This window comes from Balaenoptera ricei, chromosome 7, assembly GCF_028023285.1.
Source record: "Balaenoptera ricei isolate mBalRic1 chromosome 7, mBalRic1.hap2, whole genome shotgun sequence".
Classification (NCBI taxonomy): domain Eukaryota; kingdom Metazoa; phylum Chordata; class Mammalia; order Artiodactyla; family Balaenopteridae; genus Balaenoptera; species Balaenoptera ricei.
Window position 1 is genome coordinate 87,889,053 of NC_082645.1, and position 72,089 is coordinate 87,961,141.

At 41.1% G+C, this 72,089-nt stretch overlaps 2 protein-coding genes and 2 pseudogenes across 4 annotated transcripts; 2 read left to right on the forward strand and 2 right to left on the reverse strand.

The window, feature by feature from the left end:
- Nucleotides 1-257: 257 nt before the first annotated feature.
- On the reverse strand, nucleotides 258-34,594 carry LOC132369149 (cyclin-Y-like protein 1). Of its 3 annotated transcripts, XM_059928488.1 has the most exons (11): nucleotides 34,304-34,594; nucleotides 34,171-34,234; nucleotides 24,996-25,070; nucleotides 23,075-23,109; nucleotides 16,940-17,040; nucleotides 13,348-13,383; nucleotides 11,094-11,145; nucleotides 10,002-10,121; nucleotides 6,013-6,179; nucleotides 2,572-2,734; nucleotides 258-683 (listed from the first exon to the last, which is right to left on the reverse strand). In XM_059928488.1, the coding sequence occupies exons 1-11, from the start codon at nucleotides 34,394-34,396 to the stop codon at nucleotides 567-569; spliced, it is 1,023 nt and encodes a 340-aa protein (XP_059784471.1). In that variant the 5' UTR covers nucleotides 34,397-34,594; the 3' UTR covers nucleotides 258-566. The 3 variants fall into 3 exon arrangements, with proteins under 3 accessions (XP_059784471.1, XP_059784470.1, XP_059784472.1); XM_059928487.1 differs by having other exon boundaries at nucleotides 34,171-34,594; XM_059928489.1 differs by lacking the exons at nucleotides 11,094-11,145; nucleotides 16,940-17,040 and having other exon boundaries at nucleotides 34,171-34,594.
- LOC132368395 (10 kDa heat shock protein, mitochondrial-like) lies at nucleotides 17,703-20,172 on the forward strand. Its single transcript, XM_059927082.1, has 2 exons — nucleotides 17,703-17,716; nucleotides 19,784-20,172. Exons 1-2 carry the CDS (start codon nucleotides 17,703-17,705, stop codon nucleotides 20,136-20,138), a joined length of 369 nt encoding a protein of 122 aa, XP_059783065.1. The 3' UTR covers nucleotides 20,139-20,172.
- A 6,081-nt stretch (nucleotides 34,595-40,675) lies between the features above and the next one.
- Nucleotides 40,676-41,189, forward strand: LOC132368804 (thioredoxin, mitochondrial-like; annotated as a pseudogene).
- Nucleotides 41,190-63,728: 22,539 nt separating this feature from the next.
- LOC132368805 (cyclin-Y-like protein 1) overlaps nucleotides 63,729-72,089 on the reverse strand; it is a 14,789-nt pseudogene continuing 6,428 nt past the window's right edge.

Here is a 72,089-nt window from a genome sequence, read left to right on the forward strand (position 1 = left end):
TTTTGGTTTGTTTTTTTTTGTTTTTTTTGTTTTTTTTGTTTTTTGTGTTTTTTTTGTTTTTTTGTGTTTTTTTTTTGTTTTTTTTTGTTTTTTTTTTTTTCTTTTTTTTTTTTGGAGTCCCATTTTTTGATGGTAATACTGCACTGATTCTAAAGGAATATGCAGCATTATGGGACAGTGAGGCAAGAAAAACATAGAAGTTATATAGTTAGTGTCTTTAAAGTCTAAAAATTTAAGCTATTAATTAAAAAACCTCACATAGTTCACAGCTATCAGATATCTGTGTGTGGATTGGGAGCAGATATCTGTGCGTGGATTGGGAGCTTTTAGCTTTGGAGTGGTTTTTGTAACTCTGTTTACAATAAAAAGGACAGAAGAGCGTGTTACATTGACGAGGTCCCGTTCTTTCCTATGAGCATAATCTTCGCTTGTCCATGAGTCTCTTGAATTCAATGTCTTTCTTTAAGGTGAAAATACTAACTTTGCTGGTTTCTGAGCAGGAGAGGTGATATTTCTCCAGTTCTTGTTTCGAGGGGTTTATGATGTTACAACCCCTCACTTCTCCCTTAAGAGAGGATGGCATTGGAGCGCCGAATACCAATGAAATGATCAGCGCTGAAAGACCTTCTCATAGCAGCTCTACACACGTCTTTGTATTCGTCGTCACACAATCTGGAAATGGCCTAGGAAAGTCAATCAGGTAGAACATAGGTATAATTAGGGGGAAAAAAAAATGTTCGGACCTTAAAAAAACAAAAAAAGCATCATTGATAAGCCACACATCTACATTCGTTTAGATAGTTCATAGTTACTGCTACTTTGGATAGCTGATATCTACACTAACTGACAATTCCCTAAGGTAATAACCTTTAAGGGCTATGATTAGATTGCTGGGGCAAGGGGTAACTTGCCCTAATAACTTAGAGTTACTTAAAAATTGGGTTCCTAATGATAGGCTCCTAATAGCAATATCATCTGTTACCTACACACGTGATCCTTAAACGTAATGGACATACACTTGGGCAAAATCAGTGTTTACTCAGCTATTCAACTTCTATTCAGTTTTCATTAGTTATTACATACTCTAAGAAAATTTTAATCAGGTAGGTATGTGCTGAAGGTAGGAGAGGTCTAATGACAAGCGCTGAAAGGTGCTATTTCACTTGCACATAAATTATGGTAGAAAAACATCTTATTCTAAAGTACCACCAAGGTACCACAGAAAGTATCAATTTTAAATGTGTTCATTTCAGTTGTGAATTTTGCTGTATACCCACCAAAAATCATAAGCCATAAGTATTACTTTGTTCCATGTACGTTACCATTTATATTAAAAACTCATGTACTTTCTACAGCCAGTATCTGAATCCACATTATACCTTCCAAGTATAGGTCTCTCAGGTTAGCCACGGATACTTTGTCTAATAAACTCATGGGACTGAACTGTGATACACATACACACACACACACACACACACACACACGAACTGCAAGCTGAGTAAAAAACAGTTAAGAGGGAATTCCCTGGTGGCGCAGTGGTTAAGAATCCGCCTGCCAATGCAGGGGACACGAGTTTGAGCCCTGGTCCGGGAAGATCCCACATGCCGAGGAGCAACTAAGCCCGTGCGCCACAACTACTGACCCTGCGCTCTAGAGCCCGTGCTCTGCAACAAGGGCAGCCACTGCAATGAGAAGCCTGCGCACCGCAATGAAGAGCAGCCCCCACCCGCCGCAGCTACAGAAAGCCCGCGTGCAGCAGCGAAGACCCAATGCAGCCATAAATAAATAAATACATTTATTTATTTATTAAAAATATCAAGACAGTAGAAATAGTCCAAAACATCAATTATTAAAAAAAAAAAAGACAGTTAAGAGTGGTAAGTAGGGCTTCCCTGGTGGCGCAGTGGTTGAGAATCTGCCTGCCAATGCAGGGGACACGGGTTCGAGCCCTGGTCTGGGAAGATCCCACGTGCCGCGGAGCAGCTGGGCCCGTGAGCCACAATTACTGAGCCTGCGCGTCTGGAGCCTGTGCTCCGCAACAAGAGAGGCCGCGACAGTGAGAGGCCCGCGCACCGCGATGAAGAGTGAGTGGCTCCCGCTTGCCACAACTAGAGAAAGCCCTCGCACAGAAACGAAGACCCAACACAGCCATAAATAAATAAATAAACAAATACTTAAAAAAAAAACAAAAACAATGTCTTTAAAAAAAAAAAAAAAAGAGTGGTAAGTAGATTATGTAGGTACATATGATTAGGGATACAATTTTAAGAAATTATTCATGTATGGTTATATGTAAGTGTAGAGGTTCAAATGGAAAACCATTAAGAACAGATTAACTATGATTTAAAGTATTCTGAATTATGGTTACAGAAGAGACAATTTTTTTTTTTTATAATGTGGGATCCCTGTATAAACCATAAAAGACACAGGAAATATGATGCCAACGGGTCAATAAGCTCTTCAAACTGTTAACAGCTTTCCATTTTCCTAATCACTGCTTAATATAATTTAGCTACAGATGTGGCTTCGGTGGCTGACAGAAAACCCCAGTTAGTGATTTCACAGCCTTACCTCTAAGTTCTGTGCTCTTTCTTTGCTAAGAGGAGCGAATAGAACATTCAGGTTGTTGTCATGTGCTAAGGAGCGAAGGTCAAAGTAGTATTTGGCATACACACTGACAGGAACATAAATATTAAACTGAAGTAGCTCCAGGAAGTGCCTTTCCATCTCATTCCTGGGGGAGGAGGAGAAGACAAAACCAACACAGGACAATTTTAGTCAACTGGGCTATCTTCAAAAATACCATTCTGAGCTACTAGGATGGCTCTAAATACTGTTTTGAAACAAATAATGGCTACCCAGCTGGATTAATACCCTAATGTTCAAACAAGGTACAGCTATTTGTGGTCCTTTCTGCGTCCCAGCACTTTGAGTCTGGGACAAGGGGGAAGAGGTTATGGCCCTCTTATGCACTCATGCTGCTGACTCAGGGGCTCATTCTTCAGAGTTCCATTAGTGCAGCTGTACGATTCATGCTCCACACTCACTCACAAGGCCCCGCTATAGTGATCAGATGAAAGGAATGATGTATGCTGTTTATTAGCTCTGAAGAACTTGCAGACATTTTCACCGGGCTGATGACAGGAAGGGGCTTACTGAAGTAGAGACGAGCCAACAAAAGGAGTGGGCACATCACCACGGCAACAAAATGGATCCATCGAGAGCCACTGCTATTATCTCTGAGGGGGGAAAACTCTTGAGGCAACAAGGATTCATCTCAAGTAAATAAATAAATAAGCTACATTCGATGGGAAAGGGAATCCCCCCACCCCCACCCCGTGCATGGAGCTGTGTCAAAGGGCATAATGCAAGTTTCTGTTCACCTTAAAACCTTACTAGGGTGAGTTGTCGTCACCATGACAGGACAGGATGCACTTTTTAAGCTTAGGAAGGCAGTAAGATTATGTCTCAGCTAGACTAAACCCACTTTACGATACGACCTCTGATAGAGCAGTTGTTTCCCCCGGTGTTAGGAGAGCAGCCCAGAATGTTCAGACCTACCGCCCCTTGCCAGGACAGACTGCACACGCCCACAGAGGGCGAATTCAATGAAGTGGGAAGGTAGAGTGCTGGGAGCAGGCTTCTGCTATATGACCATATCCAGCCATTTGCTTGCCAAATGTTTAAGTAAATAAATATAAAATTAGAGTAAATCTTACCACTTTCCACAGCAATCACTTTAGAGAGTTGATTATATAAAAATGATAAATACCCAAACAAACATGCAAGTGGCTTATTTTACAATACATTTGGTTTCCTGGTTTTAAAGTGTTAATATTTTATCCATTGGATAAATCAACAAATGCTCCATGTTCTCCTGTATGGAGAGCAGAGTATGAGCAGAAATGAGGTTTCTCATTTGTTGAACTTTAAACCTAACTGAACCTACTTCCAAAATTCATTTCCTGTTCATACGGCCAGAAGTCTATAGAAATGTAAACCAGATAATGTTTTGATAATCAGCTAATCAGGACTTAATTTACTACAGGAATAAATGCACTTCACTATCCCTTTTATATTTTCTCCACTAATATATTTTAATTGTGTGGAAATACAGTACTTCATAGGATTAACATGTCTATTAATAGAGCTTTAATCACTGAAGAAAAGCATTATGCCTACAGAATATGCATCTTCTGTGTTTTTTGCTGTTTTTAAATGGCTAGGTGGCTGAAAAGAGCCTACCACTTACAGGCGCAGCAAACTGTCTGAACAGCAGCTGCTCAGTTTAACTTACTCTTTTGAAGGGAAATATATATTTAACAAGACACAGAGATGTTAGAAAGTTTTAAGGAAAAGCTGATAGACAGCAATTTTTCAATTCAGACTCAAAATGAGACCATTACAAATAGTAGTCAACAGCAGAGGGATGAAACAAATGTGTATTAAACACTTTGTTGTAATGCTTTCCAACTCGCAAAGATCCTAAACAAAAGCAGCCTATTATAAACATAACTCCTGGTGATCCTCCGTTCTACACAGAAAAGCGTTGTTTAGAATTAGTTTCTTCATAGCTGGACAGTGCCGCCAATGCTCCTGGGCTCAATGTCTATGAACACCCACACGTTTCCCTGCATGTTCTCGGATGTTGTACCTGGAACCAGAGCCCCAGTCAGCTCAGTTGCAGATTCTGAGAAAATTTCAGCTGCCATCATGGCAGGGATGGTGTTCACGATTACAAATTTTCCTTCCTTCAAGGGACCAGTTTAAAGACTGATGATAGTGTTGGTCAACGTCACTTTAGTTTCTGCAACTTCCAAAAGTACTTCTATTCATTTCAAATTCCTTATCTGCTGTTACACTGTTTGCTAAGATTGCTACCAGCAATATCACCATGACCACCTGGTTTACATGATCACCAAAGTGGGCATTTTCACCAAAAGCCACTTTGACAGCTACTGACAGTCACTGGTCCCTTCTCTTAGTCACAACTTTCCTCGCTTCAGCTGTAAATATGCACTTTGGTAGTTGTGAATTATCTAGAGTAAGGGGCAAAGGTAACAAAAACAAACTCTTGTCCCTGCCTGCCATCTTGATCGGCCTCTGCTGTCCAATATAATCAAGAGGTGTCCTTTCCCATTTTCCTGAATGCCACCCACAAAGACAGGTTCACTGTCAAGCGGGCACTTCGAGAGTCTGCTGGAATTACCTCTCTGGCTCATCCTGCTTCCCACCCTTGGGGCCCTTCACCAGAGCCAGACTGGAAGCCTGGCGTTTCATGCCAATGTGAGCGTGCCATCTGTGAGGAGAACCTGCCTAGTTAACTCAAGGCCCCACAAAGTGCCGCTGTGTTTGCTGAGTGCCCTGGGTGAGGCCCCAGGGATGCTTCCCGGACTACCTGAGAGGTAGGTGTTTCCTAACTCAGCAGACTTTAGGGGAGGAGACAGGAACACAGGGATCTGAAACCTTTATATGTGGCTACCTGTACATCATAGTTTCTGTAACAACAGAACCTCAGATAAAAAGGAGAAAAAGACCAGCAAAAGCAAATACACAATGTGTGACTCAGGTTGAAATTATAACCTGTCAGTAGTCTAGAGGCCCTAAGACCTTAACAGTGGCCACTTGCTTCAAAGACCAGGCATGTGCCCCTTAAAAATGGACTGGACCTGGTAGACAGCTTTAAGAAAGCTGTCAAGTTACTGACTGTACCGTGTTGTTCTGGTAGTGAGCTTGTAAAATGTTTGGCAAAAACCACCAGAAAAATAATTTCAATTTATCAAGCAGAATATTACAACAATAACACATCAAGACCTACCAATTAATGAGGGGAAATACAAATTGTTATACTACAGCTAGATAGAAAGAAGTCTGTAATTTGATGTCTATTTCAGCTCTCTGCACAAGGTAACCTTTCTTAAAATGTAACATTTCTTAAAAATGTAAACTTTATGAGAGCAAATGAGGTATTGGAAAATGGTTAGAAAGTTCACGGTAACCTTACAAACTCACATGTCCTCAACTGTAATGTCCTTGAGGATCTGGCAGTCGTCCACATTCCATACAGCCTGATCGTCCCAAAACTTGGAGGCAAGAAGAATGGCTCCCAAAACAATTCTTTTCCAGTTAGTGGGGCAAATGTCGATCTCAGCATAAGTTAAAAGCCTTTCTAAGTAAACCTGCAAAAGTAGAGCACTGATCTTTGATTTTAGTTCAGTTTAAGTGCTGGGATAAGAATTGTTAGGAATGACAGATTTCATCTCTTTTTGACACCCCTTTTGTTCCTAGGTTCTACAAAGACTTTGCTCAGCCAAGCCAAGGCCAGAGGCCAGGTCACGGTTGTAAGTCAGATATTTCTGTTAGTCTGATATTTCTACTCTGCCCGTGTGAATTTCCAACCCAATTTTGGTCACAGGAATGAAAGGACATCTCAGCAAAGGGCATTCTAAAGACACGCATTGTATTATTACCTTCCCACTTGTCAAGGGCAGCACATACAGCCCAGTGTCGACTTCAACTGTTCAGTAAATGCTTGAGTGCCTATCACGTGCAATGTTAACTACAAGACTGGTGGTGGTTGCATGGCGATTTTACATAACGCTTGAGTGTGTAAAATTCTGGTAAGACTGAGCACATCTTTACCTTCTCTTCAGAGTCACCAGTCCTTTTGCGGCATGAACTTGAAGATAAAAACTGGTGGTCAAGAGAGCCTCCCAGTGGCTGCTGCGTGGCACAGCGGGACAGGCAGTACAGAGGGGCTTTGCAGCCGTCAAGTATTCCCATATTTTGGTGCCTTTTTCAGGAACACACATGCATACAAAGGGTAGTCCTTTTCATATCCCCAATTTTTCACATCTCCATTATCATTTCATTATTCGTTTCTGTCTTACATAATCTGCAGCTTAGTCAATTCTTTTGGTTTTAAGGTGGGAAGACCTGCCTGTGTCTGTATCCCTGGGGCTCCTCTAAACCTGCCGGTTTGTGAGATGATTTCATGGTTTCTTTTACATGTATCAAATGTCTACCCTACAAAGAACTGGATGGAGTTAACAGCTGAGCAAAGATTAGAGAGGTAAGCTGTGATTTGTTGTTACCTCTGTAGAAGAGTGTATATGCCATTTGACAAAAAGAAAAATGTCCAGTTTTAAAGAGTCTGTTTACTCTCTGAAGGGTTATCAGATTGACAGCTCAGATTCGCCCATGCCCTCCAAACTCTACTGTGTTTTCAATCACGGGTATTGAGATTATATGTTCTTAGTGAAATTCGGCTCCCATTCCCCAAAGAACTCAGCACTCTCTAGTACCCTAAGAACGACTCTCCCCGCAAGGTTCAACTCTCTACTTTATGGGACTAATCAGAGGCACTGAAACGACACTGGCAATCTCTCAACTTCCTCTCACCTTTGTACTGGCAAACTTGGTACACGTGCCGCTATTCATTTATCCCACTTGCCCTCCTGTCTCGGAGGAAGCGAGATGTCTTTCTTTTCACTGAAGCTCACTCTCCTGTGAATGAAGTTGATCCCACCTCACTTCTGCAGAGCACTGTGCCCACAGTTAGTCTCTTTTGGAACAACTTCTCCCTCTCTGTCAGAGGCTTCCTCCAGTGTGAATGCTTCCATGTCCCCAGCCTGTCCCCCACTGCCCCTCGACGGCGTCCTCAGGGCTGAGGTCAGCTCCTCATCTCCCATCCTCTCCTTAACCCACTTCAGTCAGCCTCCTGCTGCTACCACTCTACAGAGACTACTCTTGCCGTGGTCACCGGTGCCTTCACACAAACCACCCAGAGCTCTTCGTCCCAGAGCTCCACTCCCCAGGCCTTCCCTCATAAATGAAAGAGCACTGCCACACGCCCAGTCACTGAGACCAAACACCTGCACTTGAGTGTATCCTGCTCCAATCTGTCAGAACTTCTTGTTATCCCTACCTTCACTGGTACCCTGACCGCTTTTCTGTCTGTCACTTCTGACTTGTATCGCTGCCACTGCCTAACTTCTCTGCCTCCCAACAGACTACAGTCTGTTCTCCCCAAAGCAGCCAGGAGAGCCTCTTAAATTAAGAGTACTTTATGCGCCTGCTCCAGATCTGCCAGAGGTTTCCCATCAAACAAATACCTTCTTCCCGTGGCCTGCAAGTTACGAGGCCCTGTGCGGTACGGCCTTGTCCTTCCGTGACCTCATCACCTATGCTCTTTCCCTCATTCCCCGCTCGGATCACAATGGCCACCTTGCTTTTCCTTGAACACACAGAACAAGTTCCTGTCTCAGAGCCTTGCACTTGTCCCCTCTGCCCGTAATGCCAGCGTACCTGATCTTCCTCAGTTCAGCCAGGTCCTGGGTTCAAACATTACCTCTTTAAAGAGGCTCTTCCTGAGCTTTCTAGTAAGCCCCTCTAATCACTTTATCCCTTTACCTTGCTTTCTCTTCATGGTTTTTACCACTACTTGAAATAGTCATCTTTTAAAAAACACTCATTAAAAAAAAACACTTATACTTTGCTATACACCTGAAACTAACACAACACTGTAAATCAACTGTACTCCGATAAAAAAAAAAAAAAAAAAAAAATTTACGTCTTCCACACTTGCTCCATAAAGGCAAGAACTTTATTTATCCAACTTGTTCTCTCCTCCACCCCCCACATGTAGAAAAGTGACACAGAGTAGGTATTCAGTGACATGGTATTTATGACATGAGCAACTTCTTGGTAGCATTTAGCGTTTGGACCATACTCTCCTTCTTGAACCTCTCCTGGTGTCTCTTAGGGTTCTCTGCTGGGTTTCCTACCACTGTAGCCACTCCTCTGGGGGTCTGTCCCTTAAGTGCTGACAGTCCCTACAGATCTATCTTCTAGCCACTTTTTATTTTACATACTTTCTCTGCATTTGAACAGCTACACTTAATTCCCTCCCTCTAGCTCAGATTCATGCTCCAATCCCATATATTCAAATGATTACTAGACACTGCCATTCTGCTGTCTCGCAGGTACATCAAGCTTAACTTGTCTACAAAGAAATGCCCCTCTTCCAACCCAAATACTCTCCTTCCTGCATTTCCTAGCTCTCCATATGCAAGCACCATTCCTGCCTCTCTCAAGCATGTGCTAAGCACTCCAAGTGGCCTGTAGCTCCAAGAAAAGGCCTGTGTCTGATCCAGTACCCGCTGAGGGGTCTCTTTTCAAAAGGACAAGCCTCCCGTCCTCAGTTCTGCCTTGACAGGAGCCGGCAGTGAGGGGCCTAAGTATCCCTTCCCCGCAGACCACGCAGCTGACTTTCCCCCCTACAGGTTTGCTATAGGGAGGAGTAAAACAATCCCAGCTACCTCTCACTTGAATATGATTTATTATTCAAATGATAAAATCTTACCATAGGAATTAGGAATGGATGACAAAAAGGTCCTTACACAGCTGTAGCTTACTTAGCAGGCTAACTAGAGTGAAGCCTTCTGAAGTCCTACTGGCACCCTAGTCCTGGGCAACTTCACATGCAGGCAATAAGAGGACAGCAGGGATGGTTAACACCATTATCCATTATCCAAGGAACAGAGAACTGAGGGCAGTAGTTCTCAATCAGGACACACGTCAGAACTGCCTAGGCAGTACAGTCTGGGACTCAGCTTCAAACTACCCGGCACCTGTTTCTGCCTGTGAACCAGAGCGTTCAGTTATTGCCCCGCCCTACCACCACAACATGCGTCGTCTGTGTGTGCGTGTGTGCACTGTGCGTGCACGTGTCCCCTCAGGTGTGGAAGGAGAAACCAGAAATCTCTCCTGCTGCCTTTAATAGCAATTGTTTTGTGATGAGAAAAGCAATGGCAACATTTTAAATCATAATGATTATTAAAGCTCAAATGTGTATACTTTACTTTCTTTTGATAGGTTTCTCATAATAAAGTTCTAATGATCATTTCAGGAACCTACTTTCATTTGGGAAAAACAGGACCATACCATGTGTACAAGACAGAAATTTCTACAGATGCTTTATGAAAGAAAAAATATCTTACCAAAGTTACTACTGCACTTTCAGCAGTTAGCTGTGCGGCACTACAAAGAGTATGAACAAATCTGTAAATGCATTTGTGTCCAGGATCATGCTCGAAGTATTCCTCTGGAAGCTTTTCTCGCTGAAAGGAGAAAAAATGCAATTTATGTATCCATGGAAGAAAAATACTTAAAAGTACCCTTAAGATAGCAGTCTTCACACTTGGGCACACGTGCCCCTTGAAATAATTTTGGTTGGGTGACATGTCTTGTAGTCTTTTAAATATAAACAATGGGATCCTAAAATACCACAGTGATCCAGTTCTCACCACCATTCATTAAAGAAAAATACAGGCACAACCGCAGAAAATTTATGTATTTCCACGTTCCTCCCCACAGAATTCTAACCAAATGTAAACTATTGGGTTGGCCAAAAAGTTCATTTGGTTTTAAGTAAAAATAAACGACACAGTTTTCATTTTCACCAAGCATTTTATTGAACAATATATTCACTAACCAAACAAACTTTTTGGCCAACCCAATATTTTTAGGCTCAAAAGTCTTGCTGATCACCATATGTCATACTTTTCTGTAATCAACTTTGAAAACACATTTCCAGTGTCCTGTAACCATAAGGCTCTAAGGATGTGCTGTCCTGTACAGCAGTCGCCAGCCACGTGTGGCTACAGAGCACCCGAAGAAGTGAATTTTAAAACTTTGTCATTTTAATTCGTTTAAAATTTAAACAGTTTTCTAATTTTCTTCTTAGAGGCCTTATCATATTAGGTTTATTTACAAATATTTATATTGTTTGATGCTATGGAAAATCATCCTTTAAAAAGATACATTTTCTGTTACTTGGGTATGTTTACTTACCTGCTCACTATTCATACAAAGTGCAACTCGGTTCATATCCATCAACCCCTTATACAACACGCCTTCGGGAAAATGACTAGACACAACATGGCGTGGGGAAGAAGACTTAAAGGAAGATGAATTTGACTTCGAGCTGGAGGAAGTAATTTTCTTCTAGTAATTAATTTCAATGCAAATCAGCATGAAATAAACACAACTGTATAAGAGAAAAATACCACTTCAATAAAACTGACACTTACTGTGAGTGGATGTAATCTCTCATCAAAAATATCCAAGGATCTATCTGCATCTCTATAAAATAAGAATGTGCATTTAAAAAATTAATTCAGGAGTTACTATCTTAGTAAAATATCTGCTAGGAGTAGAGAGAGGGGTAGAGGAAGCTTAACCTTCAACAAAGCAAACAGTTTTATAAATTCTTCTCCTGGATTCCACCCTTAGAAAGGTTTCCTGACCTCTTTTTACTCAGCACATCAAGTTCCGTGAAATCTTTTCTACAACAACCAGCCAGAGTTGCCTCTATAAGCACTGACCCTCCCTAACAGGCAATGCTAGTAAACCAATATATTTTCACTCCTCTAACCTCACACTGGAATATGCAAGAACATTTTATAAAGCAGTGGTGGTGGGCAATAAATTCTTCTCACTTCAATCAATGTGAATATGAGATTCATGGTTTTTTCCCGTTTTTTTCTCTTTAGTTCTTTATATTCTTATTGTGTATTTCTTCTTGTCTCTTTTAAATAGTTGGAGTTAAAAATGTAATTGTCTTTTTATTTTAAAAGAAACCAGGCTTTTTAATTTAAAATTTCACCACACTAATACACTGCGCTCATTTGAACAGCGGTTCTCTAAATGTGGTCTGCAGGCCTCTGGGATTCTCCCCTATCCCCTCCTTCAGGAGGCCCAAGAGGTCAAAACTGCTTTTATAAGAATACTAAGACACTACCTGCCCTTCACATTGTGTGACATTTGCTATGGATGTATAAAAGCAAAAGTGGGTAAAACTGCTGGTTTCTGAGCATGAATCAAGGCAGTGGTACCAAACTGAATTAGAAGTCATTCAATTATTCACTGCCACTTGCAGTTAAAAATCTGCTTTCAGAACATCCTTGATAACAGAGTAAAAATTAATAGTGTTCTTAAACCTTGGTCCTTCTTTTTAATATTCTGAATAAGTGGAAAGTATGCATTAAGCACTTTTACATACTGAAATATGGCTGTGTTAAGGAAAAGCACTTGTGACTTGGCGGTAAGTCATTTTTTTCATAGAACACCATCTTTATTTGAAACACTTTTTTCATCGAACACCATCGTTATTTGAATGTACAACTGACACGGTCATTCTTTCAAAAATGAACAAAGTGAGCCTGTCACTTCAAGGAAAATAACTCTAAAGTTATTTGTTGCCAATGATAAAATTCAAGCCATCAAGCTAAAAATATCAGGATTTTTGGAAAACTTCTACCTTCTATTGTGAACTTGACAACTTCTCAACACTTAAAAGACTTTTCTGGTAAGACTGGTGGTGATACTAACAAAAGTGAGTTTTTGACACTGTCTAAAGAAATGTGAACCAATACTTTCCAAATGGCCAATGTATAATATTATAAAGTCAGGTACAGGTAAAAAGATCTACTCAGTATGCATGACAGATCAATGGGTATTAATTTAACATAGTATTTATTACAAGTTCATTGATATGATTTAGAATTCCATTTTAACTAATTTCAGAAACTAGCACATGCAGACTTCTGGTACAGTATCAAAGAATATACCAAATTATCTGAAGGCTTTAAAAATACATCTTTTTCCAACTATATATCTGCAAGCAGCTGGATCTTCTTCATATTGTTTCTTCAAAACAAATGACTGAAGACAGAATAGGTATGAGAATCAGCTGCCTTCTATTAAGGAGATACTTTTCTCTCAATATTTTTTGTTGTGGAAAATAGTTATTTTTCATTAAAAAAAAAATGACTTATGTTAAACACTGGGGTTCCCAATCAGGGGTGATTTCGTCCCCCAGGGGACTTCTGGCCATGGCTGGAGACAGTTTTGGTTGTCGTAATGTGGAGGGAAGAAGGTGCTACTGGCATCTAGTGAGTAGAGGCCAAGGGTGCTGCTATATATCCTATAACACACAGGACGACACCCCACAACAAAGCATTATCTAGCTCAAAATTTCAATAGTGCTAAGGCAAACCCTGGTTTAACATACAATGGATTTAATTTTTTACATTCTCAATTTCAATTTCTAATACAGTAAATTATCAATATAACCCATATAAACAAATACTCTTTGGGATGCTCAGTAACCTAAGAATTAAGGGTCCTAAGATAAAAATAAATGATTCACTTCTATATTGTAATAAAAGCACTCGAATAATAAAAGCTTACGCCAGTAACATCTATAGTTATTACCTAACACTAAACTTGATACCTTGTAAATTAATTAGCTGGAATAACAAGATAGGTTTTAAAAGAGCTCACCTGTTCTTTATGTGGTAATATATTGCTAAGGTCATACTGTGGAGGAAAAAAAAATACATTGTAATAACTGATTTTTATCATATCAGGCCTGAAGACATTTTTAAAAAGGGGTTAGCAAGGAGGGAAGACCTTCCAGAAGCCCAGTGGCCCCAAAATCCTCGAATTCAGAACAGTACCACATGGGTGCTTTCCCCCTTGTTTTAGGTTCTTCAGCTTTTAGCAAAATTAGGAGACCCAAAATGCTAGATATGCTGTTAGAAGGCATGTTTTGGTTGATTATTATAATATATAAATTATTACATATTTCTCCTGTCATTTGTCCTTCTACCCACAAAACCTTCTGTCCTGTACAAGTTATATCTATCTATACACATGCTTAAATTTAAGCCATATAGTAGTTTGTGTGTGGGGGGGGTGTGTGTGTGTGTGGTTTTTTTGTTAGCCCCTGCATTTCAGTTGATTTAGTTCGCTATCCACCTACCCATCCGTTTTCCATTATTTCCCTAAAAGTAAATAATAAAAGTGCTCTATACCAAAATGATTTAAAATCACTTTTACATAATTATTAGAAAATTTAATAGCAAAATTTTATAGCCACAAAACTGATGATAGGTCTAGCTATCCTGAAATAAGCAGTGCTAATAATACAGCATAATACTACACAGTATACTATTAATGACAGGTATTTCCAAATTATTTTAAATAAAGTATTAACGAACAGATAGATACAAGTCCTTAGGTAGTCTTTTTTAAGTTACTATATTCCTAAGTTATTCACAGCTGTTGTATATTAGGCAACAAAGGGGTTCTCTGGTTAAGTTATATGCTCCCCTTTGTTCTCAGTGTCTAAAATGAAACTCAAAACAATTGAGGGAAGGCAAATCTGAATTTTATAATAGGTCTATAGAATCTTAGCACTTGTATAAAGGCCTGTAACACCGTTAGCATCAAAGATGGATACTTCTATAGTGCTTCAAAGTTTCATCTTCAAATTGATTTTAAAATCACAGCATTAGAAGTTTTATGATGGAAAGGACCACTGAACCGTAGATGACATTTAATTAAACAACCCATTTTACAGAGAAGGGAACCAAGGCTTAAAACTGACTTACCTAAGGTCCCACTAATTATCAGAAGCAGTTCTCTTTCTCCTGCCCTCTAACCAAATAGTGGCTCCCAAGCTCAGCTGCACACTGGGATCATCTGAGAAGCTTTAAAAACTGCCTGGCTTCTGCTTCAAGATGTTCTGATTTAACCGGCACTGGGTATGACTTGGGCATCAGGACTGTTTTTAAAGATCCCCAGATGACTGCAGCGTGCAGCAAAGTTTAGGGATGAATGAGTTAGGGTTAAGATCGGAGAATCACTCGGGATGCTTTTGTCCATATAATCATGCTTCACATCATTCTCCATCTTGTCAAAAGGGGTGTGTGCGTGGGTGAGAGAGAGACAGACAGACAGACAGACACACAGACACTGTGTCTTGGAGGCGGGGGCAGGCGGGTGGACTTTGTGCATCCAGAAACATGTATCTTGAAAAGTTGCATAAGTGATTCTAATAAGGCTCACCTACCCCACTGAGAACAACTACCCCACTGAAAACTAACCCCATGATAAACATTTTCAAAATCATTCCTAAAAGCCAATTGGCCCTATTAATTTTCTCAGTAAACCTTTATTTCACCAATAATGAATGTGATGAATGATCATTTTTAAAACTTCATGAGAGCAAATTAAAATTTACTGTACTTCCAAAAATTAGACTAGGTCGGGAAAAAAAAAGGATGAAACCTACTTGTCTGAGCAAGGTTAATCTTTTTTTTTTTTTTTTAATTTTATTTAATTTTACTTATTTTTGGCTGCATGGGGTCTTTGTTACTGCGCGCGGGCTTTCTCTAGTTGCCAAGAGCGGGGGCTGCTCTTTGTCGTGGTGCGCGGCCTTCTCACTGTGGTGGCTTCTCTTGTTGCACAGCACGGGCTCTAGGTGCGTGGGCTTCAGTAGTTGTGGCACACGGGCTCAGGAGCTGTGGCGCGCGGGCTCTACGGCACAGGCTCAGTAGTTGTGGCGCACGGGTTTAATTGCTCTGCGGCATGTGGGATCTTCCCAGACCAGGGCTCGAACCTGTGTCCCCTGCGTTGGCAGGCAGATTCTTAACCACTACACCACCAGGGAAGTCCCTGAGCAAGGTTAACCTTCAAAGTACTTTTGAATTATATACTGGACATCAGACTCTTTTGAATTCAAAAGAAGCTGCGACTCTAGCCAAAGTAGAGTGGTTTTTGTACCCACAGATTCAGTGTCTTGGCTGAATAAAAACATTCAGTGATGATGTGATAAGTGCCCAAACTCAGGACTTTAGAGATGGGGCTCAGTTTTTGCTGAAACATGATTTGACTGCAACTATTATTGTAAGCAAGAGAGGAAAGTTACATTATTATGACTGTGAACTTGCTGTCTTTAATTAAAGTAGAAGTTACTGATAATTTAAAGAGCTAAAAAAAAAGCTGGCACATTAAAAACCAATTAAAAATATAATTAGCTTATAAAATTAAGACAACAAATAAAATTAAGGATAAGGACATTAATATTTTCAAATAGCATTTCCCAAACTGTGTTCTGGAAAATCAACATTCATATCCTAAGGAGATGTTAATGTTTCGTGGACAACCGCGAGGGAGGAAGCAAGAAGCTCTGCATCCCGTTTGGTTTTTTTCTCTTAAATAAGCTTGAAAGGTTCATCATTAGGGTGTTTTGAAAGTGCATCTCCAATTGTGGACTATGAGGTGCTCCCAGAAATTAAAGAATAGTTTCCATCATCATGACACTGTTCGTGTCTCCTTAAGTATAAGCCTGACCACAGCCACGTTTCCGAAACCTCACCTCTTTTATTGTTCTCTGCTGTGATTGATACAGTGTGTTGGAGATATATTTATATATATAAACAAAAATTAAATGTGTCTATTAAGTTAAAACCTCAGTTGAACAAATTTCATCTACAAAGAAATTAAGCTTGAGTGTGTATTTCTTAAGACTGGTTTGATATATTCTCCCCCTCTTTGGGGGACAGGAAGGAGAAGTAAAATTTCATACAGAAATAGTGCAGGAAAAAAAAAAATGCACAGTGGGATAAATCTGACAAAATCCAATTAAATTTAAATGCAGATTCGCTTTGGTGCCAGTAGGGGACAAGCTGTTCCTTCTTCTAAGAGTAGCTTCCAAAGTAGTATACATTGTTTGAGGACTACAACTCATAAAGAAATAATTTTTTCTAGAAATAGCCAATAAAAAGTGCCTCTCTTTCTCATTATGTTCAACAATGGCTTAACAACAGAAATGCGTCAAATAAAGATTTATACTTTTTCTGGGATTTCTTATTTGCTAACTGGCTTTCCCTTCTATCAAGCGCTCTAAGATTAAAATGGAAACTGAAAATTCATATTTAGGTCCTTGAAATCAATCTATAGTTGACACCAGTTTTTTAACCTGATCACTGAAAAGGACAATTCAAATGAATGAAATTATGTATGGCTAGGATGCTTTTAGCGATAAGGGGGTCTGTCACTCAGCCCTTGGCAACCTACTTGTACTCACCTTTTTACTGTGGTTCTAAGATTAGGCTGGCTGACTGTGCTGTCATCTAGAAATATTGTTGAGCATGAGCTATACTTTTTAGTAAGCTGCCCTGGAGATACCTGAAGGGGAAGGGAAATAGAAGAAAATGTCACAGTAAGTTAAACCTATAAAGTGTGTTTTTTTCCTTGGTTAAAATGTCAAACGATAAAGCATTAAGATTTTTCTTACACTCCATGAACTGCCTGAGTGTGATATCATGTGCAGCTCTATGGGAAACCTCTATACTCTGACTTCCACAGACGAGCTTTGAGAAATGGGTTATAAAATGCTGCCTTGATATAGTACCTATAATCAAACCTGGCAAGCGCCTATTATAAATTACCTTTATAATAATGTAAAAAGTTTAGAATAGGATTTCAGGGTTTTTTCCTTAAGCAATGAAATGCAGCTGAGATTTCCCATTTCTATTCATTTACTACACTAAAAGGTAATGCCTTCTGTAACACCGACGCCGGAGCATCTCACTGCAGTCAATGCACCCCAGTAACAAATGTACTCGTTCAGGAGACGGTGCGACGAGACAAGCGTTTGCGAATCAGAGGCTGGGCGTGCCAGGGCTGCTCTATCGCTAAAAAGCTGGGGGCCGTAAGTCCCTCTGGGCCTCAACTTCCTTATCTGGAGGACAAAAAGGTACTGCTTAAAGATTCTCTCGCATCCAAAAAAAACGGATAAAACAACTCTGAGAATTTAACTTCTCACTTCATGTTTAAGTAAGACTGCCATGACATTACTCAAGTGAGAACCTCAGAGAATACTTGCCATTCATTTCAAAATTGTACTAATTCTGTTCTACGTGTTATTTGACACTCCTGCCTCACCCATGCTGCTCTCTGCCTGCAGTGCCTTTTTCTTCCTCCTGTCCCAGCAAGCTTGACCCCATCTTCCTCTAGGATCCCTTTGCCAGCAGGCACACCACACTTTCTGCACACTCACACATCTAATTTACCAACTGTTCCATGGTCTCAGCTGCTTGCATAGTACCACCCTCTTAAGTAAACAAGCTTCTCCAGGTTAGGAAGATTCTTCTCCTACCTCCAGCTACTGAGCACAGAATCTGGGACAAATTAGGATTCAACAAGTGTTTGAGAAATTATTTAAGATCAGTTACAACTGGAGGTAAATCTTACTAAAGATACAAATTCGTGAGAATTTATCTACAGTGGTATTGGATAGGTGACAAAGAACTTTTTGAGACCCTCTAGAGAATGAACTATCTTTAAAACACTTTAGAAGTATCCATTTATTTGTGAAGAGCCCATGAACATGGCAACAGTCAAATACCAAAATGGCCTAAACTATGTTAGGACAACTCTCTTCCTTAAAGTAAGGCCAATAACCAAATCCCAATCACTGAAAGCCACTGGAAGGAAGAGTAGCATTCTTTAATACCACAGAATACAAACAATTTTAAAGCTGGGTTTTGTTTTTGGTTTTTGTTTGCTTACTAATTCAGATGAGCCTTCCTTCCTCCTTCCTCCTATTAATATAAAATAGTTTTCACCATGCTGTCACACTCTCCCATCAATGTCCTCCACAAATACATGAAAGGTGAGGCAGGGAGAAAATCTAGTTGATGCTTTTTAAAATACAGAGCATTTAAATAAAAATTGCCAGTATCCAATAATCAGAAATATCCAAATGGCATATATAAAACACCATTTTGCTTGTTTCAGATGCTTTATGCAAAGCCACTTATTCCTTATTAACAAAAAGTTCTAGATGTAACATATTTGAAACAGTATCACTATTTGGAAGACTAATTTCTCCTTCAAGCTAGAAATGTTTTAAACTAAAACTATAGCTATTTGGTTAATGTGTAATTTTAGAATCTCAAAAAACAGATACAGCATGAAAAATGAAAATTCACTCATTCAAATACTTTGATTCTAAACGAAGCAGGTTATCTTTTAAGGTCACTACTATTAGGGTATAATATGACATACACTACACGTAATAAAAGTCAATTCTGACCAAAAATCTATATATATGAGGGGAATAAAAATAGTAAGGAAATGTACCAAAATATAGACTAGTTGGTAGAGCTCTGGGTGCTATTTATCCTGTTTTCCTCTATTAAAAACTTTTTTTTCTATTATGAATGTATATTGATTTGTCTTTGGAAATATTACTGCTAAAACATTTAAAATTTTTAATTAGATGTGGTCTATAGTCCTATGGGGGCTCATTTAATGTATCAGCAACTTACAGTCTACTGGCTCGATCCTACAAAAGCAACACTTCCACAGGCCTACTCCTGAAACTATTCAAACTTTCCAGCATCTAGTGTTCACTAAAGGATGGCAGAATTGAAGCCTCTGAGCAAAGCCTAGATATGTTAGCTGCCAGCAGATTACTTTCCTCTCATCTTGCTTGAAAATTTAAGATAACTGTCCTTTATGATTAAAGCCTTACCATTGCTGGCTCACAACCTCAATAAACTGCACTGACACACATAAGGGTATAAAATGCAAATACAAAAAAAAAAAAAAACAAGTAGCAAAAAACACTACTGACAGTTTAATGTTCATAGGTATTATTTCAATTGGTCACTGAAGAAGAGTATTTATCTTCATTCAGCACTAAGGACAAAATACATGGACTTTTACAATCTTTATAAGGGGAAAGGTTGCTTAGTAGACTTCAGGTTTAATGGTGAAGACTAGAAAATAATCATACCTAGGAGGCTAGTAAGTAACAACCCTCAAAGCTTATCATTAAAGGTCAAGTACCTGTTGAAATCCTGCCCCCACCCAATGACTCTTCCCATTGTGCCTACTGCCTCTGATTTTAACCCATTAAAAGAATAAAGCTGGAGAGAGCGAGAGTACGAAGGGCGGCAACCCGAGTCGTGGCAGGACAGGCATTTAGAAAGTTTCTTCCCCTCTTTGACCGAGTATTAGTTGAAAGAAGTGCACCCGAAGTTGTAACCAAAGGAGGCATTATGCTTCCAGAAAAATCGCAAGGAAAAGTATTGCAAGCAATGGTAGTAGCTGTTGGATCAGGCTCTAAAGGAAAGGGTGGAGAGATTCAACCAGTTAGTGTGAAAGTTGGAGATAAAGTTCTTCTCCCAGAATATGGAGGCACCAAAGTAGTTCTAGATGACAAGGATTATTTCTTATTTAGAGATGGTGACATTCTTGGAAAATATGTCGACTAAAATAAGTCACTATTGAAATGGCATCACGTGAAGCTGCCCGTTCCCCCAATGGCATCACGTGAAGCTGCCACTGAAGTTCTGAAATCTTTCATCCTGTAAATAATTTCCGTGTTTCTTTTATAATAAAGTAATGATATCCAAACTAATGATATTCAGTGTCTCTGAAATTTAGTTTTCTCTGTATTGATTTAAACATTCCCAAATAAAAGTATATAAATGAAAAAAAAAAAAAAGAGAATAAAGCTGAAGTTCACTTTTTTCTTCCCCCTTTTCACAAGTTTTGGATACGTTTATTAAGAATCAATGACTTTAACTGAAAAGTCTGTAATACTCCATCTATGTTGCACATTAATGGACAATATGGTAGGGTGAGTGGTTTGAATAGAATTCATACTCCAGGCCTTAGTAGAAAAGTATAATATTCTAATTATAGGTATAATCAAAAATATTGTCTGAATTAATATCGTTAATTAGATTGAATTAAACTTCAAACTCAGAACCTATATTCAAAGAATAAATCTAAGTTTGAGTAGACTGACCACAAATCTATTTCCTCTCCCCCTTCTTTCAGATATCATCTCATTAGAATTAAAGGCATTTTTTTAAAAAGCTATACATAAGACAGGATAAACAGCAGATGATTTTTAATGTTTGAAAGGTGAAAAAACTAGATAAAGGAGTGGTAACTGACATGGCAGAACAGAGGAAGCACAACCTTGGTACCTACAGAGAGTGACTAGGACAGGAACAAGAAAACCAGTTTGTCTTACAGAACCCAAGGCAGGCTCAGAGTTCAGAGGCGTGGTCCCCAAATCCTTGCAGTGAGGCCCATCAGTTAACGAGTTGTCCAAGTGATGCTTCCAATTAGATCTTAACAGACAGCCAAGGACCATCACACGTTTGAGGGAAGCCCCCAACAAGTAAGAGATCAAAACAGGAAGAAGGAATGGGACTTCCCTGGTGGCGCAGTGGTTAAGAATCCGCCTGCCAATGCAGGGGACACGGGTTCGAGCCCTGGCCCAGAAAGATCCCACATACCACAGAGCAACTGAGCCCATGCGCCACAACTACTGAGCCTGTGCTCTAGAGCCCATGAGCCACAACTACTGAAGCCCACACGCCCTAGAGCCTGTGCTCCGCAACAAGAGAAGCCACTGCAATGAGAAGCCCACGCACCCAACAAAGAGTAGGCCCAGCTCACCGCAACCAGAGAAAGCCCACGTGCAGAAACCAAGACCCAATGCAGCCAAAAAATAAATAAATAAAATAAAATATAAGGATGCTTTAAAAAAAAAACAAAACCAAACAGGAAGAAGGAATTGATGGGAGTGATAAAAACTCAGGAGCAAATGAGAACTTGAAATTGCATCAGTGAAAAAAAGAATGACAGGATATAAGAGAACTCTATAAATTGAAAATAAGGTAGACAAAACAATATATTCAATAGAAGGATTAGAGCACAGTCAAGGAAATCTCCAGGAAGCAGGACAAAAAGACAAAATGCAAAGCAGGAGGGGAAAAAAGTTAGCCATCTGGTAAGTCTAAGACTTCCAACATCCGAATAATAGGAACCTGTAAGAAAAAAAACAGAATATCAAAGAAACACACAAAAAAGGTCTATACCAAACCAAATTATGAAATTTCAAAATCCCAGGGAGAGGGAAGGTACTAAAAGGTTCCCGAGAAGGAAGGGATGGGGGAAAATGACTAAAATTGGTAATGTACAATGTACCATACGATGTCAACAGGTTTAAGAGCAACAGTGTAAATGAGAAGATGAGAGGCAAGTGTCTTTAGAATGGCAAAAATTAGTTTCAACTGAGAATTCTATACTTTATCAAATAGAAGGAGTTTCAGAGAGGCTAGATCTCTATAAACTTTCTGCCCATGTGCCCTTTTCCCAGGAAAATGTGCTCCAGTAAAACAAGGAAGTATAACAAGACAAGAGGGAAACAGAATCTAGGACATAGGGGATCCAACATAAGAGAGCAGAGTTATGTGAGATCCCAGATGACTTCACACAGATATCCCAGGAAAAGAGGCATAGAGCAGGCCTAGGGGAACACTAGTCTATATGGGAGTAGGAAGACAAAAGATTGGGGAAAAGTGTCTCCAAGAAAAAAATGGAACAGATGTGGCTTAGTAGACGGAAAATATTTTTGATAGGCATGTGACAAATGTTAAAACATTTGGGGAAAAAAATAGCTGTTAGAAAACAGGCAAGTGAATATAGTCAGGAAATTAATTCCACAGAAAAAATGAAGAATGTGAAAGCAGGGAGACCGGGCAGGGAGCTATTTACTGCATTTGGCTGTGTGAGATCACGTTGGCTAGGAAAAGGGGGGTTGGGTTATCCTAGAGAAGTGCAGAAGTGCTCCAATTTCATTAATATTTAAGAAAAAGAATGAAGGGTGTACAAGGAGGAGGCACAGTCAGAGAACTATATGGCTCAGCAATGCACAATATTTGCAGAGTCGTAGTAATGTAAACATTGATTCTGATTTAATAAAAACTGATACATGTTGAGGGAACACAGGGAGGGAAATAACGTCATGGTGGACCGAAGAAGCTAAGCTGTCACCTGCTATGACAAGAAGTCAATGGACAGTGCTAAAAATTAACTTACCTGTTATACTTTTATTACTTTGGTTAAAAAATAAGATCAAAAAAATAAGGCAAAAGAATTTAAGGCAGATCTTTATACTACAACCATATTAGTGAAATTTAACTTAAATGTCAGAACCCTTAAAAAATGGGCACTACTAAGTCAAAGACTTTCCTGAATACATTTGATAATTAGGAAAACAGAGATTTAGAAAATCTACCAAAAAGAGGTCCATGCTAACAGTATTGGATCCATCATATTTTTAGGAATCATGGCAGACATATTTTTAATTCAAACTATTAATTTCTTAACTTTTCAACTGTTTACTTACATGGTTTAAATGGTTGCTCTTCCTCTCTTCCCGCACTAAGAATAAAAAAAATTAACTGATGAATTCTGATACAAATGCCATAGAAAAATAAAAGTAGTCACTAATTATTTGATGGATTACCAATAACACAATGAGATAAAATTCCATTCTATTTTTTAAAATAATTTCCAACAAAATATATAATTTAAATCACCCAGCAAGATGAGTCCTAGAAATAAAATCTAAAAACTTAGTTTCACTTTTTTGACCTAATAGATATTCTGTATTAGGTACAAATGAAAGACTCCCCATTTACAAAAGAAAAGGACAAAGCAAATTAGGCCAGGTGAGAAACTTAGCTAATAAAAAAACTTACCTGCTGCATAGCTGAACTACTAGCCAGGAGTATTTTCTAATTCTTCATTTACACACAGCTTACTTTAATTACCACAATCTACAGATGACAACTCTAAGAACCAGTTTCTGGCCAGGCACTCATCTCCGAACGCACCAGTATCTCTGGAAGCATCCTGAACCACTTAATGGTAACCTACTCAAATACCTTACTGAAAAAATACACAACTGGAAAGTAACCTACGTTAAACGTAAATTTTAAAATGAGTGTGCTGACCTAAATGAACATATCTACAGCACACAAAACTGTTTTGCTCCAACAAAGGCCAGAAGAATAAAAGCCTGAAGAGGGTCTTAGGCCACACTCTTGCTCACATTGCCTCCTTTAACTCCAGACAGGCATCACAGGCACGGATTCCTTAAGGCTGAAGAGAGAGACAGGCATGGGACAGCTTTTCTTTTACTGTCTCCAGAGCCCCTCTACATGTGAGCAGCTCATGGCTCTGGAAGAAACTGAGAAATAGAGCAATCCTAACCAGAAATGAGTGGCTCAAGTACACACACTAGAAAAATGCAAGTTAGAAACCCCAGGAGCTTCCAGGTTGGTGAACACGTAGTACCCTTGCAGAGGGCATCAAAGCTCTGTGCCCTGTCCCCATGCCTGGCCCTATGCATCTCTTCCATCTGGCTGTTCCTGAGTTATATCCTTTTATAAAAACCAGTGATCTAACGGAAAAAAACAAAAAGCAAAACAACAACAACAAAAAACCAAACCTCCGTTTTTTATTGTGCTGCTTCACTTTAAATATTATGGAATGTTCACTTCTTGTATTCCTGCTCTCGTAATCAACTGAACAACTTGGTCACGTATGGCTTTTTAGCAAATAAACTAGGATTTAACATAACATTAAGGAAGACAAGCAGGCAAGCAGGAGTGCAAAAAATTCTACGGTTCTGATTCTCATCTTAAAACAAGGAGGACACAGGAAATTTATATGAGTTTCACATGCTGAGGATAATCTTCTGGAAAACCCCATATGGCATGTTGCTCTTATTACCCTGGCACAGCACTACATTAGGATGAGAAAGTTTTGAAGAGCTTAAAAGTTCTGAGTAGCATAAATCTGGATGTGAGATAGGCTCGTCTGGTTGAACACTGTGTAAAACAGGGCCAGAATCACAAGGCTCAATTCCCATATATAACAACTGATTTTTCTGATTTGATCAAATGAAAACCTAACTGTGACCTAAACCCTATCATTTGTCTTTAACATATGTGCTCTTCGGAGCAAGGGGAAAAGGACAAAGTAGCATGGAGAAATAGACCACATCTAAATCATGTGGCCAGTTGACTATGTTGATAAAGAGGTGGCAAAATGTATAAACAGATAGTCTAAGTGTTCTCCTCCCTAAAACACTGACAACTAAAGGAAACTGTATCATCAACATATTAAAATAAGACAAGTGAATACATAAAAAAAGTGAAACATTTAAACCACTGTAAGAGTTTTTCTAAATACCTCCTATAATACACAAAACAAAAACAGTTTTCACTCTTTTTCTCAGGGAAAAAAAAGCATTGCCTTACCATCTGTTTGAGGTTTGCTCAGAAAAATTGTGCTTGCCCTTGGGTGGTCAGAAGGGTTTGGTTCCAAAGCTAAGTCTGTATAGGAAGAAGAGAAAAAGGTGTGGTGATTTAGTTGAGTAGAAAAATACATGATTTTAAAGATAGCTACACATTGATTGAAACCACTTTTAATAGTCTTGAGAAGAGCTTTTAGTAATGACAAAAAGGCAATTTTAGTAAAGGCACAATATAAAAATTCTATTGGGAAACAGCAAAATTGTAGAAACTCTCCATACATGTGGAATAAAACCATGGCTATGTCTTAGACTTCTTTAACTTGCACCTAAATAATCTATGCCATTTTTAGATGAATCATATATGTGACTCCCCTCCTATTTATCAATTAAAAATTCAGTCACCCTCTTTTAAAGCTGATATTACTAGCACATTCCAGGAACAGTCTCAAGAAGCAAGTTATGCTGTGGCCAACTACTGTCAGATACCAGCTCAATATATCAAATATGCCAAAACAAAGTGAGTTGCTTTTGGCAAATGTTCTTCAGACAATCAAATGGCTAATTCTAACTCCATTCAACAAATGAACTCATTTAATTGGCTGTGGTTTATCTGGGGGCTATTCATCATGGCAGATTTAAGAGGACTACATAAAAGTTCAATGTTCTAATCTAGAGGAACACTTCCATGATAGTGATTTTTAACTTTGCCCTCTATTTCCAAAGCTAAACTCACTTCTTCATTCCACGCTGCATGATTAATTTGGGGCTTCAATAAGAGTACTTTCTGGAGCAGATCATAGGGCTACTAGAAAAAAATTTTGGCCATACCTACACGAAAAGGTGGGTCTGCCTGTAGCCCACCTTGCACCAAGGTGGGATAGCGTCTTCTATTTAGGCAGAAATACAAAACAAGCACAAGCTACCACACAGGATAGTAAGGTTGTTGTTTAAAACAAACAAACAAACATAAAAGCCCTATGACACTTCCTCAGCAAAGTCCATCTCAAACCATTTAACCAATCTTTTAAGAAACTGGACCAAGATTCAGATAAAGAGTAATGGTTAAGGCAATTATTTCCCAAACCACATAATAACTGATCTGTTTTTGAAAGATGGCTTTGATGGTCAAAGTGAAATACAAATATATCCCTGCCTCTTAGAGAATCCAAAGAATACACACATTGATATATTAAAAACTAATTAGTCTAGTAGTGAATTCTGTCTAACCCAGCATTCCACAAATGTATCTACCTAGAATCCCCTTTTCCCACCCAGAAAGAATTTTGCACGAACAGTAATTTGGGACTTCCCGTTTTAACAGGAATCTGAGCCATCCATTTGAATGTCATTGCCAGCACTAGTAATTTACAGAGCTAAACCAACTGCTTTGTTCTTCATGAAAATTCCTTCACTGAATTTGAAGTTTATCAAGCTGCTTATGGAGAAAATATTCTATTCAACATTTTTATGTAAAAGACCCATATAATTATTTTAAAGTTTTTTTCTCCTACATATTTGAAAAACTAAGACAATGGGAAAATAAATTATTTCAGCTGTACACAAAATGGAAGGCAGAGACTTTCACAGCTGCCTCTAACCTATAGCTTCCGAAAGAATTCATGACTACTTACCTATACCAAAAAGAAAGTAAATAGACTACATTTGAATCTAAAAAATAAGCAGAAATGTTTGCAAAGTAGCTGTATTATTTATCAGTGTCTATGGCATGGTAAAACTTAACAATTTTCAATGGAAGTCCAGGAAAATTAAGTGCCAGAATCAAAGAGAAGCAAGCTTTAACACACACACACACACCCGCCAAACCAAGATGTGCTACTACAGATCTAAATACAAAAATCAAGAAGGCTGGGATAAAAGAAGTGACAACATGCAAAAAAAAAAAGTAAACTTAGCCCAAGTGACCAGAAAAAAGCTGGCACTCTCCCTACTCTATCCTAGGGGGTTCAAAGGTAGGCACAGGACCCAGGACCGGCCAATCAATCACAGCTGTCCTGGGACTTCCCAAGAAAAGAGAAAGGCAGAACTGTACTCTAGGATCCTTAGCTAGTCTTGAGCTGCTGGACACTCCCCTTGCTATCATGAGGGGAAAGGCTTTTCAGGAGACATCAACAGAGGAGAGCAGAACTGAGGAGATCATTTCACTCCTGGGTCAAGTAGTGCTTAACTCTGTGATGTTCTTTTAACTTGCAACTGAAGGAGACCTGGTTAATCAGCAGTACTGATGATCACACTAAAGGTGGGGAAAGGTAAAAGTCACTTGCTCATTCCTTTAACAAATATCATGAACAAAAATCTGCATGAGACAAAACGATGCTCTGTTTAAAAATTACACACAACCATTCACAATCATTAACACACAATGATTCACAACCGTTACTTTTAGTTGCTTTTCTTATACGTTAAAAAAAGCTCTAATTAGTGTACAATTTATGTCTTCTTGTTACTAACAAGCGCTCTCCACCCCACTGTTGCATATTTATTGTCTAATGAATACACACTGGCCCATCAAGTGTTATTCCTATACTGGACTTAGCCAATCCCCTATTGCTGGGGATTGGTGCTTACAAAGTTCTATTCTTAAAATATTATGAGGAAAATCTTCATGTACATAGTTTTTTAAAATAATGGTTTTATCTCCTTAGCAAAGATCTTCGGAAGTGGAATGACTAAGCCAAAAGGTTAGATCACTTTCATGGCTCCATGTACAATGCTAAATTGCTTCCTAAAGAAGGTGGGGGGCACATTAGGGTATAATGCTACCAATCATGACATTTTGAGTTCCTACCCTTGCTTTGGATACTTGAAAAAAAAAAAAAATTCCTACTGATATGAATGAGGAATCTCACTGTAGATCTAATTTGTATTTCTTTTGATTACACAGTTTGACCATTTTCCCACAGTTATCAGTGTTATTTCCACTTTGGTGAGTTGGCCTATCATTTGAATGTACTGTAAACACCAGGGCCCTACTGCTGTCAGTTTGCATGAGGTTTTCAGAAAATATTAATCTTTTGTTTATAGCCTATATAACTAACAATTTTCTATATAACTTGCACTTTTTGCTAATGAAAAATACCACATCACTATCTTATAGAATGGACATGTGAGCCATTAGACAGTAAACTCGTACATACACACAATATTTCTGCACTTCCCATTAACTATCTTCCCAAGAGCCTAAGGAGACTATGATAAAACCTACCACACTCTTCACTATCACAAAGGTAAGACTGCCAACTATTAAGCAAAGCTTTACCACCCACCATCCCTCTCATCCCTCTCCCCACCACATGCACACACAGTAATTTAGAGACTTCAGGAAATTACTGTGCATTCAGGAAATCACATGGATTCTTCCGAAAGTTATTTCTTTAGAAACCTCTAAGAATGTTTTACCCAGGAGAAATATTCTTGAGCTCATGATTAGGGGTTATGATTAAAACTGTATTTTAAGACCCATCATTTTTGTATTATCAATTTAAATTGCAACTTATTTGACAGCATGATAGGTCAATGTAGAAAAAGTATGATTAAAAAAAAATTAAACTCGGTCTTAATGTAAACATTCCTCAGAGGAAACCTGTAAAACACCACCGACACTGAATACTGTTTTTCCTCCAATCTAAGATTCTACCAGTTGTTAAGATCCATCTCAATTGCAGTTGTTAAAAGTGTGAAAACATAGGCAACTTAGAACAAATGAAATGCATTACTGAAGGCTAAAAGTGTTAAAACTATGCTATCAAACTGTCGATAAATGATTTTTCCTTGTTAAAATATTAGAGGGAGAGGGAAGTGACCAAGAAAGCATCTGACAGAAGCAGCATATTTCAGAAAGCGATTAATATCAACATATTGATTTCAATATATTCCAAATAAACAGGAGATGTCAGCAGTTTCTGGGCCAACTGCTGAGCACCAGTTCACTTAACGGTGACCACTGCGTTTACTGAACTGCCCTAGCGTCCCTGTACCGCACAGTGTATTAGTTTTATGGCTCATAAGACAAACATTACAACCCTTACAATTACCATGGAAACTGATGATCTCATCTCTCTGAGTCCACGCTTGCCACCGCAGTCAGGGAGGTCCCGCCAGCCGGCCCTGAGCTGGGCGGCCTCACCAGCGGGGACACAGCAGGCTCCTGCACCTGCCAGGCTACTGCTCATCCAAGCCTTGATCCTGCTTTCCTAGCTTCTGACCATCCTGGCTTCCAAACTTCCCAGCTCTGGTTTCCAACTGCTTCTGTACCTGCCTCTACCCTGGTTCTCAGTTTTGCCTTATTTTAATCCTCAATCAGTGTTACAGTGATCATGACTGAGAGGTGACACATAGGTTAAGTACACCTGGCTTTATATATTTCTAAAGAGTACTTTACTCAGTTTCTTGGACTTTTAAGAACCTTTGTGGGTTGCAAGTTACCTTCATTTCATTTCACATTACGCAGTGTTACTGTTTTAACTCTTAAGTTTTATTACTTTAATACACTAAACCAACAACAACAAAAAAGGGTGAGAAAAAAGGTAGTATTCCAAAGAAGCTCACATAATGTCAACAATAAATTCTGTTCCTATATGCCATGCATTTGGAATTTACAGTCCTACTCTCTATCAATACTCATTTTTAAAACCTTGGACAACTCAATTTATACCTAAGAAAAGAATTCCTACACTACCTAACTCAGAACATGGTGAGAATCAAATGAAATGCAAGAGCAATCTATATACTACAGCCTATTTTAGACCCTTATTAATATCGCTTTTTTGTTCAAGCCACTGTTGGCTCTCACCTGAGCTACCGCACCAGCCTCCTAACTGGTCTCCCTCTCTGCTTCCTTCCACCCTTACAGTCTATTCTCACACAGTAGCTGGTCTGCTCTCCCTCCACCCTCTCTACCCCCCTTCCCTTTTTCTAAGAATTAACATCATTCTCCTGCATATAATCCTTCAATGGTTTCCCATTACAATTAGGCTAAAATTCATATTTTTTGGTCAAGGCCCACTAGGCATACAAGGTCTTAATCCCCCATATTCCTCCTGGCATTCATTCACTCAGCTGCAGCCACCCATCTTTCTGTCCTTGGCACGCATCAAGCATATTCCCTTCTTAGGAACTGCACAGAAGCCTCTTCTCCCACAGCCTCACATGGCTCTCTTAGGACTGCTCATGGGTCGCTAAAGGAGAGAAGCTGTCTTTAACCACCCCTTGTAAAACTGTCCTCCTCCCCAGCCCATTACCTTCATTTTCTTTCTTAGTGTTCTCACTACCTGATGTTATTCTTGTGTCGTCAGCCCCCAGGCACCTCCAGAAAGGAAGGACCTGAGTTAGGATACGGGTTTTGTCTTGTCTAACCACTGTTTGTCCTGCCTCTGGAATGGTGCCTAATAATCATGTTTCAGTGTACCCAAAACCAGTTAAGTTTCTCCCAATTTTCCCACATCATCTAAGATTTCTTCTAATGCTGTCTTTTGATGTGTCTGTCACCTAAGACCAGAGTTAATTTCAGATCTCTTAGAGTAGTAGTTTAGTTACTCAGAATCAAAGACACAAGACAGGTTACCAAGAACCACGAAAACCTAAAAGAGGAAATCTAATGTTCAGTGAAAAATCAATGGTAACTTTAATTTGGGAAAAGAACATTTAATGTTAAAATACCTTTACTACAAAATGACTCACCCTATGAATTTAATGAAGTCGTAAGACAAAGTGTACAATCAGAATGCTATAGGGAAGTATCAATACAATGCATCAGTTTTTACCTGTGTCCCCTGAATAAAGCATTATAATGGGATTATAAAAGATGCTCAACCATAAAGGCTGGGTAAATGAATTATGCTCCAACCATTCGATGGCACAGTAAACAGTTGGTAAAAGGCAGGCTGTAGAGCCATGCGCAGTTGCATGGAAATACGTCACCCTGGAGCACTCTCTAGGTGCCAGCACGGTTCCAGGAGCTTCATGCCGTTACTTTTCTTTATAACAAAAAGTGACAAAGTGGCACATAAAGAACAATCCCATCTTTGTAAAATAAACACAATGTTATGTTTATATGCATACAAAAGGTTCAGGAAGAATCAGCACCAAAATATTAATAAAGATTCTGGATATTCTGAGTGTGAGTGAAGGACTTTTCTGTGTTTTCTAAATCTTTTACATCAAATGTTTATTAATACTGTCACCAAAAAAAGGAAAGATCTGTTGCTCAGAGGTTTTTCCACATCATATTGCCAATTCCTTCCCTACCCACTCTTCAGGGGGATGGGAGGTAGGGGTCACTTGAGAGAGCACCTTTCACCAGAAAATTAGCAAAGCTCCTAAGGTCAGAACATAAAGGCTGTATGAAAAGTTGATGAATAAAAATAAAATCAGATAATAGGACCGTAGCATCTTATTTTCTATTATGACACTACCATCAGTTATATTAGATATACTGTTAAAGACAAAGTAGTAAAAAATTCTTTTGAGTCTATCTGAAATCTATACTACGTTCTTAGGAGTTACTTTTTTGAGATGGCTTGAAGAAATCATGTTCTTCTCCAATGTTTCTGAAGAACAAGACAGAGCATCATTTATGGACGATTTTCTCTAAGTAACCAAATAATTCTTCACTGTAGAAAAGCCAAAATGTTTTATATCTGAGTAGGTATTTCTCAGTTTCCAGGGAAACTGATACAAAATTGTCTGAAATAAAGACATTAAGAGCAAACTTCCAATGTGCCTGTGCTTTATATTTGGTGTTCTGACCTTGTTTCTATGGAAACTTCATTAATAGGCAAATGCTGAAATTGAGGTTTCTCTTATCACTTTATTGAATGCCCCCCCAAAAAAGACAAATTGAAATGAAATTTTAACAATCCTGTTAAACATAAAAAGGTAAATTCTGTACTCATGAACTCTATTTTTCCAGTTCCTGATTTAGCACTCCTTCCTTATCATACATAGTCGTATGCTAAATGCTTAGTACCTTACCTGCCCGCTTACCAGCTTCCCCTAATGTCCCTCTGTCCAGGGCATTCTCGGCTTCAATTGGATTTCACCAGAACAAACTCTTTAAATTATATCAACGTGTTTACCTGACTGATAAATTTAGGCTATTTCATGACTTCTACTTTTATTCATATCCATTGCAATGTATGTACAGACAGAGAATGGAGAGGTAAATGTTGCTTCTGAGTTGTGTACAATCAACTGGAATGGCAATAATCAAAACTGGAGTATGCTGAGATAGGCCTAACTTATGGATAAATTATAAAATATAAGGTGCACTCTAAACAGTTTCTTAAGCATCCCAAGAACTGAATTTGGCACATCTACCACCTCCCAAGTCTGTCTCTTTTGTTCAGTAGCTGTGTTACACAGTCATTTCAGATCTCTAAGTCTTGGCTTCTTCATCGGCAACAGAGGGAGAATATATACGGGCCTTATTTGTAGATGGAAGGGCCAAGTGAAATACACAAGAAAATGCATTGTACATCTTAAAAGAATTCTATAAAGGTCCAATTTTCGTCTCTCATCCTACACTAGCCAACTACTAACTGTTTTTAAAAATCATTTAGAGGCTTACCTTATAGCAACAAGCAGAGCAGTTTTCACAAGTACTTACGTGCTTTGTGTTTAAAGCTACAATTAATTCACATAATTTGTTCATTCTTTCACAATATCTAACTATTCTGAAAAGGGAGTACTTTCCACTTACAAAGCCACGTCCATCATAAGGGTGAATCCACAGGCTTAATTATTCTAACTTTTAAAGAAATTAAATAAACCCAACTAAAATTTAAATAGAAGAGCTGTAAGACATTTCGTCTATGAAATAATGAAATAATCTCTGGCATTTAAATGAAACAAATGGGCCAGTGGGGCTTTAACATCTTTATGATACAATGTTTTATACTTCAAAGAACAGTCTTTATTAAAGTGCCACTATGCTACCCAGAAATTTTTTTTTTTAACCTAGAGCCATCCCTTTCCAAAATTCTAGAGGCAAAAATCAAACATTTCCTCTCTTCTCTCTCTCCTCTCCTCCCCGACAACACCCACCCCCAGCCACTTAGTCTTCAGAACTTTTACCTGAACATTCCTAAAGTTAAATAGTATTCTACTGGGTGGGGGGGGGGGGGGGTGGTGGGGTGGAGGAGGGAGCCATGGAGACATTTTTCTGCAGGATGGATGTGGTATGTTAACTCCCAAACCTTTATATTACAAATTACAATCTGAATTTGTTTTTTCTCCTTTGAAACTTCTGTCCAGCAGTCTCAGGAACCACCTCACCCCTCCCTTAGAACAGGCAACGTGCAAAAGAAGTCGGTTAAGGCTGTGCAGCTGAAGACATACTTGTGTCAAAGTGGGAATTTAAAAGTAATCAGAACTCCATGGGGTCTCCTTTGGTAAAGAAAAAAAACCCAACAACTATTCTCTGCAGCCGTGGCAGTAACGTTTCACACCGTTCACAGTTATTTTAAGCCCCTCTCCCACCATTTTCTTTCCTATCGTGTTCAAATTATAGTTAGAAGGGATAAAGTAGCTTCTATCAGGGCGACTGAAAACATTAAAATCCAAAGAATTTTAGTTAAGAACACCACACTGACTCTGTCCATCTCTATTTTGAATTTAAATGACAAATCCTCTAATGTTTGTCTTAATTGTCTCGAGTATCAACTACCTTAACGAATAGAAGTCTATCATCAGGCCCTTACCTAGTTCCTTCACTTAGGTACCATCTGGATAGGGAGACGGGATGGATACGCCGAAGTTAGAGTATTTAAGTTTTCATTAAGAAAAGAGAGAATACACCAGAAAGTCTCTGCTAAGTCCCACGAGATGTTAAACAAATAGAACCACCAACAGGAAGGGCCGCGGATTGGAGGGTCTCAGGCCGGGCTGGGAAATGGGAACGGGGGAAAGAATTGGGCATTCGGGTAGGGAAGAGGGAAGGAGACTGGCCGGACGCGACTGGTAAAGAATAAGGGGTGGGGACGCCAAGCAGAGCCAGCCTTCGTCCCCGGTGCCCAGCCCTGGGAGAGCCAACTCCGGGCAAGAGGGAGCCCTAGGCGGCGTCTCCCTCCCGGGGGACCCTGGGGGCGGCGGAGGCCAGAGGTAAGCCCGAGAGCAGACGGCGCCGACCCCGCGAGGGGCGAGGCGCGCCCGCCGCTTCTTACCTTCGGGCATCTCCCGGTCGCTGACGTGCTGCAGGTGGTGGCCTTCGCCACCTGCGAAATCCAACTCGGCGGGTTCCACGGTAGCCGCCGCCGGAGCTACTGCCACCGCGTTCCCGGCCGCCGCCTTGTAGACCTCAGACTCGCAGTCCGGCTCCACTGACCCCCTGCGCCGGCCCAACTTGCGGCAGGCATTGGGGGACAGGCAACAAGACAGCGAGTTCCCCATGGGGCGCCTTCACTCCTCGCCGCCGCCGCCGCCGCCTCCGCTCGTCCCCCGACTCCGCCGAGCTCAGAAGCCGCCCCCTCCCCCAACAATGGCGCGGCGGGCACTGGCAGCCCCGGGCTATGCCGGGGCTGTGCCGCACATGCAGACGCGACTTCGCCCGCCGCTCTCCTGTCCGCCCAGCCGCCGGGCCCCGGGCAGGGGCCCGGCCCCGGCCGCACCCCCGCCGCCGCCGCCGCCGCCGCCGCCTCCCCGGAACCAACTAGTCTGTGAGGGCGGTGACCAGACCGGCTTATTTAAAAGGGGTGGGAACCAGACAAGCGCTCAGACGCGCAGCCACTGCAGGGAGAGAGCGCAGCCGGAGCTCCTCCTCCTTCCGCCGCCGCCTCCTGACTGAAAGTAGCTAGCCCGGCCGGCCCTTGCCTACCGGAATGTGTCCTTCGGTCACCTGGTTACGACGGACCAATCACGACCAGAGTTCCCTCCACGCGCCCTCCTCAGAGCGCAGGCATGTAACTCACAATGCCCCGCCCCCGCCCGCGGCTGCCCCGCCCCCCGAGCGGCGCGCCCCGGACTCTGCTTTCCATTCATCTCTCGCACTCCGAGCTTTCCGGTCCTGCGGGAAGCGCCGCGGGAGTTTGTTAATGGAAGCCGTCCTGAGTCAGTGGGCTCTGTAGAAAGCCCCTGTTCGTAAAATGCCAGTTCAGTTAGCAACTCGGTTTCACCGGGTCGACAGTTGACTCATTTGATGTATTGCTCAACGAACTTAGTTTCACCCCAATTTTTGACCGTTTTTTATAACTGAATGCTCCTCCTGTCTTGCCTTCCAAAGAGTGTTAGTTTCCGCCTACAGTTTAACCATAGCAACCCCCGGGGTCCTGGTCCTACTCTCAATAAAGAGCTGTGGCTGTGTCTTGAATGAGACTCGAGGACACGTCACCCCTCCACTTCCTCATCAGTAAATTAGGTACCGAACTCCTCCCTCCCACCTCTGAGGCGCTGGGATTCAGCAACTCGCTTTTCTCGCCTGTTTCTCTCTTCCACGGCAGGAGTTTCCAGGTTTCCCTACTTTAGCCAACAACAACGCATAAAGTACGATTTTCTCATACCAACTTGAGAGTCACAAAGTGAAGTACCACGGTCTTGATTTGATGAAGATGATAACGATAGTTAACATTTGGCAAACACTATGCGCCCGCCCCCGTTCCAAGTGAGGTACTCATTTAACCCTCGGGAACAAAATCCTCAGAAACCTTCATTTTACAGATTTTACAGAAGCTAAGTAACGTTCCCAAGGTCACATGATTGCTCAGGGGTGTGGCCAGGATTTGATCCCTGATTGTGTGGATCCCCAAAGGCACCTTATTGTGATCATCAGAAAATAAAGGTAGAAGTCAAATTTGGTTGGAAGTGACATAGTGTATCAGGAACAGTTTTTTGATGTGGATTTTAAAATACTTTCCCTTCATTCAACATTGATTAGTCCCTCCTACATGCCAGGCACCCGTGTGTGAAAAATGGTCCTGCCCTCAGTGACCTCAGGCACGGTGAGAAAACAAAGGCTTAGAGACCCCAATAGTCTGAGGTCACACTGCTGCAAAGTACTTAAACCTGAAATTCAAACCTAGATCTATTAACCCCAAGTAGATGCTGGGGTAAAGAGCTTGGTTTTCTTCCCAGAAACAGGAGAGCCATTGAATGTTGTGAAGTTAAGGAGTCACTATCAGGTGGTTTGTAGTGAGGTCACGCTTGAGAATAAGTAGGACTGATGGAAGCAACAAAACCCATTAAGAGACTTTATATTCATCTAAGCGAGGAGTGAGGGTTCAAACTAAAGGCAGTGGCAGAGATTGGAGTGGAGGGAAAGGATCTGAGGTCATTTGGGAGGTAGAATAGAAGTGCTCAGTGACTAGATATGGAGCGGGAAGGGGAAAAGAGAAGCAAAAATGGCTGCTAGGGTTCTGGCTTAGGGAACTATGTAGAGTGTGGTTACTTTTTCTTAGATAGTGCAGGAAAAGGAAGAGGTTTGGGAAGGAAGATCATTTTGGGTTCTGTTAAGCGGAACATGGAAATGGAGCTCTCTGGTTGAAAGTAAGCCTCTGCAGGCTAAGTCCATTTTGTGATATCCCAACTTATGTTTTCAAAAAAAACACATTAAATCAATTTAAAAATGTGATTGGGGAAATTCCCTAATGTTGACAGCTAAGAATATCACATTTTTCATGGAGCAACTTGGAATCTATGGTTTTAGTAAATGAGGCATTCTATGTAAAATAAAACTGGTAAATGAGAGCTCTACCCACCACCAGAGCCTCCCATCAAGCCTCTTAGATAGCCTCAACCACCAGAGGGCAGACAGCAGAAGCAAGAAAAACTACAATCCTGCAGCCTGTGGACCAAAAACCACAGTTACAGAAAGATAGACAAGATGAAAAGGCAGAGGGCTATGTACCAGATGAAGGAACAAGAAAAAACCCCAGAAAAACAACTAAATGAAGTGGAGATAGGCAACCTTCCAGAGAAAGAATTCAGAATAATGAGAGTGAAGATGATCCAGGACCTCGGAATAAGAATGGAGGCAAAGATGGAGAAGATGCAAGAAATGATTAACAAAGACCTAGAAGAATTAAAGAACAAACAAACAGAGATGACCAATACAATAACTGAAATGAAAACTACACTAGAAGGAATCAATAGCAGAATAACTGAGGCAGAAGAACGGATAAGTGACCTGGAAGACAGAATGGTGGAATTCACTGCTGCGGAACAGACTAAAGAAAAAAGAATGAAAAGAAATGAAGACAGCCTAAGAGACCTCTGGGACAACATTAAACGCAACAACATTCACATAATAGGGGTCCCAGAAGGAGAAGAGAGAGAGAAAGGACCCGAGAAAATATTTGAAGAGATTATAGTCGAAAACTTCCCTAACATGGGAAAGGAAATAGCCACCCAAGTCCAGGAAGCGCAGAGAGTCCCATACAGGATAAACCCAAGGAGAAACACGCCGAGACACATAGTAATCAAAGTGGCAAAAATTAAAGACAAAGAAGAATTATTGAAAGCAGCGAGGGAAAAACGACACATAACATACAAGGGAACTCCCATAAGGTTAACAGCTGATTTCTCAGCAGAAACTCTGCAAGCCAGAAGGGAGTGGCATGATATACTTAAAGTGATGAAAGGGAAGAACCTACAACCAAGATTACTCTACCCGGCAAGGATCTCATTTAGATTTGATGGAGAAATCAAAAGCTTTAGAGACAAGCAAAAGCTAAGAGAATTCAGCACCACCAAACGAGCTCTACAACAAATGCTAAAGGGACTTCTCTAAGTGGGAAACACAAGAGAAGAAAAGGACCTACAAAAACAAACCCAAAACAATTAAGAAAATGGTCATAGGAACATCCATATCGATAATTACCTTAAACGTGAATGGATTAAATGCCCCAACCAAAAGACATAGACTGGCTGAATGGATACAAAAACAAGACCCATATATATGCTGTCTACAAGAGACCCACTTTAGACCTAGGGACACATACAGACTGAAAGTGAGGGGATGGAAAAAGATATTCCATGCAAATGGAAATCAAAAGAAAGCTGGAGTAGCTATACTCATATCAGATAAAATGGACTTTAAAATAAAGAATGTTACAAGAGACAAGGAAGGACACTACATAATGATAAAGGGATCAATCCAAGAAGAAGATATAACAATTATAAATATATATGCACCCAACACAGGAGCACCTCAATACATAAGGCAACTGCTAACAGCTATAAAAGAGGAAATTGACAGTAACACAATCATAGTGGGGGACTTTAACACCTCACTTACGCCAATGGACAAATCATCCAAAATGAAAATAAATAAGGAAACAGAAGCTTTAAATGACACAATAGACCAGATAGATTTAATTGATATATATAGGACATTCCATCCAAAAACAGCAGATTACACGTTCTTCTCAAGTGCGCACGGAACATTCTCCAGGATAGATCACAATTTGGGTCACAAATCAAGCCTCAGTAAATTTAAAAAAATTGAAATCATATCAAGCATCTTTTCTGACCACAACGCTATGAGATTAGAAATGAATTACAGGGAAAAAAACGTAAAAAAGACAAACACATGGAGGCTAAACAATACGTTACTAAATAACCAAGAGATCACTGAAGAAATCAAAGAGGAAATAAAAAAATACCTAGAGACAAATGACAATAAAAACACGACGACCCAAAGCCTATGGGATGCAGCGAAAGCAGTTCTAAGAGGGAAGTTTATAGCTATGCAAGCCTACCTAAAGAAACAAGAAAAATCTCAAGTAAACAATCTAACCTTACACCTAAAGAAACTAGAGAAAGAAGAACAAACAAAACCCAAAGTTAGCAGAAGGAAAGAAATCATAAAGATCAGAGCAGAAATAAATGAAATAGAAACAAAGAAAACAATAGCAAAGATCAATAAAACTAAAAGCTGGTTCTTTGAGAAGATAAACAAAATTGATAAGCCATTAGCCAGACTCATCAAGAAAAAGAGGGAGAGGACTCAAATCAATAAAATCAGAAATGAAAAAGGAGAAGTTACAACAGACACCGCAGAAATACAAAGCATCCTAAGAGACTACTACAAGCAACTTTATGCCAATAAAATGGACAACTTGGAAGAAATGGACAAATTTTTAGAAAGGTATAACCTTCCAAGACTGAACCAGGAAGAAACAGAAAATATGAACAGACCAATCACAAGTAATGAAGTTGAAACTGTGATTAAAAATCGTCCAACAAACAAAAGTCCAGGACCAGATGGCTTCACAGGTGAATTCTATCAAACATTTAGAGAAGAGCTAACACCTATCCTTCTCAAACTCTTCCAAAAAATTGCAGAGGAAGGAACACTCCCAAACTCGTTCTATGAGGCCACCATCACCCTGATACCAAAACCAGACAAAGACACTACAAAAAAAGAAAATTACAGACCAATATCACTGATGAATATAGATGCAAAAATCCTCAACAAAATACTAGCAAACAGAATCCAACAACACATTAAAAGGATCATACACCACGATCAAGTGGGATTTATCCCAGGGATGCAAGGATTCTTCACTATACGCAAATCAATCAATGTGATACACCATATTAACAAATTGAAGAATAAAAACCATATGATCATCTCAATAGATGCAGAAAAAGCTTTTGACAAAATTCAACACCCATTTATGATAAAAACTCTCCAGAAAGTGGGCATAGAGGGAACCTACCTCAACATAATAAAGGCCATATATGACAAACCCACAGCAAACATCATTCTCAATGGTGAAACACTGAAAGCATTTCCTCTAAGATCAGGAATGAGACAAGGATGTCCACTCTCACCACTGTTATTCAACATAGTTCTGGAAGTCCTAGCCACGGTAATCAGAGAAGAAAAAGAAATAAAAGGAATACAAATTGGAAAAGAAGAAGTAAAACCGTCACTGTTTGCGGAAGACATGATGCTATACATAGAGAATCCTAAAACTGCCACCAGAAAACTGCTAGAGCTAATTAATGAATATGGTAACGTTGCAGGATACAAAATGAATGCACAGAAATCTCTTGCATTCCTATACACTAATGATGAAAAATCTGAAAGAGAAATTATGGAAACACTCCCATTTACCATTGCAACAAAAAGAATAAAATACCTAGGAATAAACCAAAAAAAAAAAAAACTGGTAAATGAAAACAACATTTAAAATTGTGTTGTCATTAGAGTATACACAAAGTAATTGAAGCTGTAGGTATAGAAGTGGTTGCCTTGAGAAGACATGTATAATAAGGAAAGGAAGAAAGGAAGGAAGGAAAGAAGGAAGGAAGCAGGGGAAGAAGGAAAGCAAGAAGGAAGGAAGAGAAGGAAGGGAAGGAAAGAAGAGGTCTTCAAAAATAGGGAGATTTAAGTGGCATTTAAGTAAACCTGCCAAAGGGAGCAGTGGCAATCAACGGACCTGAGTATTAATTAGGAATGACTGATCACGTGAGTCCCATGAGGGTAGGGATCACATCTGCTTCTCATTTCTGGAGCAGAGCACCTAGCACAGTACCTGGCCAGTAGATGCTCCATTCGCAATTGTCCAGTGTTGTCCGTGGGGCAGGAAAGCTACAAATACCATTGGCTGCGGCAACTGGGTGACTGGGGATGTGTGCAAGCTGGATGGCAGGCAGTGAGTAAAGAAATGAATAGGGAACAGAAGTGCCCTTGACCGGTGGGGAGGGCCGCGCTGTGCACCCCTCTGCTCTCGCTGCAGGGAGATGGCTTAGCGACTTCTCCTGGGGAGGTTCCTGGCCTCCATAATCTGCAGGAAGCCCTCTCAGAGTCAGTGGGCGCCCCTTGCCTCCAGGGCCCTGCAGACCCCACAGCACAGTCCTAATAACCTGACAGTAACACCCAGCCAAGCCCAGTCAATATACACCACCAGTCTGTACAATGACCTTTAACATCCAGGATGGACCAGACTTTCAAGACTGAGTTGTCAACAGTGAGACACCAGTGGTTGTGGATTTCCATGCACAGTGATGTGGTCCCTGCAAGATCCTGGGGCCAAGGTTAGAGAAGGTGGTGGCCAAGCAGCATGGAAAGGTGGTGATGGCCAAGGCGGATATTGATGACCACACAGACCTCGCCATAGAGTATGAGGTATCAGCTGTGCCCACCGTGCTGGCCATCAAGAATGGGGATGTGGTGGACAGGTTTGTGGGCATCAAGGATGAGGACCAGCTGGAGGCCTTCCTGAAGAAGCTGATTGTCTGACAAGCAGGGAAGCGTCCTGACTGCCCCTGCCCACCTGGGCCCCGTGGTCCCGGGGGACCCAGATAGAACTCATAGCCCTTCTGTGCCGGCCCTTCCTACCTCCTCCCTCTGCCTGGCCCCTGTGGGTCCGTGCTTTGGAGACCAGGCCTCCAAACACAGGAGCCTCAAGTGCTCCCAAGCTGGCTGACCGCCAGGGTGGCCGCCCAAGGAGCGGTGCCGCCACCGAGCTGGGACAGCCGTCTCCTCACCCACTCTCTGCTCCTTCTAGGGCTTGTTGCCGTGCTCCCAGGATGCTGGGACAGAGTCCCGGGGCCAGCCTGCAGTAACAGCTTGGTCTCCCTTCTCCCTTCTGATCTGAACCCCGGTGCCTGGCTCATCTGCCTCCTGCATTTTTCTTTCCTGCTGCTGTTTTGTAAAAAAAAAAAAAAAAAAAAAAAAAACAGAAGAAGCAAAAAAGAAACCCAGGGCTTCCCTGGTGGCGCAGTGGTTGAGAATCTGCCTGCTAATGCAGGGGACACGGGTTTGAGCCCTGGTCTGGGAAGATCCCACATGCCGCGGAGCAACTGGGCCCGTGAGCCACAATTACTGAGCCTGCGCGTCTGGAGCCTGTGCTCCGCAACAAGAGAGGCCGCGATAGTGAGAGGCCCGCGCACCGCGATGAAGAGTGGCCCCCGCTTGCCACAACTAGAGAAAGCCCTCGCACAGAAACGAAGACCCAACACAGCCATAAATAAATTAATTAATTAATTACCAAAAAAAACAACCCATAGAATACAGTACCAACAGCGGACCCTAATACAATCCAGGTCGTTGGTGATAACGATGTGTCAATGTAGGTCCATTTATTGTAACAAATGTACCACTCTGGTGTGGGATGTTGATGATGGGGAAGGCTGTGCATGTGTGAGGGCAGGGGGAGTATATGAGAAGTCGCTGTACTTTCTACTCATTTTGCTAATGTTTTGTTATTTGTAATTTCTTCTTCTAAAAAAAAGAGGATATTAAAAAAAAAAAAGAAATGAGTTATCAAGCCATGAAAAGACACGAAGGAACCTTAAGTGCATATTGCTAAATAAAAGAAGCCAATCTGAAAAGGCTGCATACTGAATGACTCCAACTATATGACATTCTGGGAAAGAAAGTAAAAAGATGTGATAGTCAGGGGTCAAGGGTCAAGGCGGGGTGAGGAAGTGATGATTAGGTGAAACACAGGAGATATTTAAGGCAGTGAAACTATTCTGTAGGATACCGTATTGATGGATACATGACATTATTTGTCAAAACCTACGGAACTGTATAACACAAAGAGCGAATCCTAATGCAAACTATGGACTTTAGTTAGTAATGCTATATGAATATTGGTTCATCAATTGTAATAAATTGTAACTGCACTAAGGCAAGAGAACTAAGAGAGAACTAAGAACCGCACTAAGGAGAAACTGTGAGTGGGAAAAGGAGAGGATATATGGAAACTCTCTGTACTAGCTGCTCAATTTTCTTTTTTTTAATTTTATTTTACTTTATTTCTTTATTTTTGGCTGTGTTGGGTCTTCGTTGCTGCACGCGGGCTTTCTCTAGTTGTGGTGAGCGGGGCCACTCTTTGTTATGGTGCACAGGCTTCTCATTGTGGTGGCTTCTCTTGTTGTGGAGCACAGGCTGTAGGCGCACAGGCTTCAGTAGTTGTGGCACGCGGGCTCAGTAGTTGTGGCTCACGGGCTCTAGAGCGCAAGCTCAGTAGTTGTGGCACATGGGCTTAGTTGCTCTGTGGCATGTGGGATCTTCCCAGACCAGGGATCAAACCCGTGTCCCCTGCATTGGCAGGAGGATTGTTAACCACTGCACCACCAGGGAAGCCCTATCTGCTCAATTTTCTGTAAACCTAAAACTGCTTTAAAAAATTGTTTATTAATTTTGTAAAAAGTGCAACCCATGGCTTGACCAGTTCTGTATATACCACTTTCTTAGGCAGTAAATTATCTTTGCAGAGCGCCTTTGGGCAACAAGCAATGATGCAGCATAGCCACATAGACAGAAGGGTTTTGAAGACAACAAGCCTTCAAACTCATCCCCCCACTAGAGTGTGAGCAGGAATGACAGAAGGGGGAACAGAATGTGGTGTGTGGAACCCTGGGTCCCCCTTTTAGCTACAATCAAGGAGTCACTGAGCACATGAAGGCAGCCTCGCAGGGGTAGCACCGCTCTAAGAAACAAGCGACAACTTCTGACTTGTTTTACCCAAATAACTTAAACAAGCAGATAATAACCAAGTGATTCATCCTACATGATCTTCAGTTTTCCCATTGATACAACTGACAGTATTATGCATTATAGATGCTGCTGTGTTGTTTTCAAGCCTTCCTTGAAAGCCTTAACAAAAACGTCAAAACATCCTCGCATGTGATACTGATGATAAGGAAGTGGATATGTGTGATCACATATGAGATATCTTATTAAGGAAAGTGTGGGAGGGTTCTTCTTTAGAATATTTTCAAAAAGCTCTTCTAAACATTAGATATATTTTTTATTACTTTTACTGCTGTTATTCTCCTACTTGTTACCTGAAGTTTTGTCTAAGGACCGCAGGGGTTTTCTTAACCTTACAAGTAAGTTTCTGTTGAGTAGAACCTCGTCATGCTACTTGTTGCTATTGATAGAGTTTGTTAAGCCAACAGTGAAAACAATCTGTCCTCTCAATGCATGGTAGCACTTCAATACTGGAGATTCTGTAATGAATTTTAAAATCAGAGATGAGAAGCATTTCCCCCACCCACCTGGGATTGGAAAGAGACAATTCAGTAAGACAAAACAGGATGCAGAGCTTAAGAAGTGGGTTAGAGCCCACGAAGTTCTAAGAATCACAACTGTTGAAGAAATATTAAGCAGACCAGAAAATTAGTGAAATGAGTCCAGGTTGAGTGAGACTGAATGCTTTCCCCAAGTCCCACATGGTAACTGCCTTTTTTCTTCTGTAGGGAGAGAAAGAATTGGGAAGAGATTTCAGGTTTCTAGAGATTCACTTGAATAGTTCCTACTGCACTGCTCACTGGGACAATATTCTTTTTCCTCCCCAAGGTGGCCATATGCAGCAGCAGTTCACCCCATCCATTCACTCTCATCACTTAGAATGGAGTTGTCCCCATGCAAACATCGAGCAATGGCACCGTGAGAATTGAGAGGCTCATGAAAGCAAGGCTGATGGGAGCCCTGGGGTGCACCCCCAAACTAAAAGGACTCAGGTTGCAAGACCTGTCACTTAACAGTCACAGCAGGATATATTTTTGGTAATTGAAGCCTAATTTGGATTGTGTTTTTGGAAAATGATGACATTAGTTTTCTAAAAACTAGAAAATTTTTTAGGGGGGAGTGGTGGTTCTCTCCAACTCCACTTTGAAGCTAAAATGGCAAACTGTTTAGAATACAAACTTTTCCTTCCCGTGGATTTATGTAGTAGATGTTTCAAAATGACTGGCAAATACATAGAATTCATACAAAGTTAGAGGCAAAAGGGTGCTCCAGAACCCTCTGGTTGAATCTCTTCACTCTATAGTTGAGGAGAATGAGGTCCAGAGAGGCTAAGTGTTATGCCCAAGGGCACACAGCTGGCTCACAAGATGAGACTTGAATCCGGATTGCCTATGTACTGGCCACTGCTCTTCCCTCTCTACTGTGCTCTACTTCCCAGCACCACAAGAGGACACCTACTGTGTCTTGCAGAATCTAGACTATTTTTTGAAAGCTTGGAACTAAACTTGTGACTAATTAGAATACAGTGTTCCACCACCTTTAAGTCACCAGCTAAAATCCACTGCTCCCCGTCGCAGCACGCCCGAGGCTTTCTGGGTAACCAAAGAAAGATTATTGTCTCAACTCAGTTCTCTGTGTCTATGTACCCACAAAATGGAAATCACTTTACTTGGGGAAGAGCAAGAGGACAAGATGAGATGAAAAGGAAGCATGTTTAAAATGGATAAAAGGAGGCACTTTTTCCCCACTACACACAATTGAACTGGGGAACTCACTGCAGCAGGATATTAAGATCAATGGTGAAGATTTGTGTTTTAAAAGATTAGACATTTCACATGCATATCATCAACAGCGACACTCAATGGGATGAAAGTAAGATGGATGAAAGTTCTCAAGCTTCAGTGCATAAGGTGATCACCAACTGGGTCAGGTGAAAAGAAAAAAAGTTGTCTACTGGATTAAAATTTCACAGAAAGGCAGATCTGGGGGGTTCCAGTCATTGCTGCTGTGTAACAAACCACTCCAAAGTACTGGTGTGAACCAACAGGCATTTTATTATGCACATGGATACGGTGGATCAGGAATTTGGAGAGGGCACAGCAGGGATGGCTTGTCTCTGATTCATGACATCTGGGGCCTCAGTTGGGAAGACTTGAACAACTAGGAATGACTTGAGGTTGGGGGCTGGAATCATCTGGAAGCTTCTTCACCTAACCTGGGATGACTTGAAGGCTCACTCAGCTGGGACTGTCAAGTGGAGCATCTATATGTAGGTGTCAAGAGGGAGTATCCCAAGAAAAAGCACTTCCAAAAAACAAGTGTCCCAAGAGACCCAGGTAGAAACTACACGGCCTTTTATGACCTATCCATGGAAGTTTTAGAGCATCACTTCCAACACAGTCCATGGGTCAAAACCGTCACAAGCCCACTGAGATTCAAGAGGAGGAGACTTAGGACCTCCTACATCCCTCCCCTATGGGGAATGGCAAGATCACATTGCAGAAAAACCTGTGGGATGGGAGAGGTTTTCGCAGCCATCTTTGGAAAATGCAATCCCCCAGGGAAGTGGTGGGTGATGTGAGGTTACAAGAACACACAATCTAGTGGAAAACACTGACATATGAACAGAGAATCACAGTACAATAAAATAAATTTCAAGGTAGTTATTTCCCCCTCTTTTACAAGAATTCTTTTTTTTCCCCCTTTGATAAGAGTCATCACATTAAAATTTTTTCATTCATTGTCTGTCTTCTACTAGATTGGAATCTCCATGCATTTAGTTTCCTACTGTAACCCCTGTGCCTAAAACACTACCAAGCCCAAAATAGGCACTCAATAAATATTTGCTGAAAGAGTATATGAGTAAAGTGCTGTAATAGAGAAGTAGTGGGAGGGCTGTGGGAGTACAGGCAATAACAAAGCACTCAGCTTGACAGAAATGACATTTGAGTGGGTCTTGAATGCTCTTGAAGGATAAACAACAATTTTTCTGGTGGAAACAAAAGGGAATAAATTTTTCTCCTTAAATCTCCTCCAGAGACTTCATTAGCCAAGTTTAAGTGGGCAGATCTCATCCTAAGTGTACAGACTGCATGTAGTAGTTACAATGTTCTTGGTTGCAAGTGAAAGAAAACAGGGACTCAAATGTATTAAAAAATAAGCAGCGTATCGTACCACATAACAACAAGTCTGGAGGCCAACAGTTCAGGCAGCCTCAATGCCATCCTTCTTCACTGGGTCAACTTAGCTCCTTTGTGGTTGCAAGATGGTGCCCACAGTGGTAGGCATCACAGGCAGACAAAACAATACCCAGCAGGGGAGAGGACTACTTCTCCTTTGGAGTAAGATCTTTCCCGTAAGCCCCTGACAGACTTACCTCACACTGGACCCCACACCACGCCTTATTGGCTAGAACTGTGTCCCATGCATGTATGTAACCTAAACGCTGATAAGAAGAAGGGGAGAAACACGAGCAGTTAGACTAATCACGTGTTACTCCTTGGGGCTTGACCTGAAGCTCCTGCCTCTCCTGAAGCACAGGGCTATGCAGAAAAGGGTGGATTCCCCAACAAAACAGAACAAAACAAATAACGGGGGTTTTGTTAGGAAGGAAAAAGGGGAGATGACTCCTCGGCACATAATCAACAGTGTTTGCAACATTAGGCTTGGGGAAGGTTAATGTTCTGTTTTCTTTGTGGATGACTATTACCTAACAATTTTATTTATTCTTTTTCATGCTTTTTGCTCCTTTCCTTTCTCCTCTGCACTAGTAGTCAGTTGAATAAATCAAGCGCTGTATCAATAGGAAAGAGTGTCATGTGTACAGTGTACATACGAATCTAATTAATCAAAAATATGTTGATTAGACGTGAGTGCACTTTCAGGTAAAAACCTTGATTCAGATGCTTCTGATAGCATAGCCATGCCCAGCTGTTCACCACTTGAATCGTGCTCTTTCATGGCCTTGTGCCCGTTACTTGTGCTGATTCCTCTGTCTAGGAAGTCCTTCTCAGTTTCCTGACCTATAGTGGATACTAGTGATTGCCTCTCCAGCGTCCATTCTATCCTTCTAGTAATTTGCTTGAAGAGATGGCGAACTGCCAAACTACTTTTTTCAGACTCCCTTGCAGCTAGGGTCTTGATCTGAAATAAGTTCAGTCAATCAGGTGCACTTGTGTAAGATTTGGAGGCAGATGCAAGGAGAAGGCATCATTCTGTTGCTGTTGCTGTTGGCCAGCAAGGTTTGAGCAATAATGTTAAGAGGCATTTAATGCTGTTGGACTCAATGTCCTGTTTCAGTGTCTAGTCACCAGTTTCATGGGTGTGAAGAGCCCTTGCTGCAGCACCATCCCAACTTCTGGAACATAGCTACTGTGGTAGGCCCGTGAACTCAATAGCCCAGGGGTACCCCCCTGACTTCTGCCCCTCCAGCTCATCAATTTTGTAAGCCTCTGTTTGATTCTCAGTATTAAATATTTCTCTGTTTGAAACACCTAGAGTGGTGTCTTCCTGTACTAAACCCTGACTCATAGATCACCTAATTCATATTCAGCCTTCCAGGCACAGCCTGGGTCTTCCCTGAGCCACCAGGTTGGGCCAGGTGCTTCCTCTGTGCTCCCACCACGTCCTGCCTGGTAAGCCCATGCCTCTTCATCTTTGCACCCCTGGCACCAGTGTTTGGCTCACAGCATGTGCAGCAATCAATATTTACCGAACTGAAGCTCCCTCTGCCAAGATACCAGACAGGTCCTGAAATCTAGTCTAAAGGGTGCCCCACCTCATGCCTGGTCTGCAAAGCCCAAAGAACAAGTGGCTCTAGACTTATACTGGATTCTAGATGAATCCAGAGCCCTCAGCTTTTCCGTACTTTAGTCCCCCACACAAGAGGCCACACCAGAATGGAAAATTTGACCTGGTCCCCAGGAAAAGGATGATAAGGAACAAGGGAAGTTGCTTATCTCAAGAGTTACCATCTGGTGGTTTTCAGGACCCTCTACTGCTGGGCCTACAACGAGGCCTGCAATCAATGGCAGCATAGTCTTTGGAGCGAGGAAAACCCAAGTTGGAAGGTGTGTGCCGTTGTGTAGCAAGTTACTTTCTGAACCTCAGATTCTTAATCTATAAAATGGGGTTGATAATATCAACCTCACAGGATGCTTGGGGGTAAAAGAGATTATATATGTAAAATGCTTAGCACAGTGCACGCACATGGGAAATGCCCAATACCCATCAGTTACTGTTATGGCCACCATTGTTGTTGACTGTGCCATCCCTGTACCACAATTCTGTTACATATTTTTTACTTCATATACATATACTTTCCTTCAGCCCAAACAGACTCACATGCAGTAGACTAGAACGTACTTCTCTATACTTTCTCCCAAGGTGTTCCATTTTACATCATGATGTGATTAACCCTTCTCTGCAGAAGATCCAGCTAGGCCCAAGTTTGGGGCTGTGCTGAGGAAATAACAAAACCATCTAGGTCAGTGGCTCTCGACCCTAGCTGAAAATCAGGATCACCTGGAGAGCTAAAAACAAAACGGCAACAAAAATAAACAAATAAAACGAAACCAAGAAACAATGTCTGGGTCCGTCAACCAGAGATTCTGATTCAGTAGGGCCCAAGCATCAGTATATCTTAAGGCTCCCCAGGTGATTGTAATGTGCAGCTGAGAGCCATGGCTGAGAGTGGGAAAGATTAGCGCTTCCATCGCCTCTGGGAAAGAAGAAAGAAGCTCTTACTTTTCTAGAATCGCCACCACAGTGGAGGAGGGGAGAGGACTAAAGATTACAGTTGAATGATTCCACTTATAATGTGAACAAGGCATTCTTATTATGAACCTGGATAAATGACTCATCATGTTAATCCTCTGATTAGTGTCTGGGTTTCTCATCTAGAGGTGTCTGATCTGATGAGAAGAGGAGTTATCAGAAATGCTCTAGGACATGGAAAAAGCTAGTCTGGAAATACCTGTGAGGGATTTCAAGTTGGCTTGTGGGTGTCTGTCCTGTGCCAGCCCTGTGCACACTCGCACACTTGCGGGCTGGTTGCTGATGTCAGGTGTACGCACTTTGATCCAGGGCAAGTGAAATGATCCCTGCTTTGGCATAAAATCTAGCTAATATCTAAATGCTAGAGATAGCTGGTGACAGCTGGGAGTGTGCTCAGACGTAAAGTACAGGCACACCTCATTTGATTGCGCTTTGCAGACTTTGCTTTTTCACAAATTGAAGGTTTGTGACAACCCTGAGTTGTCAGATGATGGTTAGCATTTTTTAGAAATAAAGTATTTTTAAATTAAAATATGTACTTTTTTTAAAGACAGAATGCTCTTGCACACTTAATAGACTGAAGAATAGTGTAAACATAAGTTTTATAGACATTACTGGAAAACCAGAAAATCCATGTGACTGACTCACTTTATTGTGATATTTCCTTTATTGCAGTGGTCTGGAAGCAAACCCACAATATCTCTGAGGTATGCCTGTACATCTAAAAAATGTAACTTTTTTCCCATTATTAAAGTGATACACAAAAGAAAATAGAGTGAGAAAACAGAAAAATAGCATGAACCCAGTAGAAACTAATAACAGACTTACATAGAGTTATGAGGTGCTAGACATGGTTTTAAGCTCTTCACCATATAAATTCATTTACCCCTCACTACAACTCTATGAGGGGTAACTCCACTTTACAGATGAGGAAAGAGGACCTGGAGCTGTTGTGTGACTTGTCCAAAGTGGCAGCTAGTAAAGGAAGAGCCAAGGTTTGGACTCATGCTGCATTTAACAGGGTAGGGTCAACCTCAGAGATATATATAGCTCATAAGGTAAGCTTTATCCAAGGATTCAATGCCACTTGCTAAAGTTTAAAAAGTTAATCTCAGTTGCCATTTATTCATCCATTTATTTCACAAATATTTACCAAAGGCATCTATGGGCAGCACACTGTTCCAGGCTTGATTATCAAGATACTGAAGAGTATACAGAGGCTACCTGTCCAGTCATTCCTATAGCATTGAACTCTCAAGTGTCTCAATATGTATAATCAATACAAGTATAGTAAGATTCGAAATGCAATAACTATTCTCTGATTACAAAATCCAAAACCAATACTTCAAAACTTTCAAAATGTCACAGTCTTACTAGATGGAATGTTTGGCACGATCCTCCGTATTTTCATCAATTAATAAGTACACCTTGGACAATAATTTAAGTTGAACCTCATGAATTCCACTTTGTAGCAACACGTTTAATATAACAGTAGTGTCTTCAAGTCAGAAATTTGGTGTTTTTGGATGGATGGATGGATGGATGGATGGATGGCTAGATGGAAGGATAGATGAGTGAATTAATAGCTAAGAATGCCTGGCAATGTTCTAGTTGCTTAAAAATTGCATCTTTAAAAATAATTCAGTGTTTTCCAGTTTGTTAAACAATAACTATGACTCAGAAGAAAATTGTGATTTCTGTCCTTTCCATGGACTAAATATGTAACTTCAAGGAAGCCATTATGATGCCAGTTCCATCTGATTGTTGTGAGGATCAAATGAGCTAACTGAAATGAATTATGTAGCACCCTGCCTAATACATGTTAAACAGCATATTTTAAACTGCCTTTAAAGTGAAATACTATATGCAGAAAAGCAAAAATTCAAATGATACAAAAAGCTATACAATGCAAAATACGTTTCTTTTGGCCAAGTTTTCCCGCTATTATTACTACTATTATTAGAGATCTCCAAGCAAAAATAACATCTCCCTGTTGATTAAGAAGGGAGAGGTTTACAGACTAGGAGATAACATCCTTTGAGTCAGAACCAAGTGAAATAACACATGTATTCTGGTTAAATTCCAGCATGAGTGATTAACATTCTCCAACTTCAAATAATTTTTATTATTAGCCAACACTTGTCCATCCCCAATAATACACATGTTGCATACAGGCCACAGAATGAGGCAGCCTCTCTTGGCATGGTCACAATCTGTGCATACTTTCCACTGAGGGTTTCCCTTTCTTTTTGATTGCTATTCCATAGCTTTTCAACTCCCACTACTTTCAACCCTGGGATGTTTGCCGACACTGAGTGCCAAGTAGCTCCAAAAAAACCAAAAAAATATAAGCACCTGTAGAATCCCAGGGAATGAAAGAGGTAAAGTACATTTTAAACATATTTATTAACGGTGTTAATGTTTGTGAAGAGATTTATATTTATTTCTTTTAACTTTGAGGCTGGGATTAATACACGTATTCCTCATTATTTCTCACAAAGTCTTGTTGATAAGCAGGAGGAAGAGGGCTATTCTGCAATTTTGTCTCCCAGTCTGTGGAAGTGGGATCCAGGACACAAGAACGACTCAGCCCTAAAGTGCAGTCCTGAGTCCCTCAAGAACTCAGGCCCTCCTGCCTTTTTCCCGCCTTCTTCCAGTAGAAGGAAGGGGTGGGGGGAGCGGGAAACAATTCAAACCCTCTTTGTAAGCGTGTGAATGAATTTCAAGAATGTTAAACACCTCAGTCTTCCAACCTAATTAGAACATGTAGAAAAGAGGCATTTTTAGGACATTTAAAACTTGCAGCATAATAACCCATCTGGAGAGCGCCACAGTGCGTCCCAGTGGTCGAGGCGCCCAGCAGGTCTTCGCGCGGGCTCCCGCAGCTCCGTGCGCCCCGGATCCCCGGCGGCGCGCGGGTGCGCAGCTAAGCAGCGGGTAGCCCCCGGGGCGGGGGGGGGGGCGGCCCCTGCCCATCACAGAGCCCGGAGCCAGTGTTGCTTTTCTCTGTGGGCGACTTCGAACTGCCTGGATTTTTAACCCGATAAACTGATAAAGGACTAACATGTCTGGAGTCTTCCAAAGACAGAAAGAAAATCACTTTCTTGTCGCAACAGTAAGATTTTGTTACGAAATGCAAAAGTAAAGGTTAAAGCCTGGGAGATAACCGGTCGCATATGGGGGGAGGGGGGAGGAGGTGGTAAAAACTGTGGCTGTCGCGTCCCAACTATCTCGGTTCGAATCCCGGGTTTGCCATTTGAGAGCCTACTCTGTGCTAGGCGGTCGGAATACCGCGCTGAACAAGATTATCTAGGTTGTGGCTTTCTTGGGGGAACTATCATTAGCTCGGTTCCCTTGGTATGCTTCTAAACTCTGTTTCTTCACCTATAAGAATTGTTGTAAGGATCTGAGACATCCTGTATTAAGATGAGAACGATCAACGCGCCGTCTGACACACAGTAGGGGCTCAGTAAGCATTTGTACTTCTCTCAATTTGAGCTCACCTGGTGAGGGCAGCGCAGAGAGGAGACAGGTGCCACGGTTAAGAATGATTCTTTGAGCAGTTCTTTTAAACAAGCGCTGGACTCTAAGGATGCTTAGCTGCAGATAGGAGAGCTGGTAGGTGCCCTGGAAGCTAGGGTTCATAAGCTAGAACATTACGGGAAAGTGAGCCCCACACCAGTGGACACCAGCAGAGAACTCAGGAGGGACTTCTAGCTAGGGTTTCCCGCTCCGGGTCTCAAGAAGGCGTGATTAGCATTCGCCCCGCCCCCCATAGCTTCCCGGCCGGCGATTGGCCCACGCTCCTCGGCTGCCAGCTCCAGGCGGGGCCGGAGGGCGCCTGGGGAGAGGCTGAGCCCGCGGGGCAGTGGGCGGGGACGCGCGGAGAGCGTGGCGGGGCGGCCCACCAACCGAGCCCCAGCGCGAAGGGGCGGGGCCGGGGCGGAGCCTCCCGGCGGGCATTAGAAGCAGGTGAGCCAGGCTGGGCGGGAGAGGTCAGTCAGCCCGAGGCCGTGACTCTACTGCGGCCAGCGTCGCCGCCGCCGCCGCCGCCGCGCGCAGTTCAATACCCGCCGGAGGTGGGCCAAAGGGTGCTAGAGCGCGGGGGAGGAGCGGAGCCCGGCGCGTCCCGGGAGAACCGCCACCGCCCCCAGGAGTCCGCTGGAGCGCGGATCCCCCTGCAGGGGAGGAGAAGAGCGGCGGGCGGGACGCGGCGGCGGGCGCGCACCATGCAGTCCTGTGAACAAACACTGGCAGCGATGGGGGAAAATAAGTGTCCCTGGACTTTGGACTAGATTACAGCCAGATATTCCAAAAGCATCGAGACACTGCTCTCTGCGGCCTCTGAAAACAAATGAGACCCATAACACCCTTGCATAAGCTTTTAAAACATGGATCAGTGTAGCAAAAGGAAAGCTGTCCCCCCCACCACCACCTCAATATATTTTTCTCTTCCTCCTCTTCTGAGAAAGCCTGTATAGTGATGAGCACACACTTTACTGTTAGAGAATTCTGTTTGCTTTTCTAATCTGTTGAACCATTCCCTCATTTATATATAAAAGCCTATGTATTGATGAATACACACGTACACACACCACGCATACATACTTTACTGTTAAAAATTGTTTGCTTTCCTAATCTATTTAACCATTCATTCAAGAAGAGTGTGAGGCCATTACTGGGGAAGGGGGTGACAGTGCATTGGCCAGCAGAATACCAGTGACCAGGACTGAGTGGGGACTAAATTTAAGAAGCTAAAATGGCAAAAACAATTAAAATTTGAGGATGTCTCCCTAGAAAAACAGCAAGTGTAGGGATTTGCGCTTCATTTATACCAAAGTTGGAAAAGTCAGATTTAAGCCCAGGTCAGTTTTTACATTATGGATATTAAGTAAACAAGTGTATAGTTTCCATAGTGTATTTAAGCACTTTGCTGGTGGAAAGAAGCCTGGTGTTATAGTTTTCATGGACTTTCAGAAGCTATTCACGTTTATAAAAATGCACTGCTCTTACACACTCATCCTCTGAATCAAAATTTCAGTATATTCGACAAAACCTTGTACACAGAGCTACAGAACTTTTTGCACATCTAATTCCTCTACTTGTTCAGAAGCTTCTTAGAACCTTGAAATAGATCCCCTGCCTGAGGGCCAGTTCCTCTCTTGTTTTTCAAATGAGGAACTTTTCTGATCACCTTGACCTCTTCCCTCAGTTAACATGTCTTCCCAGAAAGTACATAGATTATTCTGCTGCCTTAGGTCATTGTGCCTAATTTGGGTTTTTCCTCTTCCTTTTTTTTTTTTTTTTTTTTTGTGGAGGAGTGTAAAGATGATGCAGAATGTATCTAAAAGTTGTGGGATGATGTGGTTGAAGTGATTTAATTCTTCCTGTTAAAACAACTATTTTTCATTTTGGCAACATACCAAACCTAAAAAGAACAACCAATTTACTTTAAAAAAAAGACAGTTAAGACAAAGGATACTAAGCCAAGGAGAGGCAATACAGGTAATGCATTTGGAGGTCTAGGTCCAGGCCAACTCTCAGAGCTGCCTCTGTTTTCAGCCTCTGTTCTCACCGCTGCTCTCCCCCTCCCTTCCCTCAAAGATGAAGCCCACCTGCTTCCCTCAAGTCTTACCTCAGCCACCCCTCCCGCTACCCAGGGCAGAGAAGCCCATCTATTTATGGTCGCCCCCTATTTCCATCTCATATGCTGTTTTCTTCTGATTTTTATTTTTATTAGGCAAACAATCCACACTCATGAAAACAATTATAAAATGGAAGGTTGTGGGGTGGTTTAGCAGCTTCTTCACAGCCAGCTCTGTGATTTTAGTGAGGATTTAAGGCCCAGTTTAGTTTCACATGTACAGCTTTTGGGCTGTCCCTTTCATGGTTCAATTGTAAGCAACGTCTCCCATCACAGATTAGGGGGTAAAGATTTAGAAGGAACTAATATGTGACCTCTCAGTAAATCAGTTGATAAGACTTAGGAAGTCATTTTAATTTCTATTATTAACCTCACACTTTGAAGTTGTCTAAATTGGCTGAAAATAAGTATTCTTGGTGCCTTCTTTGTTTATCCTTGCAAACCTTTGTCATGTTTTCTCGTAGTCATTTCCAGTGATAAGCCTGTGTGTGTGTTGTGTGTAATTGTGAGCAATGTACAAGCTTAAATAACGTGCTGACACCACTGTTTCCAAGTTGGTATTCATTAGGCCGTTTCCTCCTGGGCTAGGGCTGCACTAATCCTGACACCGGCTGCCAGGAGAAAACCTCATGGATCCCACACCGCACCTTAATAACAGCATCCGTGACCTGCAGTCTCAAGTACAGAATGGGAACCCCAGAGCTAGGAAATGTAGTTGTATATTTTAATGAACTGCTACCCCTGCTAAAGAGGCTTCTTTCACTTTTGTGCTCTACAGAAAGACCAAGGGGGGTAGGAGGGACAAAGCTTTGAATAACTGCTTTCTAACACCGAATGTGGCCAACAGGACAGAGAACATCACAAATCTAGGCAGGTGTGAGGTACAGTGGCTGAGGATTTCCTGCTCCCCCTGCATGCCCTTTCTTGCCTCCAAAGTCCGATCAAGTGATCCTGGGAAAGAAATACGCCTGGGTTGAGGAGGGTGGTTTTGAAAGAAAAAGCTACCAAGACATTAAAGCAGGGTGAATGAAGGGTAGGCAGGATGAAAGTAACTAAGTAACCTGGCTCAGAACTCTCAAAAGCTTCTAGCAGCTTGATGACAATTACAGGATTTATTTCAGTCTGTGGTACATCATTTGAAGACAATATTACTTCATGTTGTTACAAACTGTATGTATAGTGTGTATGTGTTGTGGGTGTGTATATAAATAATATATATTATCTATATGAGAGATTTAGTGACTTTTGATACGGGTTTGGTGCAGGTGAATTTATTACTGAGCCAAGTGAGGCACATCCTGAGTCAGTAGTTCGAGTCCAGGGCATTCAGTACTTTTTCTGATTTCCACGTGTGTATAGTGCCTGTCCCACGCGGTATTGTCAGTGTCATGTCAAATCCAGAACTCACAAAGCAGAGCCAGCGATATTTTCTTTGTAGACAATCAACTAGAATCTATAAAATTATTACTGGCAGATGATTATAATTCCAGATCCCTAACACTAGCAAAAGGAAACCCAGAGCATCTTGATAAGAAGTTTTCTGTTTTTGTTTTGTTCCTGGAAGTCAGTAGAATAGCAGTTGTATGTGGTTATATTAGTGTCAAGATACTTAATTTGCTGACCTTATTATTTCAGAAAAAAAAAATTGTATGTATTATATTTGTGGGAAGTTAAAATAATGCTTTGAGATTTTTATCAAATATGGAGAGTAGTTATTTATGAAAAACAAAGAAATGTCTATTTTTGTTTCTTTGTTCCCAATTAATGTAGATAAATTTTAAAGTGCATTAAAGCAATGGTAAAGCAAATAAGATGCTGTACAAGTATTTTTCTCATGCTTTCATGGAGAGACACTGTTTTCTAAGAGTATCTGAAGGAGGTATGTGCATTCTAACTTCATGATCAGATTTCTCGGATGTACTTTGAAAATAAGTGGCAACGTTTTTATTGATAATAAAATCAAAGAAATTCCAATCACCAGAAGGAGAACTAATGAAAACATGTTTTACCTGAATGAATATACTTCATAGGTTTCTCCTGCTGATCCTGTGATTGTTTCACGATTCACTTGAAGAAATGAAGGAAAATACACATAAGAACAGAGACATTACCTGAGATTGTGTTCTATTTTATCAACCCTCCATCTATACTCTGTACTGAAGCAATTTGGATAGAAGTGCTGCTGTTGTTGTGTGTGTCTGGTTTGCAGTCAGAAACTCCCAAAACTTCATCATTCAGCAGTTAGATCCACAACTTTGTATTAAGGTCTAAATACAAGTCAGGGAACCCAGATAAGATAAGAGGATATATGGTTCTCCCTCTGTATTTGTGGGTAATTGGTTCCAGTCGTCTCCCTCCCCCCCGTGCCACCCCATACCAAAATCCATGGATGCTCAAGTCCCTTATATAAAACGGTGCAGTATTTACATATAACCTACGCACAATCCTCCCATCTTCCCCCGCACCCTCCTTTATACTTTAAGTCATGTCTAGATTACTTATAACACCAAGTACAAATCCTAAGTAAGTAGTTGTAAATATAATGCAAATGGTTGGTGGTGTGCAGCAAATTCAAGTTTTGCTTTCTGTAACTTTCTGAAATTTTTTTCCCTAAATATTTTCAGTCCATGGTTGGTTGAATCCACTGATGCAGAACCTGTGGATACGGAGGGCCAACTGTAAATTGATTTAGAGTTGGCACTTCCCTGACAATCTGGACAGATGCTTAGTAAACCTGAGATAATTAATTTTAGCATCAAAGTGAGTACCATGAGCATTATTAGATTGGTACATGTTAGGGCATTTGGGAGAACAGAAAATACAGCAGTTGAGCTGGATTCTGGTGCAAGAGCCACTGTGCCTTACCCGTACAGGTCTCTAGTTGGCACATCTTCCCAATGCTTTCTCATTGTTCATTCCCCCCAGTGGAAAAGGGGGGCACTGTTGGACTTAGGAAGTTGGAGAAATAGGTAATAATGCTTCTTTTAGTGATTTAGTTACAGAGCTCTTACGTGCAACAGAATGAGAGGAAGTAGAATGGTTCTGTGCATAGATTTGGGAGCTAGACTGATTAGGGATTCAACTCCCAGCTCCATCATTCATGGGCTGTTGATCCTGAACAAATTACTTAAGCTCTTAGTACTTCATTTGTGTACTGCATCTTAGTACTTTCTCATCTGTGAAAGGGGGATAATGATAGTACTTATATTTTAGGGTTGAGAGGATCTAAAAGATTCAATCAGGCTAAGGTAAGTAAAACAAGGAGGAAGCAGCCATTCAGGCATGGAATGGAAAGGGAATTGAAAGACTAGTTTTCAAATTTGTGTCTGCATAAGAATCATTTGGGGTTCCTATTAGAAATGTAGATTCCCAGGCTTCAGCTCCAGGAATTGAGATTAATTTGGGATCCAAGAATTAGGTCTTTTTGTTCTGTTTTAGTAAACTTTTAGAATTATTTTAGGTTTACAGAAAAGTTGCAACGATATATCCATTTTGCCCTAATATTAACATATTATCATAGCACATTTGTTAAACTAAGAAGTCAACATTAATGCACTACTGTTAACTCCAGACTTCATTTGGATTTCACCAGATTTTCCACTGATGTTCTTTATCTGTTCTAGGATTCCACATTGCATTTAGAGAAGCTTCATTTCTTACAGGGACTTTCAGCCCATGAGAGGCAGGTGGTCTGGAGACCACATCTTGAGAAACACTAGGACATGTCAAGGGCTGAGGAAGGTCAAATTGCCCCATCCTCACCACCATCCTGGTGGTGGGGGTGTTGGATATAGAAATTTGATTTGAAGAGTTGGGATGGAATCCTCTCCCTTAGATGAGAGGGGTTACCTTAAGAAGTGAGGCATCTATTCCTAATGCCAGATGAAAGAAATGAGTTTTGGAGTTTGGAAGGTGGGGTTGCTGCCTAGCCTGAGGAGATACATCTAGGGTTGTGGGCAGATCAGGGGAGTGAGTGCAGCAAATTGGGAACAACTACTTTGTGGGAACACAGGAGGGCTCAAGTAGTTGATTAAAGGGGATTACAAGGGGCCAGTTAGCCCGTGAGCCATATAAATCCTGTATTTCCTGGAACCTGGTGATAGTGTTTTAGAAATGGCTCATAGTAGTAACCAACATCAAGCACTGCCACATTGGACACGAGCAGAGAGTCAAAGGGTGAAGCTGAGATGACCTTGTTGAGAGAGGGCAGTGGGAGGTGGACAAAACACTGATGCCCTGCGTTTGGAAGAGTCGGTTCCCACAGTGAGGCGATAAAGGGCCACCATCTGGGGAGCTAGAAGTAAAGGTCAGTAGAATTGAGAACGGTAGGATGAAGGAATAGATGTTGTAAGAAAAAGCTAGCAGAGTAATTTGAGGCCTTGAAGTAGAGATCGACATATTCTTGAGGACCTTAGGTTCTGAGGCTGTCACTGACTTTCTCTAATCACATTCAAATTATTTAGCTGCCCTCACAGCAGTTAAGTAATCACCTAACCTGTTCCTTTTTTTTTTTTTTTTTTTTTTTTTAAAGAACATTAACCTCTTTTCATTTGACTCTGGATTTCTCTTAATTTCTATACTACTTCACTTTCCTGGTTCTTTCTGCATGTTAGAGATCCTAAACCATAAACTGGTATTCATAACATTTCTTTCACATGAAGTACATGTTATCTCATCTGCCAAACCCATTTAAAATGGACTAGTGGAAATTGCCTCAGAAGCCAAACAGATTGCACCTGTGTACAAGGGACCGGGTGTCTCTGAAGGGCTCCTAGATCTTTTGTATTCTTGCTGGCACGGTGTCAGGCTGGCCAGGCTGGTGAGTGGCTAACAGTTAAGATTTTAGGTGATCTAATCCTTAACTTGATAGATGCTGGGTGTAATCTACAGATTCTGCATGGAAATTAGCACTTACCCCTGGGAGAGCCCCTACCAGCTGTCAAGTGCTTTACCAAATAGCTCTATACTCAAGAATGCGGCTTCTGGGTGAGGGAACAGTCGTAGTCATTTTACATGTGGTTAGAGAGAAGTCTTGGGTGATGAAAGATTTTAGCTAACCTACACGCTATAGGTAAACATTTCCAAAAACATTGCATAACCTGAATACAGAGTGAATTGTTTTCCAGTAAATACTGGCTTCAGCATTTTTCAAAAATCAAGGAATGGTATATCTTATAGAATGGGAAAACTAAGAAATGAAATTTGACCTGTTGTAAAACTAGGATTTAGTGCTGTTGAATTTCAATAATGGGCATACAGGGTACATTAGGAGTAAATGGGAAAGAATAGGGTCATGATGGAATCTGATACAGGGTGGAAAAAATTTCTCTTAACCAGAAACACTGGGCCCTAAGAAGTTGTCTTAGGGTCAACAACATGAATTTAACATACAAAAATGGCAATTTAATTTGGTTCAAACATACATTTCAAACTTTTGTCTTTTCCTTGTAAAGAATAAAGTTCAGTTCACGGTATACCAGAGTTAAAATTGCACAGATGTCAGTATTCCAATAGAGAAAAATAATTTTTTTTAAAAAGCGAAAAAATAAAATTTGAGTTCAGGTAGTCAGATATTCTTTTATAGTCTTACTACTTTAGGGAACAAACCCTTCCTCGGTATAAAAATCTGGAAAAAAATGCCATAGTTGCCACCCTATTAATAACTAGTTTCCATGCCCCATATTTGTTGGAGAACCTACTTTGTGATGTTTAAATTTTTACCTTAAGTTGCCTCAATTTCCCATTTATTAAAATGGCTGTATTGCCTCTAGAATTAAAGCTGAAGGGGAAAAGCAATTTTTAGCGATTCCCCTTATTCTACCAACTTGTTCTTGAAGCTACAGTCATGCCCAATGTTCCTACCCCCAATTTTTTTTTTTTAAACCTTCGACCACTCGAGATATGTCAGCATTTCTGCTTAGTAACTGGCATATTACTACGCGGTGCAAACTATTGATATAAACAGTGACTTGTGATAGATTTTTTTTCCCTTCTGTACTAAATCAGATCATTTCTCCTCATCAGCAACTTAACAAGAACAAAGTTAAAGATGTGACCTCAGGAAGGTAACTAAGGTGGGTGAAATACTACGGCAATACTATCAGGACTGATGGAATATTGCTCAAGTGCAGTGGCTAGGGTCTATAAGAAACTTTAGAGATCTGGTATATTTCCAACTGAATGTTAAGTGAAATAGCATGTTAAAGTCAAATTACGTGGCTTGTTTAAAAGTCACCCTCTTAACAGCAACCACAATTCTACTGCTTCCTGTTCTTCCATTTTCTTTCCTGTTCAATTGCTTGAAACCCTCAAACAACAAGTTCTGATTCTACAGTATTCCTGTAATTCCTTTCTCTGTGTATTTACCTACTTTTATCTTTCAATGTGCATTTCCATCTTGGCACCCTAACAAACAATTCAAAAATGCCATCTAATGCATTATGCCACTGAGCACTGTAGCCAGTGATTTTAAGTGTACTAGATTATCTTCAGGTTGAAAAGAGCGTAAGCTGAAGAAATAAATGTCTACATCTTAACTAAAGGCAGGGGTCAAAACAACTTATGAATGGTTAGTTTGAAAATGCTTTAAGGCCCGACTATCAGAGCTGACTGAAAACCTTTGAGTTAGGCAGAGTTGTAATGTTACGTGAATAGTGAGAAGTGTTACAAACACAGTAGCCATATATTTTAATTAAAATAGAGTTTATTAGCTCTTCTTTTAATATAAACATGAGGAAGAAAAACCACATAAGTTGTAGCATTCTTTTCAAAATAAAACTGCAATCAGTACTTGAATTTCCAAGCTCCAAACTCCATAAACAATATTTTTTGAGGTGGTAGATTGTAGTATTTTATATACCATAATTTATCATTTATGTCTCTGTCCCTTAAAAATGATGGAACCTGCAGCACTCAGTATAATGTGAAGCCTTGCTATAAAGAGAGAAAGTACTTCTGGCCCAGAAATGCTTTGTTTGCAGGCAAAATTCCTAGGATTACATTTGAGAAGGTAGGAGGAGAAAGATTTCACATAGTTGAGAACACTTTTTTTTTTTTTTTTTTTTTAATATTTCAAGTTTAGGTGACATCGTTACCAATCTCCAGAAAGACTGATTACTGGACCTCCCTGCCTTTTAAAGCCTGAGGTAAGGGTTCCTAAGGTTTATATGTTTCCTCTTAAATAGAACTTGAAGTGAGACACCTACAGCCAGGTTAACACACAGGATAGAAAAGCTGTTTCGTATCACTTACTCTCCTGTCCCTACTATTAGGGTCCAGTTCCTTTCAATTTATTACATGTGAATTAACACTGTTGTTCATAATTCCTTTACCAAATCTAGAAAAAAGAAACTTAGGTGATCAAGCAGGTAAGCAGCCCAGCCTTGCAAAGGACTATTTTAAAAAGAGGAGGGGAGGTATCCCCTCAAGTCTTAGTGCAATTTTAAGCTTTGATACTTGTAGAAGTATAAATGCCACAAACTTACAAAACATCATTTGAAAGTTTAATCGAATTTCTTCTAAACTCATTTAGTTTTGTAAATTTTAAACGTTAAGCGTTTATTGTTTTATTTTTATTTTTTAAAATTTATGTATTTATTTATTTATGGCTGTGTGGGGTCTTCGTTTCTGTGCGAGGGCTTTCTCTAGTTGTGGCAAGTGGGGGCCACTCTTCATCGCGGTGCGCGGGCTTCTCATTATCGCGGCCTCTCTTGTTGAGGAGCACAGGCTCCAGACGCGCAGGCTCAGTAATTGTGGCTCACGGGCCTTCCCAAGCCAGGGCTCGAACCTGTGTCCCCAACAAGAGAGCCTGCGACAGTGAGAGGCCCGCGCACCGCGATGAAGAGTGGCCCCCGCTTGCCACAACTAGAGAAAGCCCTCACACAGAAACGACCCAACACGCCATTAAATAAATTAATTAATTTAAAAAAATAAAAAATAAAAAAATAAAAGCTTAATGTTTAAAATGTACAAAAGTAAATGAGTTTAGAAGAAATTCGATTAAAGTTTCAAGTGATGTTTTGCCAGTCTAGCATTTATACTTCTGCGACAGTGTTCTGGAGTATCCAAGCACACTATATTAAAGCTTAAAATTGTTGTAAGACTTTTGGGACACCTTCTATTTCATCACTGGCTTGTTAATTACTGGACCACCATGTTGGCTGGAATTATGAAAATATCCTTTAATACAAGTATATAACAAAGAGGAAAATCATCACAGAATCAGAAGCACCATTATAGTTAACAAGAAATGCAGCACGGACCCAATAGAAGGAAATAACCTACTTTCACTGTTTATGATCGCAAACATGCTAATATGCTAATAAGTACTGCCTGCAAAGAATTTGGATGACATGTGTTATTCAGCAGCTTTTTGGTTTAAATTGATTGCCAATAATGACTAGCAGCTTCAATGATATAGTAGGGAGGAAGAACCCTGCAAAACCTAACGATGCTACGACAGTCTGTTCCGAAGTTTGGCTTTATGAGTTGTTAGGAGTCCCATGTTTTTTTTTTGTTTTTTTTTTTCTTTTTTTTTTTTTGTTTTTTTTTGTTTTTTTTTGTTTTTTTCTTTTTTTTTTTGGAGTCCCATTTTTTGATGGTAATACTGCACTGATTCTAAAGGAATATGCAGCATTATGGGACAGTGAGGCAAGAGAAACATAGAAGTTATATAGTTAGTGTCTTTAAAGTCTAAAAATTTAAGCTATTAATTAAAAAACCTCACATAGTTCACAGCTATCAGATATCTGTGTGTGGATTGGGAGCAGATATCTGTGCATGGATTGGGAGCTTTTAGCTTTGGAGTGGTTTTTGTAACTCTGTTTACAATAAAAAGGACAGAAGAGCGTGTTACATTGACGAGGTCCCGTTCTTTCCTATGAGCATAATCTTCGCTTGTCCATGAGTCTCTTGAATTCAATGTCTTTCTTTAAGGTGAAAATACTAACTTTGCTGGTTTCTGAGCAGGAGAGGTGATATTTCTCCAGTCCTTGTTTCGAGGGGTTTATGATGTTACAACCCCTCACTTCTCCCTTAAGAGAGGATGGCATTGAGCGCCGAATACCAATGAAATGATCAGCGCTGAAAGACCTTCTCATAGCAAGCAGCTCTACACACGTCTTTGTATTCGTCGTCACACAATCTGGAAATGGCCTAGGAAAGTCAATCAGGTAGAACATAGGTATAATTAGGGGGAAAAAAAAAATGTTCGGACCTTAAAAAAACAAAAAAAGCATCATTGATAAGCCACACATCTACATTCGTTTAGATAGTTCATAGTTACTGCTACTTTGGATAGCTGATATCTACACTAACTGACAATTCCCTAAGGTAATAACCTTTAAGGGCTATGATTAGATTGCTGGGGCAAGGGGTAACTTGCCCTAATAACTTAGAGTTACTTAAAAATTGGGTTCCTAATGATAGGCTCCTAATAGCAATATCATCTGTTACCTACACACGTGATCCTTAAACGTAATGGACATACACTTGGGCAAAATCAGTGTTTACTCAGCTATTCAACTTCTATTCAGTTTTCATTAGTTATTACATACTCTAAGAAAATTTTAATCAGGTAGGTATGTGCTGAAGGTAGGAGAGGTCTAATGACAAGCGCTGAAAGGTGCTATTTCACTTGCACATAAATTATGGTAGAAAAACATCTTATTCTAAAGTACCACCAAGGTACCACAGAAAGTATCAATTTTAAATGTGTTCATTTCAGTTGTGAATTTTGCTGTATACCCACCAAAAATCATAAGCCATAAGTATTACTTTGTTCCATGTACGTTACCATTTATATTAAAAACTCATGTACTTTCTACAGCCAGTATCTGAATCCACATTATACCTTCCAAGTATAGGTCTCTCAGGTTAGCCACGGATGCTTTGTCTAATAAACTCATGGGACTGAACTGTGATACACACACACACACACACACACACACACACACACGAACTGCAAGCTGAATAAAAAACAGTTAAGAGGGAATTCCCTGGTGGCGCAGTGGTTAAGAATCCGCCTGCCAATGCAGGGGACACGGGTTTGAACCCTGGTCCGGGAAGATCCCACATGCCGAGGAGCAACTAAGCCCGTGCGCCACAACTACTGAGCCTGCGCTCTAGAGCCCGTGCTCTGCAACAAGGGCAGCCACTGCAATGAGAAGCCTGCGCCCCGCAATGAAGAGCAGCCCCCGCCCGCCACAGCTAGAGAAAGCCTGCGTGCAGCAGCGAAGACCCAATGCAGCCATAAATAAATAAATACATTTATTTATTTATTAAAAATATCAAGACAGTAGAAATAGTCCAAAACATCAATTATATAAAAAAAAAAAAAGACAGTTAAGAGTGGTAAGTAGATTATGTAGGTACATATGATTAGGGATACAATTTTAAGAAATTATTCATGTATGGTTATATGTAAGTGTAGAGGTTCAAATGGAAAACCATTAAGAACAGATTAACTATGATTTAAAGTATTCTGAATTATGGTTACAGAAGAGACAATTTTTTTTTTTTATAATGTGGGATCCCTGTATAAACCATAAAAGACACAGGAAATATGATGCCAACGGGTCAATAAGCTCTTCAAACTGTTAACAGCTTTCCATTTTCCTAATCACTGCTTAATATAATTTAGCTACAGATGTGGCTTCGGTGGCTGACAGAAAACCCCAGTTAGTGATTTCACAGCCTTACCTCTAAGTTCTGTGCTCTTTCTTTGCTAAGAGGAGCGAATAGAACATTCAGGTTGTTGTCATGTGCTAAGGAGCGAAGGTCAAAGTAGTATTTGGCATACACACTGACAGGAACATAAATATTAAACTGAAGTAGCTCCAGGAAGTGCCTTTCCATCTCATTCCTGGGGGAGGAGGAGAAGACAAAACCAACACAGGACAATTTTAGTCAACTGGGCTATCTTCAAAAATACCATTCTGAGCTACTAGGATGGCTCTAAATACTGTTTTGAAACAAATAATGGCTACCCAGCTGGATTAATACCCTAATGTTCAAACAAGGTACAGCTATTTGTGGTCCTTTCTGCATCCCAGCACTTTGAGTCTGGGACAAGGGGGAAGAGGTTATGGCCCTCTTACGCACTCATGCTGCTGACTCAGGGGCTCATTCTTCAGAGTTCCATTAGTGCAGCTGTACGATTCATGCTCCACACTCACTCACAAGGCCCCGCTATAGTGATCAGATGAAAGGAATGATGTATGCTGTTTATTAGCTCTGAAGAACTTGCAGACATTTTCACCGGGCTGATGACACGAAGGGGCTTACTGAAGTAGAGACGAGCCAACAAAAGGAGTGGGCACATCACCACGGCAACAAAATGGATCCATCGAGAGCCACTGCTATTATCTCTGAGGGGGGAAAACTCTTGAGGCAACAAGGATTCATCTCAAGTAAATAAATAAATAAGCTACATTCGATGGGAAAGGGAATCCCCCCACCCCCACCCCGTGCATGGGGCTGTGTCAAAGGGCATAATGCAAGTTTCTGTTCACCTTAAAACCTTACTAGGGTGAGTTGTCGTCACCATGACAGGACAGGATGCACTTTTTAAGCTTAGGAAGGCAGTAAGATTATGTCTCAGCTAGACTAAACCCACTTTACGATACGACCTCTGATAGAGCAGTTGTTTCCCCCGGTGTTAGGAGAGCAGCCCAGAATGTTCAGACCTACCGCCCCTTGCCAGGACAGACTGCACACGCCCACAGAGGGCGAATTCAATGAAGTGGGAAAGTAGAGTGCTGGGAGCAGGCTTCTGCTATATGACCATATCCAGCCATTTGCTTGCCAAATGTTTAAGTAAATAAATATAAAATTAGAGTAAATCTTACCACTTTCCACAGCAATCACTTTAGAGAGTTGATTATATAAAAATGATAAATACCCAAACAAACATGCAAGTGGCTTATTTTACAATACATTTGGTTTCCTGGTTTTAAAGTGTTAATATTTTATCCATTGGATAAATCAACAAATGCTCCATGTTCTCCTGTATGGAGAGCAGAGTATGAGCAGAAATGAGGTTTCTCATTTGTTGAACTTTAAACCTAACTGAACCTACTTCCAAAATTCATTTCCTGTTCATACGGCCAGAAGTCTATAGAAATGTAAACCAGATAATGTTTTGATAATCAGCTAATCAGGACTTAATTTACTACAGGAATAAATGCACTTCACTATCCCTTTTATATTTTCTCCACTAATATATTTTAATTGTGTGGAAATACAGTACTTCATAGGATTAACATGTCTATTAATAGAGCTTTAATCACTGAAGAAAAGCATTATGCCTACAGAATATGCATCTTCTGTGTTTTTTGCTGTTTTTAAATGGCTAGGTGGCTGAAAAGAGCCTACCACTTACAGGCGCAGCAAACTGTCTGAACAGCAGCTGCTCAGTTTAACTTACTCTTTTGAAGGGAAATATATATTTAACAAGACACAGAGATGTTAGAAAGTTTTAAGGAAAAGCTGATAGACAGCAATTTTTCAATTCAGACTCAAAATGAGACCATTACAAATAGTAGTCAACAGCAGAGGGATGAAACAAATGTGTATTAAACACTTTGTTGTAATGCTTTCCAACTCGCAAAGATCCTAAACAAAAGCAGCCTATTATAAACATAACTCCTGGTGATCCTCCGTTCTACACAGAAAAGCGTTGTTTAGAATTAGTTTCTTCATAGCTGGACAGTGCCGCCAATGCTCCTGGGCTCAATGTCTATGAACACCCACACGTTTCCCTGCATGTTCTCGGATGTTGTACCTGGAACCAGAGCCCCAGTCAGCTCAGTTGCAGATTCTGAGAAAATTTCAGCTGCCATCATGGCAGGGATGGTGTTCACGATTACAAATTTTCCTTCCTTCAAGGGACCAGTTTAAAGACTGATGATAGTGTTGGTCAACGTCACTTTAGTTTCTGCAACTTCCAAAAGTACTTCTATTCATTTCAAATTCCTTATCTGCTGTTACACTGTTTGCTAAGATTGCTACCAGCAATATCACCATGACCACCTGGTTTACATGATCACCAAAGTGGGCATTTTCACCAAAAGCCACTTTGACAGCTACTGACAGTCACTGGTCCCTTCTCTTAGTCACAACTTTCCTCGCTTCAGCTGTAAATATGCACTTTGGTAGTTGTGAATTATCTAGAGTAAGGGGCAAAGGTAACAAAAACAAACTCTTGTCCCTGCCTGCCATCTTGATCGGCCTCTGCTGTCCAATATAATCAAGAGGTGTCCTTTCCCATTTTCCTGAATGCCACCCACAAAGACAGGTTCACTGTCAAGCGGGCACTTCGAGAGTCTGCTGGAATTACCTCTCTGGCTCATCCTGCTTCCCACCCTTGGGGCCCTTCACCAGAGCCAGACTGGAAGCCTGGCGTTTCATGCCAATGTGAGCGTGCCATCTGTGAGGAGAACCTGCCTAGTTAACTCAAGGCCCCACAAAGTGCCGCTGTGTTTGCTGAGTGCCCTGGGTGAGGCCCCAGGGATGCTTCCCGGACTACCTGAGAGGTAGGTGTTTCCTAACTCAGCAGACTTTAGGGGAGGAGACAGGAACACAGGGATCTGAAACCTTTATATGTGGCTACCTGTACATCATAGTTTCTGTAACAACAGAACCTCAGATAAAAAGGAGAAAAAGACCAGCAAAAGCAAATACACAATGTGTGACTCAGGTTGAAATTATAACCTGTCAGTAGTCTAGAGGCCCTAAGACCTTAACAGTGGCCACTTGCTTCAAAGACCAGGCATGTGCCCCTTAAAAATGGACTGGACCTGGTAGACAGCTTTAAGAAAGCTGTCAAGTTACTGACTGTACCGTGTTGTTCTGGTAGTGAGCTTGTAAAATGTTTGGCAAAAACCACCAGAAAAATAATTTCAATTTATCAAGCAGAATATTACAACAATAACACATCAAGACCTACCAATTAATGAGGGGAAATACAAATTGTTATACTACAGCTAGATAGAAAGAAGTCTGTAATTTGATGTCTATTTCAGCTCTCTGCACAAGGTAACCTTTCTTAAAATGTAACATTTCTTAAAAATGTAAACTTTATGAGAGCAAATGAGGTATTGGAAAATGGTTAGAAAGTTCACGGTAACCTTACAAACTCACATGTCCTCAACTGTAATGTCCTTGAGGATCTGGCAGTCGTCCACATTCCATACAGCCTGATCGTCCCAAAACTTGGAGGCAAGAAGAATGGCTCCCAAAACAATTCTTTTCCAGTTAGTGGGGCAAATGTCGATCTCAGCATAAGTTAAAAGCCTTTCTAAGTAAACCTGCAAAAGTAGAGCACTGATCTTTGATTTTAGTTCAGTTTAAGTGCTGGGATAAGAATTGTTAGGAATGACAGATTTCATCTCTTTTTGACACCCCTTTTGTTCCTAGGTTCTACAAAGACTTTGCTCAGCCAAGCCAAGGCCAGAGGCCAGGTCACGGTTGTAAGTCAGATATTTCTGTTAGTCTGATATTTCTACTCTGCCCGTGTGAATTTCCAACCCAATTTTGGTCACAGGAATGAAAGGACATCTCAGCAAAGGGCATTCTAAAGACACGCATTGTATTATTACCTTCCCACTTGTCAAGGGCAGCACATACAGCCCAGTGTCGACTTCAACTGTTCAGTAAATGCTTGAGTGCCTATCACGTGCAATGTTAACTACAAGACTGGTGGTGGTTGCATGGCGATTTTACATAACGCTTGAGTGTGTAAAATTCTGGTAAGACTGAGCACATCTTTACCTTCTCTTCAGAGTCACCAGTCCTTTTGCGGCATGAACTTGAAGATAAAAACTGGTGGTCAAGAGAGCCTCCCAGTGGCTGCTGCGTGGCACAGCGGGACAGGCAGTACAGAGGGGCTTTGCAGCCGTCAAGTATTCCCATATTTTGGTGCCTTTTTCAGGAACACACATGCATACAAAGGGTAGTCCTTTTCATATCCCCAATTTTTCACATCTCCATTATCATTTCATTATTCGTTTCTGTCTTACATAATCTGCAGCTTAGTCAATTCTTTTGGTTTTAAGGTGGGAAGACCTGCCTGTGTCTGTATCCCTGGGGCTCCTCTAAACCTGCCGGTTTGTGAGATGATTTCATGGTTTCTTTTACATGTATCAAATGTCTACCCTACAAAGAACTGGATGGAGTTAACAGCTGAGCAAAGATTAGAGAGGTAAGCTGTGATTTGTTGTTACCTCTGTAGAAGAGTGTATATGCCATTTGACAAAAAGAAAAATGTCCAGTTTTAAAGAGTCTGTTTACTCTCTGAAGGGTTATCAGATTGACAGCTCAGATTCGCCCATGCCCTCCAAACTCTACTGTGTTTTCAAACACGGGTATTGAGATTATATGTTCTTAGTGAAATTCGGCTCCCATTCCCCAAAGAACTCAGCACTCTCTAGTACCCTAAGAACGACTCTCCCCGCAAGGTTCAACTCTCTACTTTATGGGACTAATCAGAGGCACTGAAACGACACTGGCAATCTCTCAACTTCCTCTCACCTTTGTACTGGCAAACTTGGTACACGTGCCGCTATTCATTTATCCCACTTGCCCTCCTGTCTCGGAGGAAGCGAGATGTCTTTCTTTTCACTGAAGCTCACTCTCCTGTGAATGAAGTTGATCCCACCTCACTTCTGCAGAGCACTGTGCCCACAGTTAGTCTCTTTTGGAACAACTTCTCCCTCTCTGTCAGAGGCTTCCTCCAGTGTGAATGCTTCCATGTCCCCAGCCTGTCCCCCACTGCCCCTCGACGGCGTCCTCAGGGCTGAGGTCAGCTCCTCATCTCCCATCCTCTCCTTAACCCACTTCAGTCAGCCTCCTGCTGCTACCACTCTACAGAGACTACTCTTGCCGTGGTCACCGGTGCCTTCACACAAACCACCCAGAGCTCTTCGTCCCAGAGCTCCACTCCCCAGGCCTTCCCTCATAAATGAAAGAGCACTGCCACACGCCCAGTCACTGAGACCAAACACCTGCACTTGAGTGTATCCTGCTCCAATCTGTCAGAACTTCTTGTTATCCCTACCTTCACTGGTACCCTGACCGCTTTTCTGTCTGTCACTTCTGACTTGTATCGCTGCCACTGCCTAACTTCTCTGCCTCCCAACAGACTACAGTCTGTTCTCCCCAAAGCAGCCAGGAGAGCCTCTTAAATTAAGAGTACTTTATGCGCCTGCTCCAGATCTGCCAGAGGTTTCCCATCAAACAAATACCTTCTTCCCGTGGCCTGCAAGTTACGAGGCCCTGTGCGGTACGGCCTTGTCCTTCCGTGACCTCATCACCTATGCTCTTTCCCTCATTCCCCGCTCGGATCACAATGGCCACCTTGCTTTTCCTTGAACACACAGAACAAGTTCCTGTCTCAGAGCCTTGCACTTGTCCCCTCTGCCCGTAATGCCAGCGTACCTGATCTTCCTCAGTTCAGCCAGGTCCTGGGTTCAAACATTACCTCTTTAAAGAGGCTCTTCCTGAGCTTTCTAGTAAGCCCCTCTAATCACTTTATCCCTTTACCTTGCTTTCTCTTCATGGTTTTTACCACTACTTGAAATAGTCATCTTTTAAAAAACACTCATTAAAAAAAAACACTTATACTTTGCTATACACCTGAAACTAACACAACACTGTAAATCAACTGTACTCCGATAAAAAAAAAAAAAAAATTTACGTCTTCCACACTTGCTCCATAAAGGCAAGAACTTTATTTATCCAACTTGTTCTCTCCTCCACCCCCCACATGTAGAAAAGTGACACAGAGTAGGTATTCAGTGACATGGTATTTATGACATGAGCAACTTCTTGGTAGCATTTAGCGTTTGGACCATACTCTCCTTCTTGAACCTCTCCTGGTGTCTCTTAGGGTTCTCTGCTGGGTTTCCTACCACTGTAGCCACTCCTCTGGGGGTCTGTCCCTTAAGTGCTGACAGTCCCTACAGATCTATCTTCTAGCCACTTTTTATTTTACATACTTTCTCTGCATTTGAACAGCTACACTTAATTCCCTCCCTCTAGCTCAGATTCATGCTCCAATCCCATATATTCAAATGATTACTAGACACTGCCATTCTGCTGTCTCGCAGGTACATCAAGCTTAACTTGTCTACAAAGAAATGCCCCTCTTCCAACCCAAATACTCTCCTTCCTGCAGTTCCTAGCTCTCCATATGCAAGCACCATTCCTGCCTCTCTCAAGCATGTGCTAAGCACTCCAAG

Bases quoted from the DNA above. Each gene is read 5' to 3' on its own strand.
- LOC132369149 (XM_059928487.1), bottom strand. From the start codon at position 34,396: ATGGGGAACTCGCTGTCTTGTTGCCTGTCCCCCAATGCCTGCCGCAAG. The intron at 25,071-34,170 runs GTAAGAAGCGGC...CTTCCTATACAG, and splicing joins CGACCGGGAGATGCCCGAAG to ACTTAGCTTTGGAACCAAAC. The intron at 13,384-16,939 runs GTGAGTACAAGT...TTTCCTCCACAG, and splicing joins CTTAGAACCACAGTAAAAAG to TATGACCTTAGCAATATATT.